This window comes from Varanus komodoensis, unplaced genomic scaffold (genome assembly GCF_004798865.1).
Source record: "Varanus komodoensis strain SLA01 unplaced genomic scaffold, ASM479886v1 scaffold5, whole genome shotgun sequence".
NCBI classification, from domain to species: domain Eukaryota; kingdom Metazoa; phylum Chordata; class Lepidosauria; order Squamata; family Varanidae; genus Varanus; species Varanus komodoensis.
Window position 1 is genome coordinate 1,972,010 of NW_025336087.1, and position 72,089 is coordinate 2,044,098.

Consider the following 72,089-nt stretch of genomic DNA (forward strand, 5'->3'; position numbering starts at 1 on the left):
AAGTCCTATTTTGTCTAGATGACGGTCACAGTTCAGCCCCCAAGTTTGTTCTTAAAGAGATGATGAAATATTTATGCAGAATGCATCATCAGTGCTTCCCCTTCACCTTCAATGCCTTCTTTCCTTGATTTTCTTTATTTGACTTGATGTAATGATTAATCCATCGTATCAGAGCTATAGACTGAAAGTCTTCAACCTTGCTTGCCATTCAGACAGGTAGAAACACCTCAAAAATAATTTATAAGTGTCTAAACAAGCACCACAGGGTGTTGCGAGACGAATCACCATTCCCCAGAAGTCTGCAATCTAATCCCTTAGAGTTAATCTAAGAGTTCTGCAGGGCTCCATTTTGTTGCACATATTCTTCAACATCTACATGAAACCACTGGGAGAGGTCATCAGGAGGTTTGGGTTGCGGAGTCACCAGTATGCTGATGACACCTAGCTCCACCTCTTGTTCACATCTACACCAGGTGAGGCAGTGGCTGTACTGAACTGGTGCCTGGCTGAGGTAATAGGCTGGATGAGGGCCAATAAACTGAGCCTCAATCCAGATAAGACAGAAGTCCTGTTGGTGGGTGGACTTGAGGTTTCAGGTAAGTGATTTTGACCTTGTCCTGGATGGGGTAGCACTCCCTCTAAAGGACAGGGTCTGCAGTTTGGGAGTACTCCTTGACCCAGAGCGGTCACTGGAATCCCAGGTGACGGCAGTGGCAAGGAGTGCTTTCCTACAGCTTTGGCTGATCCATCAGCTGCATCCTTACCTGGACAAGAACTCCCTAGCAACAGTGATTCATGTTCTGGTAACCTCCCAGTTGGATTACTGTAACGTGCTCTACGTGGGGCTGCCCTTGAAAATGGTACGGATACTTCAGCTGGTACAGAATAGAGCTGCCAGGCTGCTGGCGGGGACCAGTCATTATTCTCACATAACGCTGGTCCTCTACCAGCTCCCCTGGCTTCCAGTTGAAGTCCGGACCCAATTCAAGGTGCTGGTTTTGACCTATAAAGCCCTAAATTGCTTGGGACCGGGATACCTGAAGGAACGTCTGCTTTCTATATGCCCTCACGCACCTTAAGAACTGCGGGAGAGGCCCTGCTCCAGGAACCCTCCCTGAAGGAGATAAAAAGGACATCCACTCGGAGGAGGGCCTTCTCTGCAGTGGCACCCAGATTGTGGAATGCGCTCCCCAGAGAGGTTCACCTGGCACCGATTCTATATTCTATCAGTATTTTAATGGTTTTAACAGTCGCTTTTGATTTAATTTATTTTATTGGTTTTATATTGTTTATTATATTGGTATTGATCATTTTATTGTATTCTGATTGTGATGATTGTAAGCCATCCTGAGATGTCATACATAAAGGACTCATATAAAAGTTTTAAATAAATAAATAAACCATGTATCATATGGGTTATTCTTGTGCAGCTATAGTCTTCCCCATATAATTCCAGAAGGAATTCAAGAGGGAGGCACATCTGGCCACTGGTCCAACTTGACTGCTCCCCACAAGACTGTGGCCATCAAATGCCCCATAGAGAAGACAGAGGAACCATCAAGGGCTGATAAAGGGATCAGGGTGAGGCCTCACACACTCACGCTGCCTACAAAGTCCCGTGTGTGAGGGCTCCACTTTCTCACTTCTAACACTTGCCACACGGAGGGGCGTGCAACTGTACTGTCAGCTGACCATATGCAGGAGCTTTTCCATATGAGACATTTATTCCATATTCAACATTTCCTGTTCACAGTTTGTAAAGTTCTCCAAACAATGCCACCGCCCCCCCGCCCCCAGTTTCTTTTGAGAAAGAACTTTGGGCAATTTCTTTTTTAGAGCAGGCAAAATGCAGCATTATTTGTGATCATGAAAAAAAATCCCACTTGGTTGTGGTTGCATTATTCTTATTATTTACATATATTTCTTTGCACTGTCACCTAGCAGTTATATTGTGGAAACAGTGAAGGAACTGTTCTTTGTGCAGTGCCCAGATCTCAGGTCTGCAATAAAACTGGAAGCAGATACAGCAGATGAACAGCCTCATGTGCAAAAGCCCTAAAACCCTCCATGTGGTTGGCAATCCTGTTCCCAGTTGCAGGCAGAACCTCCGTTCTGAGTAATGAGCAGGGAGATTGTGAGTGGGTCCGACACTTGGAGCCCTTGCGTTCCCTTCTAGCCCTCAATAAACCACCCCAAGCTAGGATAGAGCACCGCACAGATTATCATGACTTGTTCTATTGTTCTCTTTTAATAGAAATGTTTTTGTGTGTGCTTTCTATGTTGCTTGTAAGCTTCCATGGAAAGTTACTATCCTGAAAGATTGACTAATATATCAAAAACTGAAATAAATACATAAATATTTCCTAGTATAGATTCCTAGGATACTACAGAAAATATACAAATGTGGCCCAGGGAAAGTATACAGAAAGAATTATGTTTTGATGGACTCAGGACTGTTTGCTTATGTAATAGGATCTCTGTCTGATCCCACATCTGCAGAGATAAAAATAAAGAGGTAATCAATATCTACCCTGAGCAAATGCTGTTCTGCCTTCAGCCCACAGAACCACACTGAATGATCAGAGATGCAGTTTAAAAAATGGATAACACTTGTGCTACAGTTAATTATACATATGTAAAACCCAGTAAACTGCAACAGGGCCTCACCTTCCACTTATACAAATATATGCAGTTTACAGTCAATTTAGAGGGCAATTGCTAGAGATCAACCTATTGGTGTTGCCTTTGTCCTTTTTGTCTGTTGCTATGTGTGTTGATTTCTTTGAAACCTTATACTTGCAATCTTGTACCATTTACTAGGAAGTAAGTCCTACTGAACTCAACCCATGTGCTGGATTGTAGGCCTTCGTCTATCTAAATCAGATGAAGTGTTGTTTTGATTAGGAAGCTCACCGGGTGGTTATGGCTGATTCTGCTTTTTTAATTATTCTCCTCATAATTCAGTATAATTGTACTTTATGTTCCTCAGCTTGATCATACACAACACATTAATTACTACCTTACTGTCTTCTTTTGCTTCTTAAGTAAAATCCATCCATAAACTCATGTTAATTCATTCCTGGGAATACTTCATCATCAAGTCATTAGATCATGTTTATGAATCTTCAAGGTTAGTCATTCAAATACAATAGAACAGTGTCTGTACTTGATTTCAGAAGTTTAAGCTTATAAACTGGTTTTATCCTAAAACCTTCAGATGTCATGGCTCTAGTCAAAGAAAAGTCCAACACAAAAATTTGATTATGAAATAGTTTTCTGTTGCAGTCTACTGTTCTATTGCATATGTGAGAAAATACAAAAAGCTTCTGAAATCAATGTAAATTTCTTTTATATCTCACTGTTGCTGTACTGCAGACCCGTCGCACCAGAAAGAGTCAAATTTTAATTTGATGTTCATTAGCCAACCTTCTAAGGACATGGGTGGCATGGCGGATTAAACGGTTGAGCCGCTGGGCTGCTGAGTGGAAGGTTGGCAGTTCAAATCCGCACAACGGGGTGAGCTGTGTCCTACCCCTTGCCTATCTGTCAACACAAAAGCACGACAATGCTAGCAGATAAATACAATTTCCAAGCGAGCAAGCCACTGCATCATGGCACACCCACATTGCCTCGCCTCGCTGTGTGCGCCCACCCTCGCCTCGCCGCACCCGTGCGCCCCACCCCCTGCTCTGGTCCTGCACCGGCCCGTGCACCCCACTGGCACCACCTTTCCAGCCCGCGCCCGGCACCAGCACCTTTCAACTGGCCTCCTGGTGGAAAAATTTGAGGACCCCTGGCCTAGGTGATCTCAAAGATAAAAGAACAATGACAAAAGGACTTTGTATTAAAATGTGTACCAGCAACAGTAACAATAATGCAGAGAATATGATGGGCAGAGTAATGCTGATACTAAATAAATTGATAGGTTTACCACTGATAAATTCACTGAGGGTATGCATGCAGCCTGCAAGAAGGTGGGCTATACTAGCTCTAGACGCGAGTACCAAAAATCTGATTTGCCTGACAGCTGGCTTTCTGACCCATTTTGTGTGTGCAAAGCCAGGATGTAGAAAAGTGCACAGCTAGATATGTAATTAGAAAATAGCACAAGCCATTTGTGTTGCATTAATAAGAATCCTGACCTTTTAAAGAAAAAAAAATAAATGTTTACATTAGAATGTGTATAACTCTTGTCAATGCAACCTGATGAAAATATCTTGTGGGTTCCAATATTCTGGAATTATATAAGAAATATTACATAACTTAAATGTGAAAAGAACCAAAGCCATCAATTATAGATTCTCTAGATCATGGTAATGTTTATTTTCTCACTTTTTACCCCAACTGTCAATATGGGGAACAAAGAATCTGCCACCAGTTCAATTTTAATGAACTAAAAAGCTGACAGCCCTTAGAACTTGCTGTCGGCAGAAAACCTTTAATACTCATTCACAGTGTTTGATAAAAATGCTGTTTTTCTACTTTTTCCTCATATTCACAGGTCTATTTTCCAGCTCTTCAGAGGTAAAACTCAAGGCATGAATTAATATAGCTGGTGAATCCTACAGTTGATTATAACACCATGCCACCATGTATCTTTATGGACCCATGAGTAGACGATTTCCAATGGGTTCTGACAACGTTTTTTTTCAAATGCATCTTCTTCCAGGATTCATAGTGTTTATCATTAGAAACAGTTTTAAAAACTTATCTTAGTTAATCTTATGTTTTGATCATGTTTTATCAAAAAGTTGTCTTGTATTTTACAGTCATTTTAAAAATTTAAATGAATGCATTGTTTTCCTGAAAAATCAGCTCACCCAACAGAACTGTTTTTTCTCATGGGTCTGGAGCTGCAGTGCAGAAAAAAATGAATTCTAAGATACACACTGGTTTCATTTGGAGTGAATAGAATGCTGGAATCCAGCATGATGTGCCCTAAGCACTCTCTTGAATACACATTAACACTTGGAAAATCCTTGACCCACAGGTTCACGGAGACAGAGTTCCATATGACTGACATTTTCAAAGCCACTTTCCTTCCTCACCTTCCTAGCCAACCATGGTCCAGTCTTACAATGGACTTGCATTCATAAGTGGAATAGAAACTCAGTGGCTGTGTTAACATGTTATGGTACACCATGTTTTATCATGACCTGCACAAGCATGTACACTTTCCTCTTACTACTTATGATCCTGTGAAGTGCTGTGGGCCAGTATCTTTCTCCCCCACTCACTCTCCTTTTACCTTCTCAGGAGATCACAAGAGGCTCCAATCTGCAACCCTTGTTCTGTTAAAGGTCATTCTTAAGAGACTTCTATCAAGACATCCAGCCATCCATCATCCCTCTGTACGTACCACAAAGGCTGTCAAAAACAGTGAAAACAGTGCCCTGTGAAGAGAGCCTGAGAGAAGTGGCCGGTTCACCTTCTCTGGTTCAGCCTTGAGAAGAGAAGGCTGAGTGGGGACATGATATCACTCTGTAAGTACCTCAAAGGCTGTCACAAAGAGGAAGGTCAAGATCTCTTCTTGCTGATGCCAGAATGTAGGACTCGGAATAATCAATTCAAGTTGTGATGACCCAGATTCAGGCCGGACATCAGGAAAAGCTTCCTCACTGTCAGGGCAATACAACAGGGGAACCATCTGCCTAGAGAGGGGCAAAAAGAAACTCAAAAAGAAACTGGACAACCATCTGAGTGGGATGGTGTGACTTGGTGTCTTGCAACAGCAGGGGGTTGGACCCAATGGCCTCCATGGCCCCTCCCAACTTGAATATTCTATGATCCTAAGATAAGGCCATCTAATAGTGAAGCTAGTTTTTGCCCATAGCAGGAGTTGATTCCAAACTGAATGTCCTTCCAGCCTTTCCATCAAATGGATTTGGCTCACAACCCTCAAGGAGGTTCATGCTGCTTGTGGAGCCAGATGGCAGGAATGCCAGATGTTGCATAATCAGCCTTCTAATTAGCCTTGTCATTGGACTACTGGGCTGTTCAAATCACAGCAATCCCCTTCTGACCCTCCCTGTTCTACAGTGTTCCACCACCCCCAACCAAGAGGGAGTCTGGTTCTCACCAATTGCTTGGCTTCTGTTGCGGCTCATTGAGTCCAGCAGTTGAGCTAAGCATTCTGACCTAGCTTTTTCTTCCAATACAGCTTCAGGTCAGGATGCCTTATCTAGTGTGTGCTTGTCTAGAAAAACAAGAAGGGATCCTGATTCTGCAACAATAGGGAATAAAGAACTAGTGAGGTAACCAGTACCAATAAAGTTTATACTGGCTATATATACTTGGATGGAGAGTTCAGGTGTTGTGACACCTCCTTCCCCTCAGCACCACCCCTATTGTTTTGCCTGTTCTTTCACAAGCACTTTAAGATTTTCCATACTTCTGAAGAATCAGAGGTCAACTTCACCTCCCCGATTTGTCCAACTTAGCTCTTTTACATCTCTTCAGTTCATGGTGTGTGTATAAAACTACTCCATCTTGCACTAATGATGTGAGAAACTTTGCTCCCTTGACTTACAACACTGATTATGTTCACCAGCCACTTTTCTTGGCTTGCACAGAAATAAGATTGTCTGATAACTGCAACCTCTTTATTGCTCCTGAATGAATGAGGTCACCTGGACTTCTTTTCATTTAACTGTTTTCAGCCTGATCTAAGAGTGTAACTTCAGACACAAAAAGAAGTGAGTTGTCAGGATATGCTTCTCCTGGTTGCACATACTACTTTTCTGTTGTATAGTTAGGTTTGCCATAACCACACTGAAAAATATTGCTGTCTAACATCATTTCCTGAATTATTTCTCTTCCTTCTTTAATTTTTAAGAGCAGTGAAGAGAAAGCCTTAGGAATTGGTTCTTATGGACTAAACACGTATAGACATGTTCAATAGATCAATGATCTTACCTTTATTTTTTGCTGCTTAGTATATACGTATTTTGGTGCATGCTGGAGTAGACAAATGACTTGGCAATTTGGCAATCTGAGAAATGGTCATGGGGGCCACTACAAAATGGCTAATTTGGAAAGCACAATGGACAAGTAAACAAAAATCAACTGGGTATTGCTTTAAAACAAGTGTGTGCAAAGATGCTTCAATCCTCTCAGATCTGAGAATCAGCTGCTATGAAGTCAAAGGGACTGCTGAAGGGTGATCAGTGGGACTAGGGTATGAAAATTACCTGAGTGGGGTTGTCCTCAGACACAGCTCTAGGACAAGGATGGGAACCTCATGTCTGAGGACCAGATCTGGGCCTTGGGCTCTCCTGATTCCCTTGGCTCTGCTCCAACCACAGATCGTTGGATGGTTTGCCAGCTTTTGTAAAATCTATCTTTCCCTCCCTTCTAATGGACTGAAATGTCCCTCCTAAGGCTTAGTTACAGGGAAGATGAACCTTCAGCTGCAATGTGCTGGTATTTCTGGCCCATCCCTTCTGTCTGATGCATCCTGTACCATGGGAGTGCAGCCCCAGCAGCTTCTCCAGAAGAGACTTCAATCCTCATGCGAAAACGCATTTGTTCATTTTCCCCAGCTTGCAATCAGTCATGACACTGTTCTGTTTTCTTGCTTTGTTGCAATGCCCATGGTATTTATTACTTTCTATTGTTCTTAATTTCATTTATTAAATCAATAAGTTATTGGACTATACTTGTATGTAAAACACTTGGATGGATGGACAGGCAGACAGTTTCCCCATTCCTGCTTAGGATGGGCTGCTCTGAAGAGGCCATGCCTTTTTCTCCTCTTCGCTTAAGGAATGTTTAAGTTGATCTGGAGTATGAGAGTAGAAGCAATCCAAGTCTCTCTGTATTTAGCAATCTGCCTCTTCTGGAACTGCAGCTGGAGAGGAAGCAGAATGTTGATTTTGCCTTTTGCAGGAAATCCTGTGGTGCTAGACCAGGCATGGGGACCAGGAAGAGATTGCCCTCCTGTCCCTTCCCACAGGCCACTGGGAAGAACATTCTGAAAACCTTGAGTTCTGGACTGAAATGCTGACTGGAGTTCCTAACTGATTAATTCTCTTCTGACTGGATCAAAGGGGATCCCCGCTGTACCTCTGTTTACCGATTGATGAATTCCTCTCCCCTTTGCCTTCCCCAAGCCCTTGCCAGGCCAGCCTTCCTTGGGGAGAGTCTCGGGGAGGGAAAGGGGTTGATGATGGAATTCAAGCTTCCACAGACCAGTTTGGGAACTTCTACCTATCAGACACTCTGCAGCCCTGCCCTGGGCATCTAATGAGGGACAGGAATTGCTTGGAGAGTTATGTGGGATCTGTATAGAAGTGTAAATAATCCTCTTATCACTGAAATGCCAACATTCTTCAGTGGCCTACTTCTATGGAAACTGAGCACCAGGTCAGTGAGGGAACCCCTCACCATTCAGGGGTGGAATACACACACGTAACACAGCACATAAATAATTAGAGTGAAGCATCCTGGCTCGGAGATAATTGGCCCAAACCATGTTGTTGTGGTAGAACAGAGGGAAAGATTCTGCAGTGATACAACAGATGCACCTGTGAAAATATTAAGGAATGAGCTACAAGAATGCTGACATTCATTCTTGCATACTGCAGCTGCTATATTATAGCACATGAGCTTGTTACCAACTTCTGCCTACTACTTTGAGAATCAGGAGGTGGTTGAATGTTTCCTTGGCATAGTATTTGGTAACCTTGGGTGTTTTTCTCCCTACAGGATAATAAACTTCACATCCAATGGTCTCTTTGGCAAAGATCTCCCTGCTCAATTGCTATTTATGTAGTTTTCACAAAGCACAAATGCTAATTTGTTAAACAAATTGCTCAGTGATGGGTTTTTTTAATGCATTTTATTGCCTCTCATAGATTAGTGGCATTGTGCTAGGTCTGTTATCACTCTATACATGTTCTTTTTATAAGTGCTGGATTCTTGCAGCTTTAACGGTTTTACAACAGATGGTGGATTTCTAATACTGTCTTTTGATAAACTCATATTTTACCTGTTGACCCATCAATTCCCAATAGCAGATGGCTGGATGATTTAATTTGTTTCACTTTTAAAAACAAAACAAAACCAAGGAATTGTCTGCTGGGTGGGAGTTGACTAGGCTGAAAATGAATTCTGAGCACCAAATTGGTCTGTGCATCTGCTCAAAATCCAGTTATATTATAGACCTCGGCTATAATATAGTTCACAGTGTAACAGTGGAGTTACAGTGGAGCCACATGGAAAAGTGGGAACCGCTTCCATGCGAGAGCCTCTGCAAACTGCAGATTTTTGGTACAATGCCGTCGGCCGAAAGGACAAATGCTGGAGACAGAGCGAGGGCAGGATAAAGGGCAGGACATCTTTAAAGAGCCCTCATGTCCCAGTCCAATGGTTTTCATGGGTCTGGAGTATCAAAATCGTGCTTAGAGGTTACCTTTGGAAGGGTATCCCTGTTCACAGCAGTGGAGCAATCAGTTTCATCGATGCATTTTGGCGCATGTGGTGCCATGTCCTTCACTGAGATCACTGGGAAAGATGGAAACTGGAGCACATGCTGTGAAAGTTCATATGAACCATATCAGCCAAATTGGTCAGAACTACGTCTGTGCATACAGGAGGGCAGGCATGTGCTGCCTTAGACAGAAGACAGTCCTCTGTTTGAAGGGCTGCCAGGAGACCCATCTCTATTTGAAAAGAGAAGAGGTATGAAAAATACAGCATCCACTTCGAAATTGCCCCTCAGTGGCACCTGGACAGTAGGCTGAACAGGCAGACACATGGACCATCTCATCATGGACTTCCACCCTTGTGGCTGATATGTAATGTTTTTCCATCTTCCTCATCCTCATCATCTGCTAAATAGGCATCTTTACCTATAACTGAACACGTGGAAAATTTATGCAAATCAATATCCTCTTTTGCCCTTTCTTTTGGTGATTCATTAGTGGCTAACCTATCATACAACTCTACAGGACAAGGATTAATGAAAGAGGCCATGTGGTGATTCTAGTCCTCACTGGTGACTTTGGGCCAGTCACTAACTCTCAGCCAAACCTACATCACAGGATGTATGTGAGGATAAATGAAGAGGAGGAAGTTATAAAAATCATCTGGGATACAAATCTAATAAATAAAAATACAAATACTGCTGGAAGTCCAGCAGGTGCATCAGCACTGTGGGGGTGGAAGCAGATCAAAACAGTTGGTGTGGTCTTGGTCCTTTTTCCTGAATTCACTGAACATCCCTACACAGCACTCTGAACTGGGTTACTGGAATGTTCAGGTCTGCAAATAATACTCCCATATATTAATCTCTTAGGCAGGAAAAACAGTGCCAGTCATTTTCATGATGGGTCCTGGCGTCTGCATGTCCTAAACAACTGTCTCCCAATTCACACCCACCAGATGTTTTGAACTCCCAGAAATCCTGACCATTGGCGATGCTGGAGAGCTAGACAGCTGGAGGCACCGGCTTAGGAGAGAGTGCCAGTGTGTGTGTGATTAGACCCTGCTGTGTTCATTCAGCAAGACTACATTTATTACGTGGCAGGGTAAGCTACCTTTGGCCTCATCTGAACTTGGGCTCTGCAAAAGAAGCTAAAATCAAGACGAGCGCAAAAAGAACTCTTTTTCCCCGTTTAGTACAATTTTGCTTTCAGGAACACACTGAGGGCAAACTTCAGCCTTTACAGTGACAATTTCTTTCTGGAGGCTGTGTGGGTAACCCCACTTTGCCCTCCCTGGTGCCTTCCACTCTGCTAGGGAAGCTCAGTTTCCAAGGCTTGACTCTTTGTCAACAGCATGGACTCAGGCACCCCAGAAAACTGAATTTCCCAGGTTTGCTGTTCACAGGACAATGCCACAGCAGCAATCTGGACTACAGAGAAGGCAGGAGGGAGGTGCGTACCACGAGGCTGCATCAAGGCTGCCGAATGGTCTATGCCAGGCATGTTTTCAGAAAAGGGATGGAGTGATGGGTGAGCTGCCCATAGCAATTTGGCCATGGCAGGCCCAAATTTGGAATGGCTGGTGCATTGGTTCATACTGGCATGAGGTTTCTCAGACTGTACATCCAGTTTCACCCTACATGTGTATGCATAGGTTTTGGGTTCCAGAAACTGCTGACAAGCCATGCAGGAGCACAGAATGAGCCTTTGCCATGCCATTGAAAGGATGGCCATCCGTCTTGTCCCATGCCAGCACTTCATCAGCGAGTTGCCCTGGAAAAAAGACTCTGTGCATGTTCAAATGATCCTTACAATAAGTGTCCCCACAAAAGAAAAGAAAATACTCAGTGCCACTACACTGAGGTGTAAACCAAGAGTGATCACTCACTAATTCCTCGAATATATTTCACCAAAAGAGAGGACCGAGGATACAGATTTGTCTAAGCTCTCTCTCTCTCTCTCTCTCTGAATCCACCCCACACACATTGAGAATAATCATTATAATTTTAATGGAAATGCAGCCTCTCTCACCATCACGCAGAAGAATGTGCCTAGCTCACTTGTGTGTCTGCTGCACCATCAGCTTTCCCTGTGTTTACTGTGCATGGACCAGAGTGTTTAAGCTTACTGGCATGCTCTTCTACCAGTAGCAGCGACCGTAACCAGAGAAGTTCATTCATCCATTTTAATTGCATTAGATATGGGCCATAGCAAATTCCACGAAGCAGCCTATAGGGTTGCATCAATGTATGATAGAAATCCTACTCTAAAAGATGACCCATGGAAGCATAATTGTAGCTCTTACAGAAATGTTTATGAAGTGAGGTGTGCAGTATTTCCATTTGGACATTCATGCCAAGATGAGACCTCTGGTAATAGGGAACTGCCAGGAAAGAGCACTTTGCATCCAAAATGCTCACATTGGGATGGATGCCTTCCCCACAGAAGTCTACTTGGTGCTGTGCATCACACAGCACACAGGGTAACATTTGCTAACATTTCTCTGCCTCCAACCTTTTCAAGTACCATTGCGTTCATAGAGTTTTATTCCAAAAATATTTTAGTCTCCATTATTGGAAGTCACTTTGAGCACTATCATCTTTTGATAGAAAAGTGGGGTACAAAATAAATAAATTAAATTGGGCCTCCAGTTGTGATTCCCAAGACCAGACTCCCGTCCACTCAAAAAATTGGGTGGATTTTTTTGCCAGGAAAGAGCATCCACACAGCTAAGTAGAGAAAGGTGGACCCATGCTCTAATGTGTATATGTGTGTTATGTGCCATCAAGTTGCCTCTGACTTACAGCAACCCTATGAATGGAAAAAGCCTTCAAAGGGTCCTGTCTGTGACAGCTCCATTCCATTTCAATGCTGTGGTTCCTTGAAGGATTCAGTCCCTCTCTTACTGAGTCTTCCCTTTGTTCTTCTGCCTTCCACTTCCCTCAGCACGATTGTCGTCTCCAGGCAGTCTTGCCTTCTCATAATGCGTTCAAAGTGTGACAGCTTCAGTCAGACATGCTTTAATGCAGGCAAGTTGAACCTTTCTCAGCCTAAAAGTTAAACTTTCAGGGCAGAAGGATCAGGGCCAAAAAGATCAGCATATTTTTGCTTAAAGCTCTTGTTGCAAGGAACAATGCAATTCTGGAGCACCTATGTCTCTCCTCACCCACACACTTTGGAATGGGTGAAAAACTCTGCAAAAGCTGGGAAACCACCAACCAGATGCTAGTCATGCCGCAGTGGACGGGGCCAGGGGAAGGGTGTGTGGCCATCTCAGAATCCTGGAGGGTTGGAGTGGGACCTCACGTTGAAGAGGCTTGACTTGCAGGGCTGAGGTTTTTCACCACAGGTGTAATATGTAAATTCAGTGACTATCTCCTACAGCTCCCCTTGCCTACCCTTTTTGCTGTTTGTGTAAATTGCATCTTGTCTGGACTGTATTGCTTTGCTATGGCTCCTCCGTTCCTGTCACTCCACGCAGCAGCATCCTCTGTGCAGAAGAGCAACTCTTCCCTCATGCATTTGTTTATTTAGTTATTTCCATTTCTATGCAGCCCCATAACCTGAAGTTTCTCTGAGTGGCTTACACTGCTAGACTAGAATTGAAACATACATAAATTACAATAAAAAGGTAATGCATCAAAGCATGCTGTGGGTGTAGGAGAAGCGCTCCTGCCATTGCCATGGCTAACCAAACACTCATAAAAACACCTTTTTATTTAAGCAGCATTTTAAATGTTAATACCATGGAAATTTTATTTGGCCAGGGCGGCTTATTTTATTCTAATATATATATTTTAATTGTTATTGTTTTAATTTATTGTGCATTTTATTGTATGTTGTGAGCTGCCCCGAGGCTTCGGCAAGGGGCGGCATAGAAATGTTTTAAAAAAATAAATAAGTAATACATAAATAATAAATGAGCAGTTCCGCCTTGCAGGATCACAGCCTGGATTCACAGGGCAGAACAGACTGACTCCAGGTACACGAAAGCGACACTCCAATCCCCTGCACTCCAAGTGAGGGGGGAGGCTGAGGAATGATCACCGGCTGAGAGCGCAAGTGGTGCCTCTCCATCTTCTCTTCTCCTCTCCACAGTGCATCCAGGTTTAGTGGTTCTGCTTTTCACAGCTGCTGGACTCTTACCCCTTTTGCTGAGGATGCTTCCAGCAAGTGCTGTATCACACCATTGGCCTGCCTCTTTCCCAGAATTTTGTGGGATGAAGGGGGGGGGGTGACGCTGGCATGGTCCTCTTCCATGCATAACCCTCCTGTGCTTTCCCCCAGAGTCTTCCATCTTTTCTCTTAATGCAGAAAATCCACTGAAGAGGAAAAAGGTAGAAAAGCTGCACCATCCATTCTCACTGGTAGCATTAGGAGCATCCATCTGGGAGCAACCACTGCGTCTTTGATTTGGGTGCTGTTGGCTGAGCAGAAAACAAGATTTTAAAAAAATGAAAGTGTTATCTATACATCATAAATATCTTCAGCAAGGTACCTATCATTTAGAAATATTGCAAGTTTCATCTGTGATATATGCTACTTTTTCATAGACATTATCCAAATAATTCAGGATGGGGGTGATGGATGGTTTTTTAAGTTTCCCTACAAACATTTACAAAATCCCTTTCACAAAAGCCCTGCACCTTTCTGACCTTTTGCAGGCTATTTATCTAGGGCCACTCTATATTATTTTAATGCAAATTGCCCACAAAAAAGGAAGTAAGGGTGAGATCCTATTCCTGCTTTTTAGACAGTAAAAATTCCTACAAGTTCTTGCATTTGATTAATGTTTTGTTGATTTCCCCATCCTAATCAATAACAAGGCATAAAAAGCTTCAAATACCATGAAGCAAGGCTCATGCTGTGAAGTTCACAGCCAAAATGGGGATTTTGCATCCAGATCTTAGTCTTATATATTAATCACTACACCGTGCCGGACTGGATTATTTAAGAACTTGGAGACGGGCAGCCTTGATTATGGCCCTGGAGTTCTTCTGCCTGCTAAATAGATGACAATGCAGACATTATCTTGAACATGATAGTTTATATCCTGAAACTGCCCATCCTAAATTTTCCTTGTGATCCATTCATATTGACCCTGAGGAATCTCATGGAGCAGAAAAACTGCTGTGCCCTCTCTGTGAGTAATGGATAATAATAACAAAATGCCATCCTGCTTTTGCAGGCCCCATCTATTTCATTCCGAGGAATACAGGACCTAAGCTGCCATTGTGGATAATAAAAAGCTATTGGCCTCTGGCGTTTCCAGAAGGATTTATCATCAGAGCGAAATCGGTGCCTTGTTGATTGCAGATGGTGGCACCCAACCCGCTCTAAGCCTTTATACAGAAGCAATCAAAAGTGAGCAGGATTGTTCTATCCTAAACTGATTAAAGACTTTCTGTTTGGGTTTCCGTTGGATGTGACAGCAAAAAGATTGATTTGATGATATACCAGACTTGGTCTGGCTTTTTTTCCCTCTTCTGCTATAGTAAAAGGGTCACCCACAGGCTTTCGCTGTGCGTATCTGGAGGCAGGGAGGGAGGCTGCTGGTCTGGAGTGAGCCAGCACCAAGCTATCCTGTCCCTGTGCTGGTTGAAAAGAGAATTTCGGCACATGCAGTTTTTCCTTTGCACCAAGTCTGATTGAAGATGTCCATCCCTCCACCATGCTCACAAGAAAATCTTGTGTTTCTCATGGGAGGTTGGTATACCCATAGAAGAGAGGAACACAAGAGGGGGATTTGGTTTCATGTTGTTGTTGTTGTTAGTTGCGAAGTCATGTCAGACCCATTGCGACCCCATGGACAACATTCCTCCAGGCCTCCCTGTCCTCCATCATCCCCCAGAGTCCACTTAAGCTCACGCCAGCTGCTTCACTGACTCCATCTAGCCACCTCATCCTCTGCCGTCCCCTTCTTCTTTTGCCATCTATTGTTCCCACAATAGCTCTCATTGATAGGAGAATTGTATCACATGTTTATCGTGACCAAAAATCAAGTTTTTTTAACTTGAGGGGAGGGTCTAACTTGTTATTGTATAATCAGGTCCCTTTTCTCTTTCGACCCCACAGAAACTCTCCTATCTACTAGATTTTGTGTGCCCCATTTCTGATAACATTTCATCTTTTCTTTTCCTTTTCCATACCATAGGGCTGTCTACCCCTGCATAAACTTCTCTCCTTCCCCATCAACTACCTCCTCTCCTTCCATGGATCTATCTGTGCCATCAGTTGCCGCCTTCTTTCCCTTTCCACAGCCTAAGGGAAAGGAGAAGGCAAATCAGAATCTATCTGTAGCTGTCTGAGCAATCTGCAGTAGACCAGCAGGGATTTCTGACTCCCAGCCGTTTAACAATGGGAGCAGTGACAAAAGGGCACCTACTTCATTGGTGTGCTCTGTAATGGTGCTGTTGAAATGTGGGTGGCTTCGGGTGCCAGGAGTGGATTTTTGTGTGGAAGAACTACGTGCTTCATTCAGTTCTTGGACTCAGATAAATACTGAGCTACATAAAAAAAATTTTTTATGTGATGCGCACCATCCTTTGATGCTAAGGGCTAAATGCACTAAAGAAAAGAAGGGGGACCAATGGAAGCTTTTCTCATTTCTGTCCTGAGTGTGGCAGGGATATGATTTGAGTGGGGGAAGCAGCTGGCTGGGAAAGTTTCAGTCTCTACCCACATATGGTGGTCCCAGTCAAGATCAAAGGCCCACATGCTTACAGTAAAGCAAAAGTCAGGATCTCCTACACACTACACTTTTAGTGTCGCATGTCGTTATCCCTAAGTCCGTGTCATTTATATAACTCTAGCAATGGTTCTCTGTATGTTTCCAATGCCAGTTCAAGGTGCTGGTTTTTTCTACAACTTGGGGCCATGCTACCTGGCAGTATACCCCCCACAGGCTTGAATCTACCAGATGCTGCGATCTACATGAGGCCGCCATCTCGAAGCGATGCTTAGAGGGGGGAAACAAGGAAGAGGGCCTTCTCAGTAGTGGCCCCTCAGTCCAGAATTATCTCCTCAATAAGCCTTGCTGGGCATAAACTCTGTCATCTTTTCAGCAGCAGGTGAAGACTGCCCTCTACTCCCAGGCATTTAAGAGCCAGCTATTTTACTGAACTGCTTGTCCAATTAAAAATGCACTTTTTGAACACAGCCATGAACTGAACAACTTGTGAAAATTTTCAGAAATAACTTTCTTCTGATTGTGTCCACATTCTGCAGAATGAGGTTTCTTTGAATGTTTTGCAATCACAAATAAAATTCTTTGACATTCTTTATTTGCCCTCTATTTCAATATATCAGTTAGCTACTATTCTCTTTTGCCTGTCCCCCAGCCCTCTTCATTCTGTATTTTCATTTCTCTTCTTACCCCTTCTTCCACCTTCAGTCTTTTGTCCTGTTTCTATCACCCTCCCACCACCTTATCTCGCCTTCTCCACCCTGAGTTCCATGTTAAAGACACAGAAGTCTCTCGCACACTCCCAACAACCCAAAAATGAAGGATTCCCAAATGGAGGTGGGTGCTGTCTTATGCCTGGCTGGAAAAATGGGCACCAACTTTACCCCGTGCCTCTACATTCATGGACAAGAGGAGCATCATTCTCCTCCTTGCTTCCTCCAGCATTAACAGGTCCCTTCAGGCTGCAGATGTCCCCACATATAGGTAGGACTAGGTCGCCAACACCAGATAAGGTTCCCCTGAAGTTGTGGTGCCCTCCTTTTGGGCAGCCAGCCTAGCTGACAGATGGTATCCTGCTGCCACTGTAGGTGCAAGAATCGACTGCCCCCCAACCCAGTCCACTTACATGCTGTACATGGGATGGGAAGACACCATCTTGTCCTTCACCTAGACAGCAAGATGTCTTGGGCCGTCCCTGGTGGGCATCTGGATGGCATCAGGTTGTGGAAGGCTGCAGTGAGTGTGTGGCACTGGCCCAGACAGCTGCACCATATTCCAGTGAGGCCTGTGCTAAACGGATGGGGTGGAAGAGCACCTCCCTTCGCCTAATGCTGCCATGGCCACAGGGCAGACTTCTCCAGAAGCCACGGGAACAATACACATCCTGTACAGAATTAGCTGCACTAGCCTGGGGAAGGGTCATGTCACGGGGAGCCAGTTAGGGTTCCTGGTTTTAAGAACAGCACTAAGTTAGTAGGGCCCTTTCTCATTAGTATGGAAGATATGGCTATCAGAGTCTCTCCCTGGTGGACACCTCAGCGTTTGGAAGCCTCCCTGGCAAGCAACGTCCCACTTACCTGCATGGGAAGGGAATGGAGGCGGCTAACGTCTGAACCGTTCTAGAATCAAGGGGAGGACTACGCTGGCCCACAAGTGTTAGGCTGTGCAGGCCTGCCACCGAATGATAACTGTGCCCTGTACCATATCACCTGCCTGTGGATGCCTGTTTATGAAGTGCTTGTTGTTGTTCTAGCATCCTAAACGTAGTTCAGTCCAGCCCCGTAAAGCTGATTCTGTGCAAAGGATTTCCTGACATAAATATGACACATTTATGTAAATACCAAAGATGAATGACAAATAATGGCACTAGGGGGCCTAATTCAGCAATGTTTTGAAACCCTGTGGTATTTCATCCCCGAGAAGAAATAATTTCTTATCATTTCCCCTCTGCTGGTCCAGGGGCTGCCTCTGTTTTGAGAGAGTCCGGAGCTGCAATTAGGAGTTTGTAGAGAGTGAAGATTTACTGCCCCCAGGTGACCATGCAAGGATTTTTTCGATTAGAAAAAATAAGGGTTTTTTTCCTTTTATGCTGAAAGCAAAGGAAAATCCCCTTACAAAACCTGTCCCTTTTACTCACTCTATCATACAAATCACTGCTTTTATTCAAGACATTTAAAACTGTTCAACTTTGTTTTAAAGTGGATGGAACAGAAGGTTATAATTAAAGATCATGAGCATGGAATGTTGCTTTTCTGATCTTGAAATATATATGAACAAAGAAAGGGCATTTGCTTCAAATTGGATTAAAATAAAATGGGGAATTAACAATACTTAAAGGGGATTTGCAGGAGAGGAGATGGACCCTGGAGGACCTGGCTACGTCCCCAGGTTTGGCCTAAACATACAAAATCCCCCAAATTCCCAAACATCGGCCCAATGCATACAGAATACTTTGTCCTGCAATCTGTGATGAGGGACTTGGGATCTGTTTGGGAATATGCACTTCTTACATTTAGCCGCCTCCTGGAAGAGATTCTGTCTTGCACAAATGATTCACTGGCACTATTTATCTCATTTGCAGTGAGTTGAAGGAAGCTAACTATCGAAGCAGAGCGCAATGCACCATGCTGGCTGGGAATTCTAGGAACTGCAGGGCTTGTTCTCTCTAAACTGCATAGAATTGTACACTTTTTAAACTATTTCTGTACAGCCATTCATGGCCTAATTTATTTATGTATTTGGATTACTATCCTACCGCATTAACCAATAAGGCTCCCTTAAGGGGTGAACCTAAGCGCTTTAAAGTGGTTTACAATAAAAAGGGATAAGGAGCTAAGGAGAAATGCTGTCCAGATTTCGAGAATGAATGGAAAACTTAAATGAAAGCAATTGCATGACTGATATATATTCATGCTATATCCTCTAAAACCTGATGAGTTTTTCTTTTTCTGATATTTTACCTTCTGGCTGCACACTCCTCTTAAAAAATGCATAACTTCCTGCCCAAGGAAAAGCAAGCTTCCACATTCTTGCCGAGACTTATTTCTGTTTGGATGCAAGAAGATTATCACTCCTGCAGCACAATCTCAGAGTGCCCTTCTGTTAGGAATGGGAAACAAAAATCAAAATGTTTTATACAATTCCTTTTGGGAGAGTCTAAAGACATGACCTTTAGCAGAGACTTTTGAAAGTCATGAGACCTCAGAGCTCATTATATCCAGTGAAAGAGGCCTGTTCCATGACGGGGCTGTTTAAAGAAAATGTCTAAAAGCATTGTCCAATTCCATGTTCATCAGGAACCAAACAATGTCTGTAAGTTAATAAGGATGATCTGAGCATCCAGGTAGCTCCAGCTTCCTTTCAATAAATTATGACCAGTCTGATATCTTTCCCCTTCCCCCCTGGTAATTGCTGACAAGGGATATAAAATATGAATGGGCCTTATCGAAGTGGATAGATGCCAAAGGCCCAGCAACATATGCACTTGCAAGGTTTTAGGTCATTTTGCAAAGCAATTGCCCCATTGTTTAAAGCTTTTGGGTAAATGGGATAAGACAGCAGAAATTAACACAAAATTTCATTGGTAAAGTCAGCAGAAAGAGGTGCTTAACACGACCTGCAAAAATTCCTATGCTGCCTTCAGTTTGTCAGTTGAAATTAATGACTCACTCCAACATGACAAATGACTGTTGCAGGTTGCAATCAGAGAAAAGAGAGGCTAACAAGGTCTCTGAGGGTTTGTCTGTACGATGGATATGTCATTAACCTCTCCCTAGATTAATTGCAAGGGCCAAGTAGAGGCTGGTCATGGCCGCTTGGCAGAGTTTCAGAAGTATTACATTATTTTTTAGGGTAGCTTCAGGAGGATGTAATATCAGTAATAATTGTTCAGTTATACTACCACATTTTTCTCTCCAACCCTCCCCTCTCCCAACATTCCAGTAAGTCAACAGGACAGGGATCTTCTCAAGTCATTGGGCAGTGCTCTTAGCAATGTGCAATGTCAGATCTTAGAAAAAGAAACTGTCCATCTTAAAAGGGGGTGGGATGAGCATTGTGCTTTTTCCTTATCGGCCTACAAGGCAATAATAAGCACAGTTGATTACACGGTGATAATAGGGCAAAAATTATTGAGGTTGCTATAATATGCACATTCAGAAGCAAAGATGACTCAAGCAATCGCAATGGGTTGTGGATGAGTCCCCAAGGAATTTCCTAGTACCCCATATACTCTTCCAGTTTCCAGACGCACATTATCAAGGTCCTGTATAGCATGGATGGAATCCTTGCTTCTCTAACAATGGCCTTTGCCACCCTTTTGCTTTTCCAAATGAGTTTTTTGGCGTCCCCTGTGCCTGTAGAAAGCCCCACTAAACTTCAACGTAAGGCACAACCCTGTACCAAAGATATACCAGCTAGACAGCCTTTGGAAACAGCAAATCATTCAGCTGGTGGAGACAGAGCTACACCTTTCAGAATACCAGAAGCTTGGCAGAACTTCCCCAGAACTTCTGATGGTGGACCTCAGCTCCGAGGATTTATGGCATGGCAATGGTTAGGAATGAGATGTGGATGGGCTGTGGCACGCTGCACTCACTTTACAACCAAAGTTCTTTTATTCCCCCAACACTCTGAGTATGTGGGCAGAACTTTCCACCAACAAGGCAAAGACCGCATGTGCCTATTTTTTTCCTCCAACTCTGCTGACAGAGCTCAGAACATGCTGCAACTGGGGTTCAGTTAACTTGATAACCTACATTCAAGGGCTGAGCATGGGTCCAGTGTGGGATGTCATTGAACCATTATTTGTCATTGAACTATGGATAATTATGTGCCCCGAAGCCCCAAATCAACAACCAAACAAGGGTTCTCTTCATGGGTTGTTTGTGGTTAACAAGCCATGTCTTGCTAGCGCAGCTTTTTCAGCCCATAGGAAAACCCACGATTCAACAAGAACCCATATTCAACCCTTGTTGTCCAGACTCATTCCATGGCCATTCATACAAGTCAAGCACCAAATGGCTGAGTATGTAACTATAATTCGTGTGCCGCCATTGTCACAATATTTTGAACTGTCTTGCCATTCAATTATCCCCAACACACATATGCGCATATGTGTGTGCACACACACACACTTCTTGGGTATCCATCCCTTTGTCTCTGTCTCTTTCCAGTGTTTGTCCCCAGCCTGCAGGGGGGGGGTATTGGCGGGGGGGCTGGAATGTGCAATGATTTTTACCAGGGCTGGGTTAGGAAGAAAATGGGGGGTTGGTATCAATCCCCCTTCCTGGAGTGCCATGGTCCTGATACGAATCAGGGCAACTCTGAAGTTAATCTGCCGATCATGCAGAGCTTTGCTATTCATGCTTGGGGGAATGAGTTCTGGAAGCTCCATCTGTATACTCTTCCACCTCTATTGATAATAAATTGAAATTGAAATAGGTATTCTGTTGCTAATATCTCTCTACTTCCCTGTCTCTTTTCTGTCCCATCTTCAAATAAAACTTGGAAGAAAGAGAGGGATAAAGATAGGAAAAAATAAGACCCAGCATTCTCTGTAAACCATGGGAAGAAGGTGACACCTTGTGATCAGTGGGAATATTGCACAGTGCCTTGAAACTGATGCTGCATCCAATAAGTCAAACAGAAGCAGAGTTGTTTTTAAAATACTCGTATATACACTGGGAAGATGGCGCTGTTATCCCAGTTGCATCCACCAAGGACAATAATTCCTCTGTGCCGTTTTACTTTAAGAATGAGTGCTGTGTTAAAGCAACATTCCCAGGAAGTGAACTCTGTCTCTCCCCACAATTCCCCTAAAATCATAGCTCCATCTTTTGTTCCAAGGCCGGCTTTGTCACTTACCTTTATAACTTCAGTTCGTTCCTTTGTTTTTAGTTCAGGGTTTAAAGATTATAATCATGTGCCACTTTAATTTTTATGCTTTTAGCTTTGGGAAAATAGGTGGGATGCAGATTAGTTTTATCTCGAATGAGACGGCTGTACCTCCATCAAAAAGGCCAGCAATCACAGAAGTACATGAGATACCCATGGCACCCAGGAAGATCCTGGAAAGTGCAACAAGCACCATCCAAGGAGTTCCTCCAAGGGAGGTTTGAAAGTTGGCAGCAAGGGTGGCAGCTGCTCAAGGGGCAGCTCCCAATCATGCAAGGAACTCCCCAGTGAGGCCTGCCTGGCCCCAACATTTCAGCACCAGGTTGAGCCTTCCTCTAGTCTCAGGCATTTGGCAACATATAAAGATTTCTTCCTGTTTATTGTTCACAAGCTTTAGATAGATGTAAGTGTACATACACATAGGCACATTGTCTGATTATATGTTTCTATGCATTTTTAAATATTGCATTTTAAGGAGTTTTATCTTTGTAAATTGCCCTGAGAGCTTTCGTTATTGGGGTGTATAGAATGTAATAGAAGAAATAAAGCATCCCAATAAGAATAATACACCAATTAATAGCATCTACATAAGCAAGCAAAGATGAAGAATGATCTGGGTTATCAACAGCATGAAAACCAATTGGGTGTTTGGTTGAAAAAAAAGAAAATAAGTATAAAAGCAGTTGTGAGCAACTTTACTTGTGTGTGAGCTGTGAGAAGCTAAAGCTTGTGATGGGAAATGAAGAAAGCCTTATGCCATTCCCCCTCCTCCCACACACAAAAAGAAGTTTGCCAAGCTCTGGTTTGTGAGTGGGGGGGAGTCAAATTTACGATATGAATTCATGTTAAACCAACCTTGCTGAAGCTCATCATTTCTGGATCTATAAGTACCGGAATGGAAACTGTGGAAATGATATGGCCTACAGTTCAAATCAATGGTCCTTTTTTTAAGTATAACAGTTTCCTGTCAGTCAGTCAGTCAGTCAGTCAGTCTGTCTGTCTGTCTGTCTTTGGAGGAAAGACTGCTTATAAAGAAATAAAACTTGCATGCATGCTTGTTCACATAAGTCCTCATATGATTTTCATTTAATTCTGTGTAAAAGAACTGGCACGTTTGAAATCATTAAACATATTTCCTTGTTTTATTAAAAACCAGTCAGCTGGAGATATTGATTTTCTCTTCCTACAAAATAATCAGAAGCTGGCTTGCCCAGAATGACAGATTGTAAATTAAGTTTTATTACAGCCTTCTTCACTACCTCTTTTGTCCTTCATTTTCCTCTCAAGGAAAATCAAAACAACAATTTCTACTTCATTACTGTCCAGTCAGCCTCAAAAGTCTGCTTTCCCTTTCCCTATATTTCTTGCAGTCAGAATTTTAAAGAAGAGTTTGTTTCTCCAAACAAAATGTGGTATGTTCTTTATTAACAATGTCACCATTAGTTACATTTAACTATTAACTATTAACTAAAGGAGTGCTCCTTTAGCAAGGATGTACAAAAAGCTTGTTTCCATTCATTCAAGGGTTAGGGTTAACCCTAACCTTAATTAAATCAAACCTCATGGAGCCTACCAGCCTTACTCTTTAGTTCAGGCAAATTGCAAAAGACGGTTACACCAATGTGAGCCTCCAATTTCTATTGTGTATAAAAATTACACCTGATGTGCTCTTAACCTGAAAGGTGGCATCTAATCACTACTTGAAGTCTACAGCTGTGCCAAGGTTCAGCCCAATCCAACAGAAGCTGCCATAGGTATGTCAAGCTAAGTATTTATTTTTTGATTTATATCCTGATTTTTTCCGACAAAGGGCTCAAGGCAGCTTACATCATTCTCCTCCTCCATCTTACCCCCACAACAACCCTGTGAGGTAGGTTGGGCTGCGAATCTGTGACTGGCCCAAAGTCACCCAGCTGGCTCCATGGCTGAGCGGGGGCTAGAACCCAGATCATCTGAGTCCCAGTCCCAGGCTCTTAACCCTTACACCACACTGGCTCACTTTACCTTAAGCAGTGGCATGGAATATATTTCTTTCAAATTTTAGTGAAAACAACATATGTATTCTGGCTTACTGAGGCTGGCGATCCTGAAGTTAAAAGGGGAGTTCTCTAGGCTTGCTATAGAGGATCCACACATGGTTTTGTAATCGTGCATGCATAGAAGTTCCCCAAATAAAAACTTCCTGCTAATGTATGTGTGGTTGCGGGGCGGGGGGGGGGGCACCAAGGATGTGGAAGCAGCTTGTGGCCAACCAGTACCTTGCTGCTCGTCTCTCTCACCTGATCAATATCACATAAGGCCAGAACAATTGAACAGGGAGGAACGTTATAATAACAATTATGTGTTAACACCGAAAACAAAATGCAGCCCAGAACATGTAGCCTGCTAAGATGTCAATTAAGTGTTTAGCAGGGAAGATGGGGTAGACCTTCTATTTCACCTTGTATGTAGCTGCTCCGTGCTTTCGATGCTTTTCTATCAGGGCTCTGTGTGTGCAGCACTTGTAGCCCAGTTTGGAGAGGAACCGCATGTTTAGGACCCATTTCAAGTCCATTTCTCGTCTCATCCCACACACATGCCAAGGTGCTTCTGCATGCTTGTGATTACTTGCTGGCAGTTCACTCAGGGCCCTCAAGCTAGTCCCTTTGGCTGTAGGACAGAGCTCTGTAGGTCATGCAGCCTGAACCGGGCCCCATGAATGAAGCTACTGCGGAAGGCCAGGATGTGCAACGTAGCGCACTTGGGTACCACTGCAGCCTCAGCACCTTCTGTATTCACTGACTGGCAGCTGGTATTCCATCAAAGGGAAGCTGGAGTCTCTCGCTGCTACCATCTTAATTTCTCATGAATACCAGTAGGCAGGTTGTCAGGCCTTTGTGACTAGCCATGCCCAACCACAGCTGGAACTTCATGGTTGCTCCTAGGTGTCTTGCAAGGGCCACACGAAGGAGGAAATGAGTAAGAAAGTCAACAGCCAGTCCAGCTGGCTTCAGAACATAGAATGAACTCTAACACAGCAAAATGTCTCCCCTCAGTCCTCTGAAGGGCCAATCTAGCACTTGCGTTACAACAGTCTCTTTATGTTATCATCTGCAACTCATTCTCATTGCCCCTCCATTTACACTTTTACGCAGACACAAACCTGATATACAGAAATCAGAAATAGATGTTTAATAGTCTTCATAGTACATGAGTTTTGAATCATCCAATATTTTGAACTCTCCAGAGCTCACTGCAGCAAAACCAGCAAAACTCACTGCTTACATTATATAATACAGGTTGTTTTAAGACATTTATGCATCCTCAATAATATGGTAATACGTATTTCTATTTCAGGTTCAGAAGCGTATTTGCTTAGTTTGGAATGATAGCATATTTTCTTCCGATGTCGTTCTGCAGATGTGCAATGTACTGGAGCTGGACATGAATGGCAAATAAACAGGTTTTGGAGCCAGTCCAGCTCTTGCATTCCCTTTCCTTCACATTTACCCATGCACCGAATAAAGCTAGATCAGCCTTTGCCCTCCAGATTTGTTGGGCTACAGGACCCTTTGTCCCCAGCTAGTATGGGTGACAGCCATGCTGTCTATGAAGGCGATGGATGCTCTGTCCCAACTTACCTGGAGGGCACCAGATCAGAGAATGCTGGGCTTGACCAATTCTGTAACTTTCAACGTGTTGCAATGGAAGGTTTTGGAGCATTTGTGTGCTCCATTATTAGATGGCAGATGGTTTCAACTGGGTTAATCAAGCCACAGTTATACACAATTAAGTTTGGTGGGTTCCATTTTGAAAGGATGACATATATGACAAGCTTTCTTGTCACTAACCCTCTTCATAGCTCCATCATGCCAAGGGGGTGCCATGTGAAAACTAGGAGTGGGTCATGCCCCTGCCCCTGCATTCAGATATCCATGCATGAGAGAGGATGTCTGCCAATTTCTGGTGCATAAGCTATCTCAATGCAGACAGTCCATGAGAACACATCAAAGTCTTGGGATGAAGCCACCAATGTGCCCCATGCTGGGATGGAGCTAGAAACATCGGTCTTGCCCTAGCTAAGCATTTGGCCTGGGGGAACTAAATGACACAGTGGTCCTTGATAGTCTGTTGATTCATGTTAAGCAATGCTGGAAAAGAGACAGAACCTTGGACAGTGCCCTGCAGAGGTGCTAGAGTAGTCTCCTAGAGGGAACTGTTGTCTCAGCAAAGGACAGAAGACAGCTGAGGCCTTAAGAAGAGGCTCCACCTCTGCTGGATGTTCCTTGTAGTTTTTAAAGGGTTAGCTTCAGCAGTCTCATACTCCTGCATGGCTGAGGAACAGGAGGCTGCAAGGGAGCCATCCTTAGCATGAGATGAAAGAAGAGGGGCAACAGCAGCTTCTAGTGAAGTGCAGTAGCCCATGAACCAACTCCATCTGAGGCTTCCTTGGGGTGATGTATAACCTCCAAAACAGGGAACATGAATTTCTGTTGTGTGATAGCTCCAATTGCTCCAAAAGGGGCAAATGTCTCCTAAAAACTCTGCCTGGATCATGCCAATTCTTCATCCAATTTTCACTGAAGAAGACACCCAAAAAGATTACCGTATTTTTTGCTCTAGAAGACGCACTTTTCCCCCCCTCAAAAGTAAGGGGAAATGTCTGTGCGTCTTATAGAGCAAATGTGTGTGTGCCCAACGCCTGGATGCTGCCGGCCGCCTGCACCACGTGGCACCACCTGGCCGGCACGCACTCGGCACGCCCTGCTCCACCCTCTCCCTCCGGCGCAGGTGAGAGCTGTGCCGCTCAGGGGGAGAGGTGCAGAGGAGGAGGAGCCGCGGGCTTTAACCCGCCGGCCGCATGGAGAGCACGGCGAGACGGAGTGCTCACCCCCACCGCCCGGGAAGACCTGCTGCTGCCACTGTGCCGCCCGGAAGACCACCGCTGGCACGCTGCCGGCCCGGCTGCACACCTGGCCGGAATGCACTCGGCGCACCCTGCTCCGCCCCCCTCCTCCGGCACAGGTGAGAGCCGTTAATCACAGGTCGGTGTGTGTTTTCAAATGGCAACCCGTCTTTTAATGAAGCCCATGGGGAAGTGATGGGGAATGTGCCTGTGATTATCAGGAAGTTTTCCATGGATCCCTCCTCTAAAAACTAGGTGCGTCTTATGATCAGGTGCGTCTTATAGAGAGAAAAATACGGTACTTAAGGTGGGTGCTAGTTGTTTAACCACATTTAAAGCAAAATAGGTGGGTTTGTTTTTAGTGCAAGACTAATAAAATCACTGAGACCACCTAAAGAGTTGCCGCTTAATAATGCATTGTCAGATCTTTATTCATTGTGGGAATTTGCTCAACAAATTAGAAAATACTGATTTCAGGATGCCAGAATCTATAGCTATGATCAGAAGAATGGAAAATGCTTAAACTGTGTTCAAAATACCTTGGAAATGTGACACCACTGATTTTAATAGAGAATGTTGGTTTTTTTCCATCTCTTTGGTAAGGCTACAAACAAACTGCCAGAACTTCTCTACAAGAAACTTATAACCGGGCACCTTACTAAGCCCGCTTCTTTCATTTTCTTCGCAGAAGGGTTAGAGTGCCCTTCACAGTTTTTCCAGCGGGATTCCTCCCACCTTTCCCCATGTTTCTATATGTTTGATGACACAACCCAGAGTGGCATTGTGATATACAAAAGATTTGTAGAAATACTAGGCTTCCGAAGTGAATAATGGCACCATCTAGGAAAACACCAGGCTTTCCTTGCACTAAAAAAAATGTTGCAAAAATGGCTGAAAAGCACAAGAGAGGCAACATTGTGAAAAGGCCCTGCAAACCTCCCTGAGAGATGGATCAAACCCACATGAATGCCTCGTGCAGAGAAGCCTGTAATTAGCAGGGCTCATTGTTTGTCTGTACAATCTGTGACCCACTCGCAGCAGAAAAGTTGGACAGTTGGACAGACCAACCAAGAACCTTCATCTGGTGACCTGAAACAGAAGGGGTTTGGACCTGATGGCCTTACTGTTCTACAATTCTTCTACATTAATATGTTTACAAATTATTCCTTTGGCTTAAACATCATCATTTAAAATTCCAAAGTTGTGGCCTGTTGTATGTTTTCAGTCACTGAGCCTTGCATTTACTATTCTAACATTCAAATATTTTCTCTAAACTTGAGGGCTGGCAACTTGTTTCTTTACAAAACGAAAGGAGGGGACTCTCAAAGTTCTAAGGAAGACCCTGATCTACACAAAATGTCTTCAGCAGTAGAAGTGTGTGTCATCAGGCCTTTCTTTCATTAATTGGTTCTAGACTTAAGAAACTGAAGAACTAGAATACAATATGAAACTAAAATTGTCAATGCAAGTGTCAGTCTTATTTTTGCTCCTCAATCATGGCTGACACAGTAGAACCAGTGGAAGCCTGAACTAGTGCCTGGCAAAACTGATATCACACATATACATTCAGGATAATGGCTGGTTCAACATTATTGCTAATTAGACCCAAAACACTCAGACAGGTATAACAGAGTATAAACAATGGAAAGCATACAGCAGTGCAGGTTCAGCCCAGAATGACAATGGGAAAGACATCCGCATCACTTAATAAATTTCTTACTTAAAAAAAGGCATGTTAAGCAGTATTATTTTTTGCTTAATGCATCTGAAAAGGCCACAGTCAGAAGCAGAATAGCTATGGTTCCACCGTTTAAATCTTCTTGAAGTTCTCTGGTATGACAGATAGCCATCTGTCTCCTTTGCCTTACCTAAATTAAACAGAATACATATTAAAATATATTTAGCACTGCTGTTAATGCAAAATAACATTTAGGGTGGTTAGGTGCCCCTTTTTATGAAGGACAGTCCTCGATTTAAAAGGCAGTCCTGTCTGATTCCAGTTTCAAGTTAGCACATGGGCAATAGACTGGACAGGCAGCCATAGAGGTCACCTCATCACAGCCTTCCACAAGTCATCTATGCAGACAAATGCAAATTTAGAAATTAGTATTATAATTTATACACAAATACAGTGTATCTATATAAATTACACTGATTATTTCTACATTTACTTTTGTGCATACAAATTGGCATATGCAAATATTATGCAAGCCACTGTCTTCTTTTGTCCTGCCTTCATAAACAGCCACCTTACTTATGATTACTGATTAATGTCCATTTCTTAAATCTCTAGGACAGCATCTCTCAAATTGTGGGCCAGGGACCAACAGCATGTCTCAGTCCACCATCTTACTCAGGTTGGGCACAGGGCTTCAGCCCAACCAATATGATGGAGGGATTAAAGGAACTAACAGGGTGGATGGATAGGTTACAAGTTAAGTAGGAAAAAGAAGGGGAGAAGAAATGAGAAGAGATGGGTGTGAAAACTTTGAGATGTATACAGAGTTGGGGAGGGTAATAATATAAAACAGCAAGTCCTCCAGCCAGATAGAGCAGATTAAATCCTACTCCAGATTAATGGAACGAGAGTGGTTTAGTAAGGATCATGCCTATCAGAAAAATTAAGGGCATGCCCACAGAGTCATGTTCTGCATTCAGGGGTTGATCTTTTGCTTCTTCTCTTTGGTTCCCAATCGATGGTTTACTTTGTAATCACTTTTAATCAACTAGACACCAAGGCAGCAATTCATGAAATCCTATTCTTTTGTTGGAAAAGAAATCTCCAAAATGAGTCTTGAGATGATGTAATATCAACTTATTCCTTTTTTAAAAAACATACTTCCCCAGTCATTTCAGTTTGGTCTGGACTGAGTCATATCCAAAACTACAATACCAACAGACTGACCTGAAGCAGAGCAAAATATCTTTCCTCATTTCTTTGTAGCCATCTCACAAATCTCTCAAATGGAATTTGAACTTACCACCTTTCTGCAAAACATTTACACTTTTCTGTGCCGGGTAGTACTGTTTTCCACACCATTGCTGTCTTCTGATTTCCTGTATGGGAGAAATGGAATTAACATCAGTCCCTTACTTCATGGCAATTCATTTTACCAGTATCTGGAGTTGTCATCTCTAACTAGGTTTTCCATTATCCCAGTGGCTAATATTCCACTGTGTAGTGCAGTGGTTAGATTGCTGGACTAGGATCTGGGTTCTAGTTCCCACATGGGCACTGAAGTCACCAGGTGACTTTGGGCCTGTCATGGACTCTTAGCTAACCTACCTCACAGGGTTGTTGTGAGGATAAGTTTGAAAGGAAGTGGATGATGTTAACTGCCTCATGTTCCTTGAAGGAAAAAAGGTGGGATATAAATATAATCAATCAATCAATCAATCAATCAATCTATAAAATGACATCATTAACCCAAGCTTGACCATAATTGGGAGCAATTCCTCCTTCTTTGAAAGCGGTTACTCCTGTTCAGGATATAGTTAGGTATTAATAAAGCAAAAGTGCCACCTTCCCAGCTGCGGTAATTGTTGCCTCTATGCTCCGTCAAGATAGCTGTAATTCTCCCAAGTTTGGAGGCTAATGGGCTTCCCCACTGCTTTGTGCCCTTAGTTGCAAACTGGCCAGAGGTTTCTCCCTGCCCCCTCCAAATGGAAATGGGTGCTGGATGGAATCCAACAAGCCATGGCTAAACATGCCTGGATTTTAATGGAGCTAGATTCCCTCACAGTATTTAAACACTGTGTTATTTATTTACATTATAATTTATTTTGCATTATTATATCAATTTATTATATTACATTTTTGACATTATAATATATTGTCTAAAAATATAGAGTAAATGATGACTTACAGTGTTTCTGTCTGGTCAAATTCTTTTTCAGGTTCTGTGAAACAAAGAAAAACCTGTGATTGTAATTGCATCAAATACATCAATAACATGGACATAAGATCTTTATCACATTAAATCAACAGGGCAATGGGCTCCATACTTAATGGCTCTTGACACAAAGTAAAAGCAATGGTGGTCTGAGATACAGTGGAGAGGTGGGGCAAAACTTTCAGGTGCCTAGGTATTGACCTAGCGAGAAGTCTATGACTGTTTTGGAAAATTCCCAATGTACAGTGCAATCTTACATACATCTCTGCAGAAGTAAGCCCTGTTGAGTAGAATAGGGCTTGCTCCAAGTAGGTGGGTATAAGGGTGGAACCTTTACCATCTTGGAAGTGAATCCTACAGCTACAAGAAGATTTCCTTTAACCAGGAATGCAATGACTTGTCCAAGATGGAAACTGTGCTCTTTATGTCCTACATAATACTATGCAAAGGGGATGGAACAGAAGCCTGAGGAACTCCACAGGCTGCTGGCCAGGGAGATTACCAGGAGTGCCTCAACACCACCTTCTGGGACAGTCCCTCCAGAAAGGAATGGAGCCACAGTCAGACAGTGTCTCTGATTCCCATTCCAGCAAGGCAGTGGAAGAGGATGTCATGTTCCATGATATTAAAAGCCGATGGAAGTGCCAACGGAACTTGCAACAGGGACACAGTAATTCCCAGGTAATCCACCAATGTGACCAAGGCTGTTTCCAACCCATAACCAGTTCTGAGCCCAGACTGAAATGGATCTAGACACTTTGTTTCATCCAGGAATTCCTAGTGTGGGGAGGACAGTACAATCTCTAATTCCTTTTCCAAGAATGGAATAGTGGAGACGGGTCGGTAATAATCCAATAAGCTGGGCTGTACCTAGCATGCCACCTAAAATTCATCTCTATACTTACCATTTTAAAGCAAATGGTTGGCTCCAGTTGAAGTGAACAAAGCTAACCCATAGATCTGACTTGAGGGGCTTAGGATGAGGTAGATGCACCTCTCTGCTGGCAGGGTATTTCTGGTGGCCTCTAGTACTCCCTCGGAAAATGCTAATGGCATAAATTTATCACAGTAGTATTTCCATTGAAATTATCCTGAAACAGGTGTTCCAAGGATGAGTTGGGGATAGCCTTCAATCCACTGGATCCAAAATCCCTCAAATCTCTGAAATGGTCCAAAAACTAGAGCTGACATATTTAATTAAGGAAGAAGGAAATGGTAGGGGAAGGACCACCAGAGAACTTTCCAGAGAAAACCATCCCTCTTTCCACTGCTTCACATAAGCTGGCAGGATTTTGGAATTGAAAGTTCCCCTGCCACTTCACACCCTTAGCTCAATCAACTCCATACTGCAATCAAGGTTAAACTTTAGGTTTGGCTTAAAGGGAAGTCTTTTCAGTGAGGAGGAGGAGGATGATAACAATACTATGTTTACTTTTTAGTCATTTTGAGCTTTAAAAAACCCCATGGCAACTTTCAACAAATTATTAAATTATGTAAACTATACAATAGCTAAAACAATTTCTATTAAAAGTATCAAACTGTAATAATACAACTAAATAATCCATACAGATCATAATGAAAACAACTGGCTAAACCTGAAGCTACTAAGTGTAACTAACTTAGTCTCAAGCATATCCAATCGGGCTTTGTTAAATCATGAAGCTTAGAAGGGATCCACAAATTATGATAGGAGTCTAGTAATGACTGGTTCTTAGGTTTCAAAAGAATGGCAGCTGCTGCTATAGGGTAGTCTTTCCCAACATATAATATATATAAATACATGCCTTTAAAAATAAAAGTAACACATAATAAAGTCCATTTGTCTTACCGGCATGAACATCTTTCCTCTTGGAGCATACTTCATAGATGAAAATAAAGGCAACTAAAATAATAACTTCAGCAGCTATTGCAAGGAATGGTTTGAGTGGTGCCATGTAGGTGAGAACTTTGAGGGACACCTTCCCATTGCTTTCACCAGGTGGATATCTGGCTTCGCAGTAGTAAAAGCCACTGTCATCTTCAGAAAGTTCTGAGATCTTCAGTTTGGATATGCTGCCATGTTTTGGGGTAATATCATACTTCTTTGGCATTATACTGCTATTAATAGCAACCTGAGGGGAGGGAAAAGCCAGTGTCAAAATCTCAGCTAGGGCTCAGACAAGGAACTCCTACAACTTTTGAAATTTAGGCATGCTGATTTTAGATTCAGGGATGGATGAATTATACTCATAGGAAAAATACAAATATGCAATGGAGATTCAGAAGGAAAAGGAGAAAAGGGCATGAACCATGAGTATCTGATTGTCCACCTATTTTAGGTGTTTGTACGTCAGCCAATATGTTCCTTTGCTGCAATGCATGGTGCTCCAGCCATGTTGTACATCTCCCATGGTCCTCAGCCAAATCATGAAAGTTGTAGACCAACCCACATGGTTGGGGGTGGCAATTATTGAAAGATGTCCTATGCATTGGATTTGGAATCCATCTACTAGGAATGAAAGGGCTCCACCGACCAAAGGTGCCTCCATCCAATTTTCAGTGATCAATTTTGGTGTTGGGTCTGCCGGGAGCCATTAGGCATTCCCTGCCCTCCTCTGGGCCAAAAAAGACATTCCTTTAAATGTGTACCTAGGAGCTCCATTTCTCCCCAGAGCAAAAATTTTATTCTAGAGCAGGTACAGGGACCAATGTGGAACAGGGCCTGGTACAAGGAAGGTGGACAGGCTTTTCAGATCCAGATTGCCCCTCAATACCTCATCTAAAGTAAAAACAATGAACAACAGATAAGCTGCTGGTCTTAAAGTAGACAGCCATTCAAAGCGATGCCTGGTTTGGCTCTCTGGTACCTTTCCTCAAGGTGCAATTTTTGTTCTTGGAAGAGGAGAAGGGATACAAACAGAGCTAATGGATGGGAACCTGTCTGTGATGGGCTGCCCTACCTCAATCCTGCTTATAGCCCTTTGATCAAGGATGCTCATGAAGAGAAGCACATCCACCCTGCAGCCAGTGCTCATTCTTTCTTACTAGGGTGCACAGAAGTTGTTTGTGGTCCCACAGCCAATTTCCAGTCCCTTGCATCAATACCAATTTAAATGAAGACCAGTATTATTCTATCTGAATGTACAGCTGTTCACCTTAACATTTGAATTTTGATCAAAGTAATTACCATTAAAATTAAGTTTTGGGTCAGCCTTATACCAGAAAAAAATTAAAACACATTTTCCATAATTAAAAAATGGGATTTTACCTTTTCACTTCCATTAATTTTATACCAAGTCCAAAAAGAGGAGTTGTAATGCACTGTGTCATTGCCAACGAAACATGTCATGATCACAGAATAACCTACGTAAGTAATTATGTTCTCAGATTTTATGTGTATTTCAGGTACTAAGGGGAGAAAAAGACAGAGAACACTTGTAAAATGACATATCAAATGGTCTGTAATGTATATACACTGCAGTTTACGTACATAATAAGCAAAACTGCTGTCCTCACTAATTTTTCATTGCACTTGTAATAAATACATAGATTTCTAAGGTGTGCATTAGATGGGGAAATTATTTCTATACTTGAATCAGCAAGCATGAAATTAACAGGATACATTTCCTTGGAAATAGTATCCACACCCTATCTCACTGGGGTTATGTCTACAGAAGGCTACAGACTTGAACATATTCAGCAAGTCCTGAACATATTCCTTGCAGTTAAAGACAACTAATAAAAACAGGATTAATATCTGAGTAAACATCCTTAGTTAGGGTACACAAGTCTCTTTAAATCAAGGTCTGTATGAAAATTCATGTGCAAACTGTAGGCAAGACTGGGAACACACCAGTGGATGCTAGCAAGGAGCATGTCTGAAAGTTATGTCCCAATTCAGAATTCCACCTGTGACAGCACTGGAAAAGCACGAGAGCGGAAAGACACAAGTCCCTGCTTGCCAGCGTGTGACTTTGTGAGCCTGAGTTGCAACATCTAGAATTGTTTAGCTCAGGAAAAGGGTGAGTAAGGAGACAACATGACAGAATGAACAAATGATGCATGATGTGACCGTGTCATTATATATGAAGGGGACTGGAAGTCATTTTGCTCTTATATCCCAGGGGACACTGCAAGAAAGACGCGTTCCCCTCCTATTTTTGAAAGCAAGCCAGAGCCAATCACCCCTGAATAATTCATTAAAATTAAAGCAAACATGGTATTTGCAGCTGCCATGCAGCCCTAAAAGGGTAAAATTTAGCTTGCAAACACTTTTTCTCACACTCGGTGATGGGAGCAGCACGGGATGGCTGTCTTCCTCACTATGGCAAGATGTACTATTATTTAAATTGTAGTAATTATGTCTACAGTTGCATCTATTCAGGTAATTTGTGCATGCAAACTTTATACAGATCTCCCAGGAGTCAATTCTAAGTCAGGCTCTGATAAACTCTCACAGTATATTAATGTTATAGACTGCATCTTAGCCATTCTTTGTTTTAATTTAAAAGATTTGAAAAGCTGTTTTTCAGTCTTTCCATAGTTTGTCACCTACGTGTACTCCACCTGCACCTAGAATACATGTAGAAATATAAGGTTATATTGGTATGCTCCAATCAACACAGAGGCCATCAACACATCTATCCAAAACTGAACCATGAGATTTCGATAGGAATAAGTATGACCATTAAAGAAACAAAATCTGGGACTTACCTTGTAAATGGAATGTAGCATTTACTTCCTGCTTAGTTTTAAAAATGCAAGTGTAATCTCCCATTTGGTCTTTATTCTTGACGTATACTCTTAAAAGAATAGTTACATAATTGTTACTACATCACTAACTTTTAGATGGTATTATAAAAGCAAGTTTAAACTACAAAACTAAAAACAAAAACCAATAGGATGAAACCAACATATCTAAAACATTGATATTTCATATTTATGGAAGATGACATAATTTTCAAACAGAGGTAGGTTCAACAATTGATGGCTGAAAGGCTTAATAAGACTGAGCCATCACAGATCAACTAGTAATGGATGAAATTTGATGGTGGATGGAAGGCAGTGAAGCTGCTTCAATCAGGAAACAGTTTCGCTCTCACAGCCAAATCATCCCTTATCTCCAGAATAATTTAATAATAATTCCACTGGTGCACTCCCTAACAAGTTGAAGGACCTAAGGTCTTGGCACAGTTCCAAGAAGCTATCTTGGCTTTTGAACACTAGGACAGTTCACTACACTCCCCGTTAAACCTTAATAACCTCACCATTCTTCAAGCAGAGCTCATACAATGCAGAAAGGAAGTAAATTATACAGATAGGAAATAGGATATAGACAGGAAGTAAACGAAACCGACAGGCCATACATCACAGGCAGGTGCATCGACACTGCTTTCTTTATCCTTAGTTCATTTTCCAGCATATTATGACCTTCTCAGCAGAGTTTTTAAAGACTGTATTATAAAAGCAAGATTAAATGGCTTCTATGAAGCATTGCATTTGAAGAGGGCGTAACTATGGGAAACGTAGGACTTTTTTGCTTATTTATACTCTGCATGAATATTTCATTCTTGTATTCAATAAACTGTGTATCACCTTTGACACAGACACTTTTGTTTAGATTTCACACATATAAAGTGAAGCACCTTGGCTGGACCAAGACTCTCGGGATAGATACTTTGCCTTCATCATTTTCCTCTTCCCCATATTTACACCTATGCTAGGCAAATCTTAAAACCCACTCACGTATATCGAGTGCACCATTTAGTCTTGGTTTCATTCCTGTTGATGGTGTCCTCTTTGATGGTTGTGTTACCCATTTTCCAAACAACCTCAATTTTTTCCATTTCCATGGAAGACCTAAGAGGCAAACTACACAGCAGTTCAAGTTCAGTTGGGCTTACTAATGTGATATTTTTTCTCGTGGAGCTTTGAGGAGAGCCTGTTGGAAATAATTAAAAGATGACCGTTTTATAATGCAGATCTAATCAAACAATTATCTATTCAAAGTAATTCAAAAGATGAAATTATTACTCAAATACCTTTTTGTGGTGGAGTTTTTCAAGCCTTGATTTTGAATTATCCAACTTAACTTTGCAATGAGAAACTGAAGTCCTACCAAACACATTTATCCTGGAATTTCATTCATTGAATTTACCTGGTTCTAGGTACACAGTCCCAGTCTGTGGGCAATCAATAACAAGAAGGTTTTATATTAACTAGTCCCCAAATATCTTTGGGTGTGAGGTTCACCAAGCCCATCAATCTAAAGTAAAGCCCATGATGAAGAATGCTGCCTAACATAACATCATCTGTGTCAGACCAGATAGCAGAAGCTAGATTAGGAAATATTAGACATTCTTGTCATCTGCTTTGACCCAATGATGAACAGCAGATCTCTTGGAAGTCAGTGCAACCATATTGTAATGCTCTCCTTTAGCTTATTGTGAATAGTGGAACACACATTACATCTTCACTGAAATGCCAGAACTTGCTCTCTCCCTCATGCTCCTCTCTTACTGTGGGATACTCAGGATGAATCTGTGACAACATGACTGACAGAAAGGAAAACAAGGGTGCCCTAGATCAAATCAAACCAGAGATTTCTCTAGAAGGAAAAGTGACAAAACTGAGATGGTCATACTTTGGGCATACCATAAGAAGGCAAAACTCCCTGGAGAAGCCCATCATGCTTGGGAAAAGCAAAAGCAACAGAAGAAAGGGTAGGCCAAATATAAGATGTATGGACTCCATAAAGGAAGCCACAAACTTTGATTTACAAGAGCTGATTAGGGCTGTCATGGACAGGGCATTTTGGAGGACCTTCATTTTATTTATTTATTTAAACAACTTATATGCCACCCCATCGCATGAGCCTCGGGGTGGCTTACAATCATTAAAATCCCATATAAAATACAAAAAATTCATCAAATAAATAATAAAATAAAATAGTGGATCCAGCCTGGTCAATTTAAACCAACAAATAAACCATTAACAGTTAAAATAGCATTTAAATGAAAAGGTCTTGGCCTGGCGCCGAAAAACAAATAAGGACAGCACCAGGTGGACCTCTCTGGGGAGCACATTCCATTGGTTGGGCGCCACCGCAGAGAAAGCCCTCCTCCGGGTACTCACCCTCCTAATATCATTCACGGAGGGTTCCCGGAGAAGGGCCTCTATCGCCGATCTCAAGGGGTGGGAGGGCATATATGGACGTAAGCGCTCCTTTAGGTAACCAGGGCCTAAGTCGTTCAGGGCTTTGTAGGTGATAACCAGCATCTTGAATTGGGCCCGGACTTCAATGGGAAGCCAGTGGAGCTGACAGAGGACTGGGGTTGTATGAGAACATAGGATAGCCATAAACTGGAGGGGACTTGATGGCACACAGGAGCTGTTCACACGACAACTTCCATTCACTTGTTCAGCCTTTAATACTTATTAACCCAGAACTACCCAAATTGAAATGCTATCATTCTTATGGTTGTTTCTGAAAGATGAATATTTCACAGGAATATAGGATGGAGCCTGGCAACAGCTTTAGACAGGAATCTCCACCATCTGATCTGAGATTTTGAGAATTAAAACTGGGTCTTTTTGGATTCAAAGTATGTGCTCTTCTTCTGAGCTTTGTGCCTTGCCTTAAAGTGTTCATTTATACATTCTTTTATATGTTGTGTCAGAGGGACCGTACTAAGTAAAATAAAAATGGAGCTGCAGTTTCATTGTTGCAGCAGAAACCCAAAACAAATATAATATGCCTGATTATTATTTGTTCATCACCTGGTTCTGGAGCATGCCCGTTACTGGTTATGTTGCAAAAGCAACACAAACAGCCCTATGACCATTTGTTTTTTTTTTACAAATAGGAATCTAGGAAAGAAATGTTATACTGTGTTTCTGTCACACGGAGAGAGGTGCCTGCCAGGCTGAAACTGATGCAAGTGGCACAGTACCAGGTCGGAAACAAATTCTTGCCGGGCACATGCCCATGCACTTATCTGGAGAATCACCTCATTTTGCACATGGCTAACCTGCCGGATGTGGCCTTGCTCTGCACATCACATCAGAAAAGGCAGGCGCCCCAAAAGAAGCTGCCATTGTGCCCTTCCTGAACAATAACACTGACAGATCAGCCTCCCCACTGCCACACACACATTTTATTTATTTATTTATTTATTTATTTATTTATTAAAACATTTCTATGCTGCCCCTTGCCGAAGCCTCGGGGCGGCTCACAGCACAAAATAAAATACAAAAATAACAATATAAAATAAATAACAATATAAAAGAAGTCGCCCTGGCCAGATAAATAAGCATGTTCCCATGAAATCCTCCATTTTATCTAGAGGGACCACTTATGAATTACCTAATCTGAAGAAGTGCATCACAAACAACACATCAAATAAGCACATGCTAATTTATATAAATACATGCAGATTTTTTTAAAAAAACAAACATTTGATTAGAGATACAGCACAGGGGTTTTTTTGGGAGGGGGGGAACTTCCTAAAGAACTTTGACTATTGGGCAGATTAGGAATAAAATGGATGACTCAAATAAAGAAATAATCTCACTTTACTGTGGATGGATGGGACCAGAGGCTATGCTACACCCAAGTCCTGTCTGTGTATCAGGGAGTGCGGTCACACTACTTACGCGAAATGCTATGTACTACAGTGGGGCACTTGCTGGCAAGTGGAGTTCAGTTTCCACTGTGCTGAAAATGTGACCTTGTGTCACTGCAAACAGAGCAGGAGGAGCGGCTGGAAAGGAGACGCAGGCAGGGAATTGACCTTTAAGTAGCCAGTGCACGGTTGTGGTTAAGTACCAGCGTGGTGTAGAGCTTAAGAGTGCGGGTCTGGGGCTCAGGCGATCTGGGTCCAGTTCCTGCTTAGCCATGGAGACAACTGAGTGACTCTGGGCCAGACACAAACTCTCAGCCCAATCTACCTCATAGGGTTGTTGTTGTGGAAATAAGATGAAGAACAGGAGGAGAATGGTATAAGCTGCTCTGGGTTAAGAAAGAAAGAAAAAATATAAATCTAATAAAGAAAGAAAGAATCCTCCATACATCTATTAAGCCTTATTCTTTGGTGTGCAGATCAGAGATTTTGGAGCATAACTTTTTAAAAAGTAATTGACAACTACTCTCTACAAAAAATCGTGAAAAAGGGAAAGGGTGGAGAGAGAAGAGGGAGAGGCAGTGGTCCGTCTGCCTTCTGTAGTCCTCCCGCTTCCCATACACTGGAGTCGGTGGGACCACCACTCCATTTCACTCCACCCAAAAGCAGTTCCCAAAAGCCAGTGCAGCCCCTTCCCATGCCAAGTTTCTTAGTAAGCATCACTGAAGTCAGTGTGATTTACTTCTGAATGGAAATCTGTATCAGTGCATTTTCAGACAGTTGTTCCCTGAACCCAAAAAAATAAAAAGGACAAGTAAAACAACTGGGAAGACTTGAAAAAAATGCAAATGTTATTTTTCCAAAGGACAGTGCAAGGGTGGGCATGGGGATCAGCACTGTATTTGCTCTCTAGTTGATGCACAAGGCAGAGAACGAAAAGGACGTCCATGGAGCTAGGGAGGCCAATATGACAAGTTTAGCATATGCTGAAATATATGCAACACAGAGAAGTGGAGAAAAAGGTTACACATAGGAAGTGATGATATACTGGATTCTGAGGAATCTGTCTGTCTAAACATGCGTAAGATTCCAGCCTAAGAATATAAGAAGCTGCACAAGTCAGGTAAGCCTTCCTCAAAGAGTTCATTCTTTCTGTCTGTGAAATACACCTGCAAGCGGAGAGTGAAACTACCTTTGTGTCTGTCTTGTCAGAAAGCGAAAACTTGACAAACTGGTTTAGGAAAGATTCATCATGAAGTGACACAGAAAGGGGAAGCAGACAACCACAAGGCTTGACCATCAGTGTAAAACTAAATGTTTGCAGGAAATGATGTCTTCTGGGTAGCTGCACATCTTCCACTAAACAGAACTTATCTCCAACAAAGAGAGCAATGATTTGCATACTTGTTTGACAAAATAATCACCTTGTGTCAAAATGTAAATATCAGTAGGAAAGTTGAAACTGATTAATGCTGCTTAGCCTTAAAGATAAGCATTTCTCTCCTCAGTGTGTACCTTGGCTTTCAGGTGGAAAGATCTTTAATCAGATGCTTTGAAATTTACCTTCATGTAAGCTGCAAACTTGATGGTGATTTTAATTTTTTTAGAGTAGTACAGATTCCCTACAGCCAACTAATGGTCAATATGAAAAGGAGGAACATACCAGTTATGGTGATGTTATCTGTCATGAATGGGAGGTTAGTTGTCTCCGTAGTTGGGACAAAGCTTTGCATACTGGTGGTTGCATCTGCCAAAAAGAAGAAAAAATAGTGTGGGATTATAATCATATGGGGGGGGGCAGGTTTCTGTAGAAAATAATAAATAATTTTGTTTTTTTGCAAAGGTTTTTACATCAATTAATATGCACACAGATAGCACAGTATAAAGTCCACGGGGAGGGGGGGACGGGGGGGGAAAAGCACGCAGTCAACAAAGTACATGGAGGTGCTAATCTGCTTGGAGAGCCTTCAGACTAGCATGGTGGAATATAAATTGAATAAATTTAATATATAATGAAAATATCAGCCTCATGTTAGTTTTTCCCAACTTTTCTGCAATGCCTAATTCAAGTTTGCCATGTTATGAAGTGATCACACTATACGTGTTCCTTCATACAATGGAAAGTGACCCTCTGCAAGAGGAAGGACACATTCACAGTAAGTCCCTCCACCCACTCCTTAGCGATTCCTTGTCCCAAGCACGACACAATGCAGCCCCATGTAGCAGGGTCTGTTGTTCCTCTGTGCAGCATTTGCAAGGGACTGAAGGGGAAATAGGGGGCAGGAAAGTCCATTTCTGCCAGCACAGTTGATCCCGATCCAAACAGTTAGCGATTTTTAAGGGGGCAAAGAATCACAATGACCAAGTAGCACATGATGTTGAATTACAGTTTAGCATTAAGAGTGAAGTTGTATGCTTCACCAGTGCTGCCATGAGAATAAGAGGAGAAGTATTGCATCTGTACCCTAAACTGTGATTAGCCCTAACTATGGTTAGTGAAACAAGCCCAGCTTCAGCAATGATAATTTGAAGTTGGTTTATTTCTATTAAAACCAACCACAGTTCCTTCAGATTCAACATCATGGCAAGCTGCAGTTAATATGAAATGGAAGTGAAAACTTCTGCACTTCTTCCAGCCACAGAAATTAAGAAAGCCCAGAGATAGCTGTGACTCATCTTTGTAGCACTAGATGAAGCATTACAGTGAGTGGAAGTACATGAAAGGGTGCCCAGAAGCATTGTGTGGCATTCTGAGAGTAGATGTTCGATGCTGCTCAGGGCAACACACGGGCAGGAGCAAACCCAGGGGAGTCTTGTGCTCTCGGAGAGCTGGAAGAGGATCAGAGAGACCCAAGCTCCTGTCCCAGCCCTGAAGCTCATTGCTGCCTGACATGGTTATTGGGAGGATAACATGAGAGGATGCTTTGATGCTCCCTGTGGCTCTTGGAGGAAGGAAGGACAGCAGTCTACCTATTAATGGGAACACAGAGCACCAACTTCATTTAGGAACTTAGAAAATCAATCTTAGAACAGTAAAAAAAAGTGTTTTGCTTTTGCTGGGGACTGGCTCCTTTTAAGGATTGACTGTTGTTTTTTAAAAAATTGCTTCCTTCCTGGGTATGATATGTGGGATCAAGGGTTTGGCTTCTTGAGTTAGGAGAAGACTGAAAGGTAATTGTTTGTTGGACACCTTGGCTAACGGTTCCGGAGCGGAAGAGACAGCCTGTGGTTTGTAGAATGGAGTTTATGAACTTGAGAAGAACCCCGCTGGGCTAGAGCAAAGGACCAAGTGAGACCAACCTCTTGCTTCACACAGGAAGCACACCATGCCTCAAAGCAGTGGCCCCGCCTTGCTACAGGAAACCTGCTCAGGAAAGCCTCAAAGCTGAGAAGCAAACATTTGGACTTCCTTTGAGCATAGCTGAGAGCCAGGTTGCACAACAAACACAGTCAACAGGCGAGGATTTCTTGGGCTGTGCCCTTTCAGCAAAAAAGCTGAACATCGAAAGGGAGGCCTAATGGGTTTGAAAGAATAAGGCATTTCCAGAGGGCTGTAGGTACGCCTACCTCCAAGGTTTTCCCTGCACAATATTAACAGGAAAGCAACCTGACATACTTACCTGGGGTGAAAATTGCAAGTCCATCATCAAACAGAGAACACATGTGTGCATATGCGCGTGTGTCCTATCAGAGGCCAACTTAGAAACAATGGCTGTATTTCAAACAGAAACACAAAGTTGCGAGGGGGTAACCTGTGTGCCTGCCACCCAGGCCCAGACTGTTAATGGGAAACATCCAGTCTCCCTCATTATAGTTCCTCATCTTTAAACAGAGGATCATCCTCTGTAAAGTAGATCCAATGACCACTGGACAGCCCAAGCTCAATGGGAGTACATAGGGCTGCTCATACAAAGGGTTTTACCATCCTTATAATACCTAGTTTCCTGGTGCGTAAGCACACCCCAAACTGCACTTTCCCCAATATATCTCCCTCAATACTCCATTGTTTTCCAAACTATCCCCATGACAGTTTTTCTGGTATTTGTGGTTTCCATGTGCTACAAAGACATGTGTGTTCTAAGCCTGTGGTATTGTAACTCTTACTGGTAGAAATGGTTTAAAAAGTTTTCCCTACCCCTGCTTTCTTTTTATCCTCTTCCTTTTGGTTTTCACACTTTCTCTGAACTGATTTCAGTGGGTTTTGTGGGCAGAAAGCTCCACTCAAGCCTCTTTCTTTCTCACAAGTGCTGGCACGGCTGCCCAGCAAAGTGGTCCTTGATGCTGCCAGCACCAAGGAAAGAGCGGAGAGGAGGAGGAGGAGAAAGATACTGGGGTGGGGGATGCAATTTGCTGGGTACTGCCATACAAGAATGGTGCGCTCTTTGTCACGTTTCTCCTCCACCTACCCATCTGTGCATATAAAAAGGAACTGGAGAGCCATCTAAGTGGAAGGGTGTAACTTGGTGTCCTGCAACAGCAGGGGTTGGACTCGATGGCCTTCTTGGCCCCTTCCAACTCTACTATTCTATGATTCCATGATATGGTGGTGCAGAGCTTTGAGATGTTATTTTTAAACTGCTGCTCCACAGCATTGCAGGTGTGCATTCTGTCCATAAAAAGAAGCCAGGATGACAACTCACCTTCCCCACTTCTAATGCTCCTCAAGCACCAAAAGCAAACTTTGTGTCACAAAGGGACCCAGCTATACTCATGGGACTTTTCAGTTGCTTTGCTTCTCCTGTTATGCATGATCATACTCTAAAGACTGATTCACATTCATACAGAACCACATACATAACTGGTGTCCCTCCACAGAAACTCTTTTGTCTTGAAGAAATACCATTCTGGGCTCACTAGCACATGGAAGGAGCTCTAAGGCAGATGCTCTCCTGGAAGATTCAGGCATGCTGGGACTTACACTCATCAGGTGTTTCTTTTACTGTGGACAGTCCTCCATTTGAATGGCTACCAGAGGATTTCCCTCCATTTTGAAAGCATCTCCATTTTTGAAGGGTTGTTAAGTTCAGTTAAAAGGTGAAGAACCATCAGAAGGTAGTGCTGAGCCTTCAAGCTGCCTGCCAACAGCACCAAGGCACACTGCCCATGGACTTCCACAGTACTGTAGCTCTATTTACATTATCATAATTATTTCTCAATGTGCATTCATACATATTAATCAGCAGGTGCCTATTTTATATATTTCTTTGCTCATTTGTGCTTCTCCTTTGGTGACACAGGTCCTCTTTTTTGGAAACTCACAAGTGCCCACCTTCTTGCCACCCACTGGGCTTTCCATGTTACCTCAAATTTTTTTGTGGGGAAGGTTGATGAGAGTAACGGGGAGAGGCAAAGCAAACTGGCTCCTGGTTCACATCTTTGAGGACATGTTGAAGCCCAGAAGCCTCCAAGCTGGCTCATGCCCAGGTAAAACATTTGTTTTTTTCTACAATTATGAAGAGGCAGAGAAGATCACGGTGATGGCATGTCAGGCTCCAACTGAAAGGTTGTATGAATTGAAGCATTAAGAATTCAGCTACGTGCCGTTTTTAATTCTCCAGGGACTGTATCACATACCACTTTTTTTCTGTACAATCTTTACAGTAAAATTGTTGCTCTGCCTGACTCCACTGAAAAATGCAAATCTGTCAGTCCATGACAAGGGGCATATGTCTTCCACTACGAGTGATAAACAGATAACGCTCTTAACTGTAAAAGTCACGCATCACAGAGTCCTGAATCCTATTTTTCTCTTCTAAAGAGCAGGAGAATTGAGAGAATAAAAATTTCCCAGAAGTGAGGCTATCTCGGTAAGGCTGGAGAACTTGTAGTTCTCAACTTGTGGTTTGACTCCCATCGGCTCCAGTTTGCTTAGAAAGCAGCGGAGATTTTTAGTCCAATAACATCTTGTTTGCCAATCATATTGTACAGTCCTTGCTACTGCTATAAACAGCATAGATGTGACAACGAATAACTAATCATATGCTCACTGGGAAAGAGTAATTGGTTATTACCTGGGGTAATATTTTCTGTATGTAATCCTGCAGTGCTGGACGAATGGTCTGGAATCCCTTGGCTGACATTTTGTGTTGCCACAGAAGTAGCTATTTAAAAAAGAGTTAAAAAATCAGTTATAAACAGTGTAGCTAACATAATTGTGCTTATGCTATTTTTTAATGTTTTGTGTATCTGTATTACAAAACAGATTCTAGATAGCCTGTGAATAGAGTGGGTTCTTTATCCAGGTACGGCAAACACATATCCATACTCTTTAAGAAATTTATTTACCACCAACTGATCCTATGGTGAAGTGGTTAACTGTCAGACTGGGGAGAATGCAGATCAGCAGCTTTCTTGGGAAAGAATTTTGTAAAACTACAGTGATACGCCAAATGGGTACAGCATTTGAAGGAAAATATTTGAGGTTTATGCTGCAATCCTATAACCACTTACCTGAGAACTCAGTGGGATTTATTTCAAACATATGTCATATGAATTTGGTATTTCCTTGGAAATGGATCCATGTGATCTGAGATGAGAATCCTTTAATTTAAGATCTCATTCTGTGTATTAGATTCCGTGCATTATCAAATTGTGTCTTTGGAGCTATAGTATGGAATCATATAATGTACATGCTGACATAAATCACCCTGTTACATATACCTTCCTGATTAGTTGTTTCCACATTGGCCTTTCTACATAATGTTTACTCAAATAAAGCAATTTATATATGGAGGAAAGAAAAACAGATCAGCATCTGAAGGTAAATACAACCTTTACAGCTTGTTTTGATCAAGCATGATGGATTTCTGGAAAAAAAATAAAATGCCATTCTTTCCCTAAAGGGTTACAATGACATCATCATATTTCCTCCTAAAAGAAAAAGGTTACAGTAATCAATTTAGCACATGTACAGAAATGCCAGCATTCAGAAGCAGACTGCACATGTACCTAAACTCACAATCTATTCTGAAACTAATAATGTATATTAGGACCCCCGTATGGGTGGGGCATAGGTTATAAGTCCCCTCAGAGGATGAAACTGGATAGCGATAAATACTATATATACTGTACAGTCAGTTGGCCCTCCATCTTTGCAGTGGTTAGGGGTACAGGATCCCCACAAAAATGGGAAAACTGTGACTATCTCTACCCCCACCCAGATTGTTCATTCTCCCTCTCTCTCTCCATCCCTCTCTTGCTCTCTTTCTCCTCCCATCACCCCCTCTCTCCCTCCCCCTCTCCCCCCTTTCTCTGCCCTCCTCCCCCTCCTCTCTCCCTCTTTTCCCCCCAGCCTCGCCCCCCATTAGCCTGGTGGTACAATGCTGTTGCAGGCCGGCCCCGGCTGGCTGGGTGTGTGGCAGCCAGGTCAGTGGCATTCCCCATGTGGCTGTCTGTGGAGAGATGCAACACTGTCTATATGGGCCCACTCCCTCTCCCTGGAATATTCTGTTTACTTCTTTCAGAGCACAGTCAACTGTGGTTAAGGGAAACAATGGTAACCGAAACAGGGGTTACTCTATTTATCAGATAGAGATCGAAGCTCACTGCAAAAGCAAGCATTATGAACACGAGTTTTGACCAAAGAACGAAAATCAGCAGCATCGCTACTTCTGAGCAGACATTTATACAATTGTGCTATCAAATCAATTTAGTTACAAATGCTATTTTGTAAAAGCTAAATGCTAAACGCTACAGTGAATAATTAATGGTTGTGACTAATTTGGAAAATGCCGCTTTGATGCTGTGACTGTGCTATGGCTGGGGAGAAGGGAAAAAATCCACTTATTAATCAAGCCAATGATAGAAATGGGACGGAGCTATTCTGGGCACTCCTTTATTTCCTGACAAAATGAGTCAAGATACACTGATCAGATTTGCACATCATGGTGGCCTTTCTTGGGTTGTTTTACTCAGGAACTGTGGGGACAGGCAGAACATGAGAGACACACATTTGTCATTTCTGACTTCAAGAAGCAAGCCAAAACACCCCATCCTTGGGCTGTTCCATGATGTGTGAACCCCAAAACTCAGGACTATTTATGAGTTAAGCAACCTAGAGTTCACCCAACAGATGCCCATTCCTCTTGTCCCTGGTGTAGAAAATCCAAGAACTGCTGTTGTGACGTGTGAACCAAGTACTTCCATTTTCTTATCCCTCCAAAACTAGGCAATGTCTGAGGTCTGAGTCTTTCAATAGATACAGCCCTTCTACCACTAAATTCTACCATTTTATTCAGGCAACAGTATTCTGATATACCATGTTAAGATCTCAACATGTTCTGTGCATGTGTGAGAAGACTTCCCATACATACTCCCTCAAGGTAGCAATCCTCTGTGCACTTTTGACAGGTTTGTTTTCAGTTATCATGGCATAAAGAAAGATCATAACAATAACTGCCGAAAGAATTATCCCAGTAATAGTCCTTAATCATAAACATATACATCTAATGATCAGAACTCAGTATTTCAGTTCTGAGTAAACACTCATGGCAACAGGGCACACACTCCTAGTGCAAAGTTGCAGTGTAAAATGAGCCCAGGGATGTTCAGGGGATCAAGTGCAGGAGGGGTGGAGAGACCTAACTTAGTCATACTCCCCCAGAAATTCTTAACCATGCGTCATTCGGTTTATATGTTTTAGTCTAAATAAAACTAAAGCATATAAACATTATACATTGAAGACTACAATAGCAACAAGGAACAATGTAACAATTAAGCAGCCGTGTTTTTAAAGAAACCACAATCCCTGGGAGACACTGCCTGGCCAGGCATGGGAAAATACACTGCAGCCATAGAGAAGCCCTCCCAGGCCTAGAGGGGCTCTGTCTTTTGGGACCTTCCCTCTGCTCTCACAGCTGGGGCAGTTCCTTCTAATGTTCAGCAGCAGCTTCAAGGATAGAAGTCCATATTCAGAGCAGGCACAGGGGGAGGGGGGCAAGGTGGATATCTGGACGCCTGAGGAAGGGAGGATTCTTTTCTGCAAAGAATCCAGGCAGTGCCTCATCCTCTCTTTTTGGAGGGAGAGGGCAATCTTCACCTTGTGCTCCTCCCACCCTCCACTAGATGCCCATCACTTTCCAAGTTTGGAGGGCTGTGAGCAATCATGTACAGTGCCAGCCAAAACACATAAATATAGAACCAAATTCCTTTTAAACATTCCTGGGCAAATAAGCTCTTGACCAGCTGCCAGAAAGCTTACAGAGTCAACACCATTCGAGCCTCCTTGAAGACGGCATTCCAGAACTGGGGCACCATGACCAACAGGGTCCCATTCTACCATGGGCACCCTCGGAAAGGAGGCATCCTTGGATTAAAGAAGGTGGATGTGGCTTCTCTAATCTCTCTTTGTATCACTGGCCTCTTTGCTGATTTCTGCTACATGCTGGTCTTTGCTGCTCAGATTAGGGTGGAATCTTCGTGCTTGGATCCCCTTCCGAAATGGACTGTGCTGTGTTGCTGGCCAAAACAGACAGGGAGGCTCCAAAGGTACAGCAGCAGGAGAGGTGCGGTGCATAGTTTCACATCAACTGCAGTTTGATTTATTTTCCCATGCAAAATTAACTCTGTGAGGAAATTCAGACTTCAAGACTGGCAAGAAAATGTTGCTTGGCAAACCAGGATGGACAGGTTAATTTTTATTTTGGATCAGCTTGAAGATCTCAGTGATAACTATGCCATTCTCTGTTTTACATGTTAAATATAATTTGACAGCTACAGCTAAATGGCAAGGCAACTGAAGCAGCTGTTAGAATCTAGGCTCAACCCTGCTGCTCTATGAGCTTCAGAGACCCCTTTGACATGCTGAGGTTGAATGGCTACAATGACCCACAGTCCATGTTTACCAATATCTACTATTGGTGAGCAAATACGAAACACGAAGTATCCTTAAGCAAGAATGGAATAATAAATTGGCATGCCCTTTTTGCCCTATCAGTAGAGTGCCTCATTGGCATCGGTCTCAGAAGAGGTAACAGATCTTAGGTTACATTTAATTCTGCAAAACATACTGTTTCAAATATATTGGCTGCCAGAATGTCTTTTCAGTAAGGTCTTAATTAAATCTGCCAATTGTTGAAAATGCAACACTGCTAACACTTCTGTTACCCATACATATTGGTAATAACTTCATCCCTACTTCCTTTAAAGATGAAGTAATAAATTGAATAAATTTCATAATGGAAAGTTCTTTAATATTTACAGGCATACATGCTTTTCTTAACTATCTGCTTGCCTCTTGGAACTTAATGCAAAGTCAACCTAAATGGATAATCTGCACCTTTTTAATATTTAAACACTTACTACTACAACCCTGGAAGGATAAATGAGTACGTGGAATAACACCAAAGGTGGAGGACTTGATGAAAGTTATGATTTTGAAATTGACAGATATACAATTGCATGGATATATGAGCTGCCTTTGTTGAAGTCTATGCTTAACTATAAACAATAACAACAGTATACCCTCTACTAGTGTACCTTGCTATACTTAAAAAATATAGGAGGACATAGCTCACTGTAATAGATTTACTTAAGCTTAAGCAAGAGGGTGGCAACATGTTATTTTGATTTTTTTTCTTGTTTTTTCTCCCCTTTTTCCCCTTGGATTTTGGTTTTGGTTTGGAATTCACAATAAAAATAAATAAATAAATAAATGATGGCAGAAAACACCCTCTTTTTGTAAGTATACCACATAGGGTAACCACCTATGTATCACCCAAAAAAGGATGCAGACTTGCATAAAAATTACATATGCATAAATGCAAACTTAGAAATAATTACTTTAATTAAAATAGAAATGCAGTATGTCATACTACTCTGAGGAAGACTGACCTCTGTGCCTACTCAATCTGTTATCCAGGTGTTAAGTGTTGATGGACAGCATTCTTTACCTATAAATCAGACCTGTCCTCTCTAACAGGCTGCATGTCCAGCCTAATGACACACTCTCCTGCAGGATTCCTGGAGGAGGGCCTCTTTGTTAGCTCTTAGGGCATGGACAATCTTAGTAAAGAAGCTCAATGGATGACAGAATGTTAGCCATTTTTTCTCACCTACCTTCCTTATCATATCTACTGTGAATATCAAAAGAATAAAGGGAACCACCGTTATACCTCCTTAGCTGCTTAAAGAAAATGCTGGCTAAAAATACAGTATGGAACATGAGCATGGAACTCGTGTCAGGTCTCAGAAATTCCAAATCCCTGTGCAGTGCTATGGTTATTCCCTCGGATGCTAATTCTGGCCCTTCTTTCCTTCCAAACTGGGCACCATTTTCTTTCCCATCTGCTTTGCTCCAAGCTCTTTTCTGAAATGCTGCTGGAAGGTCTTCTACATGAGACAGGATCAGGGGAGAGCAGGAGTCCTTCACCGAAGTGGTTTCAAAATCCCTTTTCCTGTTCATCTACTTCCTTAAGAACCACTGAACAATTTTTTCCAAACTGGCACTGGTCTTGCTGGATTTGCTAACTGGATTTAGTCAGTGCTCTCGCACTGCAGACTCCCACAACAGATGGCTCATTCGCCTACATCAGCTTGAGCCTCTTCTCCATTTAATTGCTGGGCCACTTCTCCATTTCTCCTTGGCAACCCGCAAGGAACATTCTATGCCAGCACCAGACAGAGCAGAGCATCTCGGTCAGCACTGATTAGTCGCTGTGAATTTGTGCAACTCTCCCCAAAACGGAAAACAGAGGAAAATACACCCCTCATCCTCAGTTCTCCAAAGTGGAATAAAAGGCCATGGCTCCTATTGGAAATCATTATAGCCCATGATGCCTTTGTCAGTAACCGGCTGGAAAAGTAAATCCACCTGATACTTTCCTTGAGAGTGATTTATGCTTCCAGGCTTCTGGAGAAAACATATGTCTGGTGTCTACAGATCAACACAGCACAGAAGGGACTTGGGGACTTGTGGGCGGTGAAATCTGCAATGGATTCAAGTGAGTTTGGATTTCTATGAAAATGATCCACAGATTCTACAGGCTTTTACCAAGTCACACAGATTCCACACACCCGGGGTGGGGCGGGGGGGGGGGAGGGCTTCCAGAATTGTATGGAAATTCAGTCATAAAAATGCAAAGAAAAAAACCTGACCAACAATGCAGAGCTTCCTCCATAGACTTAAAGTGTGAAAAGGTGGATGGGGTGAATTTTTATTTTTTTCCTCCTTTTGGGGATATCTGCACAAATTCATAGTACCCAATTAGTACTAACATATCTGCATGAATGTCAATTAGTGCAACAACCCAACATGGGTAAAACAATCCCAAGAAAAAGCCATGGGTTGTCAAGGAAGTTTGTTGTCACGAGTGAGCCACCCTTTAGGAAACAGTCTGGATTTTCACACTGCAGTAACCAAATCCAGTCAATGCCAACTCACAACTCAAGAAAATTAAACCATGGTTAATTAAACCATGCTTTGTTGTTACACATGCATGAGGTCTTGAACATGCCCCCGTTCTTGGTAACTAGTTCCTTATGGGGGCTGAGAATTAGGATTTTTTTTCTTTTTACCAAATGTTTGGCTTGATGCATGTTCCACACACCTTAACAAACCCATTTAGGATTAAGCTGTCTTCTCTCTAACCACCGAGAGAGCTTCGGCTATGGGGGAATACAGAAATGAAAATAGTAACAACATCTGCATAGCCCCATCTCTTCACCTTCATGATCACATCCTATATTTCATTTCTTAGTATTGCTCAACTATGATGATAAGACAAAAACTAAGAAACACACACAAATGCATATACTGTATACTCAATCCAGTAAAACACATACCTAAACTACTATGAACAATAACTTTCTGCAGAAAACAGAAGTTTAGCAGAGATTTTAATATTGCTCAGCTGAAAAATATCAAAGTTCTGACCTGCAATAAAAATTAATTATTCCCTGTAAATTTAGCAGTATATTTTTAGGAACAGAGAGTCTTGCAGGCTGTTGCATAAGCTACAGTCCTATATATATGTACTATGTACTAGTAAGCCTCTGGGCTTATTTCTCAGTAGATATGCATTGGGCTACATAAGACAGTTAGGATAGACTTAACACCCAACAGAGATGCATTGAGAAGAAAGCAAATGTTTTCTTCTTGCCATTTCCATAGGATTATTAATGCAGAGACGTTTTACAGTCTACCCCTTGTGCATGACAGCCTTATGAGAGATTATTCATAATCACGGAACAACACTTAGCTTCAAAAAAAAAGGTGATGCTAAGATTCAATGGCTGCAGTTCATTGGGCTGGCCTGCCCCTGTGCCCCCACACCTTGGCTGGCCTCCTCAAGCAAGGACATGCCTCCTCAGTGGTATCAGGCACCACGGGAGTCTCGCTGTGTCCCAAATGGTGCTGTTTTGGAAGAGCAGCAGTAGGAAGTCTTCCCACTCCATTGCAGAGGCTCTTTCTAGCTCCACAACAGATTGTGATGCATCAGGTTAAGGCCCAGATGTGGAAAGGGAAAGGTGGGGGAGGGGGAATGTGTCTGCCACCATAAAACTGTGTGGAGAGAAGGGTAAAAATGCAACAAGCAAACAGGGTTTGTAGCATGCGGGTGTGTGCATAAGGCCTGCCCAGATGAACATTCCTCCATAGGGAGGCAGGACCGATCGTGCCATCTGAGCAGGCTAAGGTCCCCTTCCCCAACATATTTTGGACTTCCGCTTCAATCAGCCCTGGCAAGCATGGCCAGTGTTCCAAAACATTTTGGGGGGGGGGGGGCGGGGGGACCTAATTGGGAAAGGCTAGGCTATGGTAGGTAAGAATTCATTTGCTGATTGACAAGACGGCCACATTTTCAGAGGGCAGGCCTCTGTTTGAAAGCCTGCCTTATCTAATTCCTGATGAAATACCAGGAACCATAAGAACTTTTGCCATTAAAAGTGAACACCTGATCAGCAGGCTGAAGAGGAAGGCATGTAGATCACCTGGTCTGTCTTCCACAGTGGGGTGAGATATATACATTTCTGCTTAGAATAATTATTCTTACATTTGCACCTGTGCAAATACAATAGTATATGCACATGTTATATAAATAACTGCTCTCTTTTGGTCTCTTTTTTTGCTAAGTTGCAGGTGCCCACAGTATGAGATCCAGAAGCATACCACTACCACTTCTAAGAACCTCTGAAATATGAATTTCCCTCCACAGTTTTTCATGCTTCATATTTGTATAAGCAAAGCTTGCAGCAAAAGCTAACACTGTAAACCTCTGCAGAGATACCATTCGTTTCAAATAAGATTTGTCCCCATGACTTCACACTGGATTGGGACCAAAATAATAGAAATGTAGGTCCTGTGACCAATAGAAATCCACAAGCCACAGTGTATGATGTTTAGCTTATGTTTAAACAGGTTCATGTCACTTAGCTAAACATGTTACACAGAAGAAAAAGATAAAGGATTATATTTTCTTGATCTGTCTTTTAACGCTTGGGCATCAAATTGGAATGATGGGATTACAATGCCTTAAACCCAAATACTTTGTCAATTTATGAAGTCACAATCTAACACAAAGGCTCTTGCACAGCCAGGTGAATGATTTTCAGATTATCTTGGCCTTTTCTAAAGCTGCTGAAATTAATGTATCATTAGAGACAGAATACAGCCAGTAAGCTTCAAGTCTTAGTTCACCCACTGATCTTATTTAAAATGCATTCCTTTACAATAAAAAACCGGCATGGTTCCAAAACAAGCAACCAAAAAGAGCTGAAATAAAATTGCTCCTAAATACTCGTTGCTGGGGAACACAAGGAGGACGGGCTCGCTGGGCTCCCATCCTCCCAGTGGGCGTTTCGTGGGCAACTGCTTGGCTGCCAGGGGAACAAAACACTGGATGAAAATGGCCTTCAGGGCTCTGCTTTCGTTCTCAATACATGTTCCCTTCACCTGCTGACCTGAGAGTTAAATCACTGTCCCAAACCACAACGCTTCTGCTGGATTCAGATAAGTTATAAAAGTACTAGCAAGTGATTTTATCTATCATTTGTACTTTTAAAATCAGACTTGTTGGCCAAAAACTCAGCACTGCATCTGGGTCCAGCTGTTAACTGTTTTCCGTCAACTGTTAAATTTATTATGATTTCTTAAATAGTTGTGCGTATGTTGTGAGCTGATCAGAGAGCCTTATGGGTAAGGTGCAGCATACAAATCAAATAAATAAATATATGATTTTGATTTGTTTTGGATTGGTTTGGTGACAATATTGAAATATTTTGGATTGTAGAATGAATTTCTTTCATGAGCACTGTTAAACTGCAGTGTATCGGAGGAGGCCATAAAGGTGTCTCAAAGCACCTGAAAGATTACTAACTGCTTTTTCTGCCAGAAGCTTTGTGGACAATTAACTTTGGTTGGCATAAATATATTTATACAAATTCATAAATGGGTATAAATATTGTATACATGTATGCTATAGTGTCAAATGGCCAAAAGTGCAAGAGATATACAAGAAAAGTACAGGAATGTATAGCAGAATATAATGTAGGTTTGTGCATAGGCCAGCAATGGAGATTACAGTTGCCTTATCTGTTGCTGTGTCCTCCAATCCACAAATGTTTGTGAAGCAGTGAACATTTAAGATGTTTCAGAGTCAGGCATCTTTATGCAAGAAAGAACATGTATTCAAGCTAAGCCACTGGGCTGATGCACTCAGAGACAGCTTCTTAAAAGGACTCATTAAGAAATTTTGCAGATCCATGCACCAGGACAAAACTCTGGCCTTTCCCAAGGTGGTTATCTACTTAAGACCTTGCTGTACTATGTCCTTAGAGCACAGCGGGAGACTAAACATTAAAGAGTTGGAAGGGACCACAAAGTTCATCTAGCCCAATGCCTGCTGATACAAAAACAAAAACAAAAACCCAACAACCACCACCTGCAATTAGAGCAGCTCTGATGAGTGGCTACCCAGCCTCTGCTCAGAAGGACCCACCAGCTTCAAAGCCCTGCTTCAGGGGAGAAATGCTATCCTATCAAAGGTGAACCATCCCACCTGCTCCATTCTCAGTGACTTTATGAGCAAGGCTGAAGTTGCAGTTTGGGGGGCCCTGCTTTGGAGGAGAGATGCCTGAATTTGCTGGAGTTACTCATTTTTAAAAATCCTTTTTCAATTCTTACATTAAAATGGTATGCTGTATTATTGTATAGCTGTATTTTACTACATAAATTGTTGTTAACCACCCAGAGAGCTGTGATTATTTTGTGCTGCAGAAATGCAATGCATGAAATTAAACTGTTTGTTCCCCCTTGAGCCACTTGTTCCATCAGCAAGCAGGTTTGTGTTTGCTCTTACATTTTCCATCTGTTGGTAAGGAAATGTGAATAGCCTGTGGACTTGTTTAAATAAGCCATCCATCTCCCTTCTTAACATTTCACTGACTTCCCTTCTTGTGACTTGCATGCACTGGCTTGTGTCCCATACCCAGATGCAACAGAAATCAAATCTGGCCCTCAGTCTGTGAGGCAACCCTTCAAATACTGGAATATCATTATCCTGTTGTCTGTTTCCGCCAGACCAAGTCCTTCAGCTTCTTCCAGTAAGGCTTCATCTCCCATCTGGCGAAAGGGACTGTCTCTGACCCACGTCTCTCCTACGCGGCTCCCCAGTAATGTCTGGTGCAAGGAATGAACATTATTCCCCTTATCAGGCTTCTCTGTCCTCCTAAGCCTCAGCTACTGCCATGGACTAGAGATCTAAACCTTCAAGACTTTTTGAGTAGAACAGATCCCGGGGCCAAGCAAATGCTTCATGGGAAATCACAAGGAATCTGCACGTATCTTAAGGTGCAATGCTATGCCCACTCAGCTAGAATAAAAAGTCTTTGCACTCCCAGCATGGCTGGCTGTGGAATTCTGGGTGTCTGAGGACTTTTTTCTGTTTGAACATGCATGCAGAGGATTTCTGGGGTAAATTGAATACATCTGTATGAGAACTGGCATTCAGGAACTGTAGCTCACTCATCACAGGCACAATCCTCTGTTGGGCAGCACGGGGGTGAGAACTGGAGAGGAGAGGTCAAATGGCCATTAAATACAAAACAAAAATGTTATACCCCATGAGAATTTCACTAAAGCTGAAGGTTTCAGTCCTATACATCTTGACCTAGAAATTTTCCCACCCCCAACTCAGCAGGGCTTATTTCTCAGTAAATGTGAGGATTGTGCTGTTAATGTGTGAAAACTACTATTGTGACTATTCACAAGAGCGATTCTCACCCTTACATTGCCAAGTTAAGCCTGCAGGAAATGGTGCCATCAGGACAGTTTCCCAAAGCAACAACTGTTGTCTGCCTCTGTTCTTCCACCTCTTGGATTACTTTTCTATGCAACTAGTTAGGTCCAGGTAAGTAAGGCGTTTGCAAAGATCTTACAAAGGAGTACCTCTGTGTGTGCATGTGTGTTGCAGAGGGTAATCTTACACCAGTTTTCCCCAACCTGGTGACATCCAGTGGGTCAGACTACGACTCTCATCATCTGAAGACTGCTGGTATGGGATGGGGCTTGTAGTTCAGACAGCAACCACTTGCGGCTGGAGAACTGAGTTAAGACCGAGGTTCAAATCCCTACTCACCCATGAAGCTCACTGGGTCACCTTGGACCCGGCAATGTCTTTCACCCCAACCTACCTCACAAGGCAGTCCTGAAGATAACGCAAGGGGATGGGGTGAGAATCCGGCCTGCGGCCTCAAGCCCCTTGGAGGAGAAGCCGCAAAGCATAAGTAATATATAGAGAGGAAGAGGGGAGAAAGAGCGCGCGTGCATTTGACCCCAACATCCTCACATTCGTAAATCTAGAAACTATCCTTCGCCCTTCTCAGCCGCGGAGAGCGGGGCGGGAGGGCTGGCGAATGTTACAAAGGAGGAAGACTGAAAGGACAGGACGCCAAATAAGCAGAAGCGCCCCCCCCCCCCCGCACACGAAAGTCTAGTTTAAAAGGCTTTGGAGACGTCTCTGGCACGGGTGGCCATCAGCCTTCCCAAGGTGACTTGAGCATCCTGGAAAGAGACCCGGAGATCGTGCTCGCCGGGCTGAGGAGCCTTCCCAGCCGCCCGAGAAACGGGGGACGGAAGCGGGGCGAGCGGTCCGATTCGACGCGTTACCTGCGGTGCTGCTCGCGACATGCGAGACATGCCAGGCGGCCAGGAGCAGAGCGAGCGGGACGGAGCGCGCCGCGGAGAGGCTCATGTTGCGGCTGCCGCTGGCCGGGACGACCTGCAATCGCGCCGCAGCGGGCTGGGCGCTCCTCGGCAGCGCCCCTGCCGGCCCCCCGCGCTCCAGCACCCGGCTCGCTCGCTCGCTCGGGCGCTGACGCTGCCGTCGTCCTGGCGCTGCTCGGCTAATAGCCGGCCCCTGACGTCAAAGGGCGCGAGTGCGCCGCTGCAGCAGCGGTCGGTGGGGTGGCGAGGTTCCTCGGCTGGCCCCGCTTGCTTAGGCTGCAGCTCCCGGAAGCAAGAGGCCGACCGCAAGGGACGCGAGAGGAGTCGAGGCTGGGCGGGGAGCTCCGCGCACGCGGTTCCTCGGCACCCGGCGAGGGGGGCGGCTGGTCGCCGGCCTTGAGCCAGGCTCCTGGCTGGATGGCTGGGAAAACGTGCGCGAAAAGCTCGTGCAAAAAAGCGAAAGCGGACTGACAGCAGGGCCCAGAAGGTCTGAACGCACAGCACGGGTTCTTAATTGTTTCTAAACCCAGTGCAAGGTGCCCGGTTTGAGCCATAAACCCTGATACTGCCTGGAAATACCTGATGGAGCGCATCCCCGAGGAGGGCCTTCTTAGTGGTAGCCCCACCATTTGTGGAACTCTCTCCCCATTAGGTCTCCACCAGTACTGTCTTTTTTCAGCACCAAGTTAAGCCTTTCCCTGACTTCAGGCAGTTGCCAACACACACACACACACACACACACACACACACACACACACACCATAAAAGTTGCTCTATCAGGTATAATACCTAAGATAAAGTGTTTAGCTGTTTTAAATTGAGGTTCAATTGCATGCATTAAAAAAATTTTCTGCTTTTGTGAACAGCTCAAAGTGGGTGTTACAGAAAAGAATGAGTGAAGCTGTCCGGACAGGTCAGACTGCTGTCCCCATTATCCCCAGCTAGAGATGAAGCCTGTTGTACCATGTCAGCCAGGACTGGAGTAGACAATACTGAGACCTTTAAGCTAACAGCCTGAGCTGATTTAAGGCACATTTCCATGTTCTATGTATGCTTGATTAGTTGGAAGCAAGTGCTGATACAGCACGTTGGAAACCCATCACCAAAAAAGCGGAGGGGAATAATTTGTATGGCATCTGCATGCAAATCTTAATTGAGAAATAATACAATTTACATAAGATTACAGCAAATCTTGCCACATAGTTTCCGGGTGCCTGCCTCATGGCTGGGCAACCATGCCTATGGTTATTTATCTTTAAAACAGAATTGGTCAGGATAGTTTGCAGGGTGGAGGCTTCCAAACAGAGGGCAGACCATTGGCAATCCTTTGAACAAAGGGCTTTTCTCAGTAAAAGAAGACACTGGCCGTGCTACAGAGTGAACCTTGCTAAGGATTCATAGGAGGCACAGGGTGTGAGCTGAAACGGAGGTCCAAAGAAAACCATCCCGGGTTCAAAACGGCGCTGCTTGCTGTGAGGCATCATCTATTCAATGACAACGTGTTCCCACTTCCTTAATATGGAGTCTGTGTGTCATCGTCGTCGTCATCTCATTTCTACACCACCCCACAGCTGAAGCTCTCTGAGCAGTTTACAACAATCCATAAAACGATAAGATGCAAAAATAAAATGAAAATAAAAAATCAGAAAAAGATCAAATAGTCAAAGCAAACAGTAACAAAGAATGACTCTGCAAAACACCTGTAATGGGTAACCCCCTCAAGCCCTTGGGTGGCCAAGTTAGTATTTAAAGGCTGCGGGGAAAGAGGGTCATCTTAACCTGGCACCTAGAAGATGTGGAATTTGGCGCCAGCTGGGCCACAGTGGGGAGGCCCGAGAGAAAGCCCTCCTCCCTTGTTGCATAACAATTGAGAATGCCACTTCAATCTCTCCTAAAAACAACAGCCTGGTGCCAGTCTCAGCACACATCCTTCTCTGCATTCTCACTCTTATGGACCTGCATATTACCTGTTTTCTGCTTTTCCGCTCTGCAGCACATGCAGTGCTTTTGATGTGATCACATTAAAGATCTGCTGATTAACAGAAATCTCTGCTTGCAGTACTTCATATTCTCTTTGTGTTGTGTGTATAAGTTATAGTGCATACAGTGTGTGTGTGTGTGTGTGTAGAGTATATATAGTATATAACACTGGGAATCATCTAGCCCATCCTTCTCCTGCATCAGCACCATGGAACCCTGTGGTCCCAGGAAATAAAGGTAGCCCGTTCTTCTGCTCACTTTTAGTGGTTGTTGTAGACATTTTCCTTTTGTTAGACTCCTGTTTTGCTACATTTCTCCTGTTTTATTTAAAGGTTATGCTTTGTCTGTGCTTCCTACCTCTGTTATTTTTTTGCTGGGTTTTAGCAAATGTAGATTTTGATTTTATATATTTTTATTTTTATTTTTTTAATATATAATTATAATGTGTTTGTAAAGCTGCCTTAGAAGTGCAAGATATACATTTCTGTATAAATAAATATATGTACCAGAAGAAACACTAAATTAATGGGCTTGTAATTTCCAAGATCTTCCTGGCTCCCAAGTCTATACCAGGAATTTCCTAGATTTCAATAAATCCTCTGGTAAAGAGGTGATTTCAGTGACAAGTTGCAAACCATTGTTAGAACAACAGTTGTAACATTTTAGTTGTTAAGAACCTTTAGCATAAGTAAAGACAGACAGAAAGATCAATTTTCTTCTGGAGAACAAAACCACAAGGAGTCCAGGGTTCACCAGGATTAAATTTTGACACCTCTTTTAAGCCCTGAACAAGCTTGTCCCTTGAGCATGTGCAGAATTATTAATCCTCCCCACAAAGTAGCTCTTGCCTTACCCAATTCATTCAGATTTATTCGGAATGACTCTCAATCTAGGCCTCCTCCTACATTTTCTTTTCTAAAGCATGCAAGCTACAATCTGACCAAACAAACGTTTGAAGAGGATGGAGCTGAGCGTGACTTTCAGTTTATCTGTGACAAACCTTGGTCTGGTACTGTGCTGGACCGTTGTGCAAAATGGTCCTTAACAGGGTAGATTTGGTTTCTGGCATTCATCTCTGGGTGTTCCTCTTAACCTGGATCAAAATAATCTCCCTTCTGTTACAGCAAAGCTAAAAATTAACAACTCACACTAATTTTGGGCAGGAAACATTCAGGTTAAATGGGCAGGGCTTTGTTTTGGCTAATCAGTCCTTTGGAGAAGCAGATTAACAGTAGGGGGCGGGTGTTGTTTACGTTCTTCGGTGGGAGCTAATCCTTAGGAGATGGTCTCCTTAATTGCTGGAACAGCTCAATGAGATAACCATCGGAGCTTGGAGGAAGAGAAAAGCCTCCAAGTTTGAAAAGGGACTAGGGGTCAAAGCATACAGAATGCTAAATGCAGATTTAACGTTATGTTGCTTCGCCCCGAGAAATAGCTGGAGGCAGAGCAAACGGTCTCAGGATGGAGATAGCTGAAAATGGAGTGCAGGCCTCCAAGTCTCTCGAAAATGGGGGATCATCTTTCTTGGAGGAGGGTTTCCTTGCATTTTGCCCCTGCCCATATCTTTGCCAATAAAGCAAATATTACAAAGATCGTTTGAGTCGGCTCAAAGAAAGCTAGACTTGGTCGTGCTGTCTCTGGAACGTCTAACCACTTGGGGAAGGAAGGCAGAAGCACCTATCAAGTTTTTTCTTGATGACAGCAGTGTTATAAATACACAGCGGCCAACATGTCTTTCAGAAATAGCAGGCAAAGAGTATTTTGTGAAACCAAACTAACAGACAACTGATGTCTCACTTCCTGCATTTTGTTGCTAGGATCTGACTCTGACAAGAGCAATATGTTCTTTTAGTTTTTATGTGTTACTGTAATTTTAGGTTTTTGTAAAGTGCATTAAGGGGGCAAGATAGAAATTTCTACTGGGGAAGCAGGAACAGGATTTCTGCCCTGGCTTTGCCGTCCTATTGGTTCTCAGGATCTGGCCTGAAACACAACTTGTTCAAGTATCTCCTTAAAAAATGCCACTGCAGAGTGCATCTTTGAAGTTGGCTCTCAGCAAGCTGTCTTTCTCTGTCACTTGCAGTATTCATGAACAAGAACTGATCACTCAGACTGTATCAGAGGGGCCAAATTAGAGAGGCAGTGTTGTATAGTGGTTAGAGTGCTGGACTGGCATCTGAAAGGTGCAGTTTCTGGTCCTCAATCATGAAACCCACTGGGTGACTCTGAGTCGGTCACTGACTATGAGTCAAACCTACTTCACAGGGTTTTTGAGAAGATGGAAAGGATGAAAAGGAATTTGCAAATTTCCTTGGTTCCATGCACAAAAAGGTGAGATGCTAATGGCAATATCTTCACATCTGTGTCTCTCATGGATACACCACAACTGTAGGTGTTGTGATTCTTAACTTCTCAGGAAAAGCTACTGAAAAACACAATGATCCTTGCCACAAAAAAGAAAAAAAGGGGGAGGTTACACTGGTAGGCTATTAGATATTTTACAGAAGGAATAACTGAGAACCCAGAGAAGGAGATTTAAAAAAAGACTGATGCTCTTAAGGAAGACAAGAGAAACTTTGAGTCACAACCTACCTCTCTGGGCAAAAGAGTAAGAAGAGTTACAATTATGCCTAATGCTCCAATTCAGAGAGTTGTCTGAAGAATATTGGATTATAAAAATTTGTTACTTTAGATCAAAGGCATGCTTTAAAATTTGCTATCAGTTAGGGCTAATTACTAATTTTGTGCCAGCGGTGTTAGTGGGCCCAATCCTGTCTGTCCTCCAGTGGAACAGGAACAGAGGTGGAAAGAGATCTGCATATACCCTAAAGCCCCCTCTGATTCTTTCAAACAGCTTTACATATTTGGGAATCCTCTGGAGCAAATTTGGGGGAAGTTCTGGGGAAAAGGCAGAAGAGCAAGGAGAAGTCCTGTTGCTGGAGTGGGAGTCCATGTGCACAACGCTGGATTCCACCCAGTGGGCTGGAGCAAATTGCTTCCTCCCAAGTAAAAAACTGGTCTGCAGCTCAATATGCACCAGTCAGAATGACGGATCCACTGCCAAGTCCACAGATCAGAGTCATGGACATCCAAACTCATTGGAATCCATTAAAAATTTCTCTAAAAGCCCTAATGCATAATGAAATGGTTCACATGCAGCAAATGGTTAGCACTAATTTAGCTCAAGAGTTGCTATACGCATTTCAAAGCAGCATAGGACCACTTTGGTGGCTTTTATTTATAAGCATAATCTATAAAACCACTCATTTTGGCATGCCTCAGAGTCAAACTCTGGTGACATCAAATACACAAGGGAAGAGCAGCAACTAAAGAACAAAGTAACCTTAAAAGGAAAGGGTCATTAAGGAAAGGAAAACAATTAAAAAGCTCTAAATCAGGGATTTAAAATGGTTCATGTCCAAATTCAAAGGCCCATTAAAATGTCCTGGAAGATTTCCTATGCAGTCCTAAGGGGTTAAAATATTGATACAAGTTTTAAAGGAAGCTAACTTGTAACCACTATAAACAAATATATGCTAAACAATCAAGGAAGACAGACAGGATCAATAAAATTTAATCATGACTGTAATATAAATGTCTCCCATTCCATGAAATTTAAGGCCGAACTGAGAGTTCTGCTAATCCCTCACTGCATACCTATAATGGTTTTCCTTACTCTTGTGCAATTGTACAAGGCTAGAACCATAGCTCTCCATGGGGTGGTGGAGGGGAATGAACCCTTTCTCCCTCCACCTAGTTTCTCTCCATAATTCCACCTGCTCTATTTTTCTTCTTTAACACCTCTCCAGAGAATGGCATTTTAAGGGGGAAAGGGATGGTGGGAAAGTTTGCTCTCCACCTTCATAGAATAATAGAGTTGGAAGCGGCCAAGAAGGCCATCAGGTCCAACCCCCTGCTCCTGCAGGTTACCAGTTTACACCATCCCACTCAGGTGGCTGTCCAGTTTCCTTTTGAATGTCTCCAGTGTGGGAAAGCCCACCACCTCTCTGGGCAGCTGGTTCCGCTGTCATATTGCTCTGACAGTGAGGAAGCTTTTCCTGATGTCCAGCCTGAATCTGGGTTGTCGCAACTTGACTTGATTATTCCATGTCCTACAGTCTGGCATCTGCAAGAAGAGATCTTGGCCTTCCTCTTTGTGACAGCCTTTGAGGTACTTACAGAGTGATATCATGTCCCCACTCAGCCTTCTCTTCTCAAGGCTGAACCAGAGAAGGTGAACCAGCCACTTCTCTCAGGCTCTCTTCATAGGACAATGTTTTCAAACCCTGGATTATTTTTGTAGGATGCTTTCTAATTTTTTTGCACCTTTCTTAAATCTTGGTGCCCAGAACTGGACATAATTTTCCAGATCAGGTCTGTCTAGTGAAGGGAAACTATTACTTCTTGTGATTTGGAAGTAATACAGTATAGCCCTGTGAAGTCATGGTTCAGCATTCGTGGCCTCAGTCTTTCACGGAATTTTCCATGTGGCGGCTTGCTCGCAAGGAGATCATTTTCTCCAAGCAAGTCCAAACCAATCCCCTTGCGAGCAAGCCTTGCTTGCAAGGTAATTGGTTTGGACTTGCTCAGAAAAAACTATCTCTGCGCATGCACGCCTTCCACCCCGCCTGGCCCGCGTCCCCCACCCACACCACCTTGGCAGCCCACGCCCATCACCGGCACCTTTCAACTAACTCCCTGTTCAAAAAGTGTGAGGACCCCTGTTCTAAGGCTTCTGGCAATGAACCTTTACCACATTCAAAATCTGCGGTTTTTCACAATTCACTGGTGCTCCAGGAACGCAACCCCCGCAAATTTGGGGGGACTACTGTGTTTCTGTTGATGCATCCCAGAGTACAATTTGCCCTTTTTGCAACTGCATCACATTGTTGGCTCATATTTAGTGTCCACATTAACTAAAAGGTCTTTTTCCTTTTCAATTCTGTTGAGCCACGTATTCCATATCTTGTATCAACGTCTTTGGTTTCTTTTTCCTAGGTTGAGGATTTGGAATTTGTCTCTATTCAGTCTCACTCTGATGCTTTCAGGCCAGTGTTCAAATTTATCAGGATTGCCCTAAATTTTCATTCTGCTTTCCTGGGTGTTTGCTATTGTATTATCACCCAGTTTTGTATCATCTGCAAATTTGGTTTTCGTTCCTTGTCCTTCCTCATCTAAATCGTTAATAAATATATTGTAGAGTACTGAAATGCCATCACCCTCATCCAAACCAGTGTTGCATGCATGTAACCAAAAGTTAGGAAAATTAATACACATGATGCTCGATAAGCAGTGTTCCTCTTGGTCCTTATACTTTATTCTGGAAAGCAGTAGTTTAACTTCTAGGGTTCTTTAGGATATGGTAAATCCTGGATAGCATCCAAGGGTTTAAAAGAAAAGGGGAGAAAGGATGCCTTTTTAAAAATCGCGTCATTGTGACTAACCACGTCAAAAACTAAAGGTGCGTTTGGAGTGTTTTGCGTGTGCGCCACCTAGTGGCCAAAGGACAGACTAGTCGTTGAGTCAAGGAAGGCCAGCCTTGCTCCAGAATGAGGAACAAGTTTTTCCTGCAAGATGGATGCTAGGCTGATGCTTCTTTAAACCCCCCCTAAAATATGGCCCAGTGAGTTACTTTACCCTTCTAAAATGATCTCCATACTGTGTTTTAGAACCATTTTAATGAAATATTTCATAATCTGTCAGGGATCCAAAGCAGATGGAAACCTTGTGCGCCTTTCTACACTTTTGATACGTGGAGCTCCCCACACAGGGATAGCACGAGAGAGAGACTATGGAAGCTGCATTGTTTTAATTGAGATGGCACCTGTGGAAAGAAAGCCGAAAGGGGGCAGAAAAATGACTGAGCAGGCTCTCCTCAGTCAGGCTGATTCAGACTGATTTGAAACTCATCTAAGGCTGTAGAACCAGCTTCAGGGCATGACCTTGGGGAAAGGAAGCATCTTTCCTGTCCATTATCTCAATGGGAGAACTAATTAAGCAGGTGCTTATATTTCTCTCACTGAAATAAGTGGGACCTGAGGAATTGTGAAAGCTGTGATCTAAGCAAAATGGTTGGGATAGCTAAAGGAAGAACGTAAAAAACTGGATCCTGTTCTTGGGTTTCCCCCCTTCCCCTCAGTTCCCATCACAGAAAATGAACCAAGTCCTTTATATGTTGTCCCTCTCACCAGTTTTATCACTTTCCTTGTGGACAATCAGGGTTGGGCATCACATGATGTGCTTCCACATGTACCACTGCTTGTTGTGGAAGATGGAGCCTGGCACAGTGATGTGATCATGGGCAGAATGAGGAACATGGCTCTGGAAAGGGCTATAGACAATATTGGCTCGCAGAACGCTTTTCAAGTATTTATCTTTGTTACATGTGTATTCCACCTTCCCTCTGAGGAACATAAGATGGTAAACACATTGTCTCCTTGTCCTTTTTTAAAATCTTCACAACAATCCTGTGAAGTAGGCCAGGCTGGCAGTCGGCCCAATAGGCTTCATGGTCATGTCTGAGCCCCAATATCTATCCACACAGGGCCTTCCCATCTATAATGGAGGTCACTTGGTGGTGGTCACTCTAAGCACTTGGTTCTGTCACTCGAAGCACAGAGAGAAGCACACTTAAAAATTCCAAGTGCCTTGAATACCATCAGTGATGGACCTGTTGCAAAGGGGCATTTCAGTGTATGGAGTCCTTCAGGCTGTCTTGAACCACAACCAAAGGGACTTCTTCCTTTACAAAAGGCAGAAACAGAGACAGACACACAGAGAAATGATATGGTACAAATTAACTAGATCAGTTTTATCCAGATAAATTCATCCAGAGTAGAGAAAGCCAAGATTACCTGCTCCTTTATACATATATAGCTCATGACATAAAAAAGAGATCACGCAAAATATGGAATAAGGCATCCTCTTCCAGATTACTTATTAAATTTGGATCCCTGTATTTGCATGCAAGGGATTATTAACTATCCTGCTCTCTTCAGGAAGTCTTTCAGCCTAATCCAAACATCCATCAGCTTGCAAGTTCAGGAAACAATGGTCAATTAACAAAAGCCTTTCATCTGCTGATCAGGGGCCTTACACTTAACTTCAGGGTGCAGTGGAAGAGTTCCCCATCTCTTTAATTAGTGGAAATAATATTCAGTTAGGGGGAACCCAGCGGTTTTAACCAGTGCATGACCTAAGGACACTTGGCCTCTTCACAACAATAGCTTCTGAAAAGAATACATGTGTACACACCTTCAGGAACAGTATCTCTGGCCATCAGGACCCTCTGGCAAAGTAAATGCTGATTATAGCACACCCGTATTAGCCTTTCTGCAAGCAAGAAAAGGTAGTGTTTAGGTCAGGTGGTCAAAGACTTGGAGTATCAAATGTAATGACCAAATTACCAAATTAATTACCAAAAAGTAATTACCAAAATGTAATGAGGGCCAGTGTGGCGTAGTGGTTAAGAGCATGGGACTGGGACTCAGACGATCCGGGTTCGAATCCCCACTCAGCCATGGAGCCAACTGGGTGACTTTGGGCCAGTCACAGACTCTCAGCCCAACCTACCTCACAGGGTTCTTGTTGTGGGGATAAGATGCAATAGGAGAATGATGTAAGCTGCCTTGAGCCCTTTGTAGGAAAAAGGCAGGATATAAATAAATAAAAAATAATGACAAAGAAGAACATAAGAAGCACCATGCTGGATCAGGCCAAGCATCCAAAGTATGTTCAGACAGAGGCCAACCAGCCTCTGCCCACAAGAAACCCACAAGCAGACTTTTGCCAATGTCCTCACCAGGGATATATGGATTTTGTAAAACCTGTTCCATCTTTCTTTGACTAGGTATGTAGGGGTCTTGTTAAACCATCACATCTGGATTGAAAGATATTGCCTGCTCGTAGATGGAGTTGCATCTTGTGGGGATCATATAATGACTTCAATGCACTTGTGCTAATGCACTTTGGTACCCATGCACATTAGCACCAGTGTGCATTAGCACAAGTGCACATGTTCACAGGTTCCCCCTAAAAGTAAAGCAGTGGCCTGTAAGGCTGCAGGATCCATGCAACTCTGCAAAAGCTGGTGTGCTGAGCAATTCTCAGGTCAGAATCACAGAAACTCAAACCCTTTCTACCCATTGCAGATTTCTTTGACATCTCTAGTCCGGGCAGGGCAGTTCCACTTATGGATGGCTCTGGTCTGTCTCTTAAGAGGGGCCTGAAAGTTGGCTGCAGCAGTCTGGAACAGCTGCTTTTGCTGCTCTAGAAGAGGGGCAGACTGAAGTCTTATAAAGTCTACTTTGCTATTGCATTATAATTCCAAGGTCCATTAATCAGAGCCCAGTAAAAAATAATGGGCAGGGGGCAATGGAGCAATGTCCCTACTAATTCAAACACAAATCTATTCTAGATTAATGCAAATCAGCTATTCTAAGAGCCAAACTAGCTGTTACACTAATTTCACAGCATGTGGCTGAGGGTTTGACTTTTCTTTTTTACTCTATTGCAGGGTAGCAACCTGGGGCCCTCCCAAGGTTTTGGAATGCAAACATTGATTGATTGGCTATGCTAGCAGAAGCTCATGGAAACTGTAGTCAGCACATCCGAAGGGCCACAGCTTGCCTGTCCCTGTTCCAGCGTAAACAAATGCAGATAATTTGAATCAGATCTGCCATGCACCAGGAAAGGAGGATTAATCCTTCTCCCTCCACCATATTCCCTCTTGGAATCCCTTTTGCACATCAGAATTAGCCTGACCGCACCATTAATTTTTCGGAAAAACTCCCCCAACACCTTTTTCCTCTGTTCTTAAGAGTTCACCCCAAACCAGAGGGACACACAGACTATGAGATAAGTGATTAGAACAAGACCTGGCCATACAAATATACATATTTTTAAAAGAGCTCGCAATATTCTTTGTTATTGTTAAATCAGCCAGCATCACAAACACTTACCAAACCGCTGCAAATCACTCAGAATCCTAGCTGTAGATTCCATTCTACCTTCTTCCCCTCTCTGCTCTAAGGAATATTTTCAGCCAGAAGACACTACCCTAAAGAAAAGAACCGGTCATTCTGTGTATGTTGAGCATATCTGGAAGGCTTTTCTTCCCATCTTTGGCAACAGGGTAAGGGGACAAGGTGTCAGCACCAGGGTATGGGCAGCCAGATAACAAATAATGCATCAGGACCCAAACAAACAAGGCAAGGTGGTATAAAGCCAGAATCTAATAACAAGTCCAAACCACACCCAAGTTGCACTACCAAACAGACCAGGATCAAAAATCAGGAGTCAGTTGGAGTACAGTCTAGGAAACAAGGGCACGGTCAAAGACAAGCCAGAGGTCAGGAGACAGGAAGAGCCGAGGCAAGCTTCAGCACACTGCAGACAAATATTGCTGAGACAGCTTCTGGAGGGAAGGACCAGATCTTAAATAGCTCTTTCCCCAGGACTCCCAGGTGCAGCTCTTGGAAGCCCTGGCAGGTGCACTGAAGTCTGTAATGAATCTTGCAACTACAGTGGTACCTTGGCTCATGAACTTAATCCGTTCCAGAACTCTGGTCATGACTCAAATTGGTCGTGAGCCAAGTTAAATTTCCCCATAAGTTCTGTAACCATTTTTTAAATCAGAAAAATGTGAAGTGATAGCAACAAAGATTGCGGCCATCCCCCCTCCACCCCAAGCAAAAGCGCAGCCATCTCCCCGCCCCGCCAGCATGACCGAGATTGCGCCTGTCATCACTGCAGGCGCCCGTCATCCCAGCGTGCTGGGGGGTGAGAGGGAGAGACAGGCATGATTGCGGGTGCACCAGGGGAAGAAGAGACAGGTGCAAATGGCATGCTGGGCGAGGGAGAGATGGGCACAGTCTCGGCCATCTCCCCACTCGGGGGGGTGGGGGAGATGGCTGCGATCTTGGTTGCCACCCAATGCGGAGTTCGTGACCCACGTCAAAATTTTAATGAAATTTTTGTTCGTGACCCGATTTGTTCTTGTACCAAGGCGTACCAAGGCGTTCGTGAGCCGAGATACCTCTGTACCTGGATTCTACCTGCAACGACCAGGAATCCAGGGCTGTTGTTCTGGCACTTGGCCAGCAGGAGGAGCCCTGAAGCTACCCAGATCCTGACAAAAAGAAGAGCTGAAAGTGAATGAAGGGCCAGACGCCGGGCTGAACATCAACAAAGAAGATGAAATGCCTCACCAAAAAGAAGGCAGCAATTGGCATAACCTCTGCATATATAAATACATCAGCACAGATTTAGAAATCATAACTACAGTACAATACGTAGTGGGAAAGACTGACCAGGTGACCTGTGCTCCTGCTCCACCTGTTGTCCAGGTGTTAACTGTCGCTAGGCAACTAACTGCACAGTCCCTTTCTATGGTTCTATATCTTCAAATCAGCATGGAACAGAGACTTCTTCAAGCAGAGGACTGACCTCTATAAATTAGGACACCTGATCACCCTAATAGGTTCATTGAAGTAGCACAGATGTTTTTGATATATAAATGAAGTGTGTTCCGAACTCCAGATTCCTTCAAACCTGTTTTGTTTGTTTATTTTAAAAATTTGTATGCTGTCCAATTGCTAACCTCTCTGGATGGCTAACACCAAGTAGGATAACACACCAGCCCCCACTCCACCCCGTTTATATATTGAAACCATCTAAGAAATTAAGTAATTTAGAAGTTTTCTGAAGAAAACAACTAAGGAATTAAGACAGAGAGAGAGAGAGAGAGAGAGAGAGAATTTAATCTTGATGAGCAGTAGCAGAGAAAGCACAATTATACAGATGTTTAATTAGAAGTGCGCCACATTGAGCTCAGTGGGGTTTACAGGACAGAGCAGATAAGCCTGGAGCCATAGGGCCTGCAGCTTGTATGAATCCACACTGCGTGCAGCTCAGACAGGATGCGGTAAAACTTCTCATGGGTACATGAAATAGGGATGGTTTGGATTTATGTGGTGCAGTAGCCAATAAAATATGAGAAGGGATTAGGCCAGAAATGGGAACAGGTCTTTTAACTATACTTAATTCTTATGAAGAAGTCACCGACTGTCAGAAATAAGTCAGGACTGCAATGGAAAGTGGAAGCACAACATGCAAAACATTATTTCTTGAGTAAAACATCATACGATAATGTTCATTTGAAGTTTAAAATAAATTCTAGTCAATTTCAAAAGAAATCAACACAGGACCTTAAGTTATGAAACAGCTTGGCTTAATATACTCTAGTTTATTTTATAGGGGACTCCCTGGTTTGTAATGCAAGCAACAAGCCAAGGATCAGCAAAAGGAGATCTCCTTTTCTGGTCTGGGCACATAAGGTTTAGTTTTACATGTGAATGCAGTCAGTATATTCAAATGACATTATATAAAATTGTACTAAAAGTTCATGGAAAGCAGGCAGGGAATCAGTTTGAGAGAAATATCCAGAGAATATTTGATTGGTGTCACTGTCTTCTTTTAATTCCCTAGTGGTGCTGAAGGCATTAGACAACAAACTAGCACGGAAAGATGAAAGACAGTGAAGAAAAAGGATGAAGTGCTTGGTAGCAAACATATAAGGTATTTCTATTCCTTCGCTCAGTGAGGGTTTTAGATGACTTCTGCAAATAAATGAGTTTATCCAGTCCATGCAGCTGAAGCATCTCTGGCAGAAATCAGAGATAAGTTTGCTTGTTTTCCAAGCTAGCTTCCCCAGGATGCAGAATGCTTTTCTGCAGATTTGTGCCCATCCTGCAGCCTGTCACAGGCACAGATTCCCTGTACATTTAAAACAGAGGGCATGTATAGACTGTCCTGCCCTGAAAAGGCCTTCGGTGAAAATGCCTTGCAATGCTGCAAGTCGCCACATGGCGGCAGTAGAAGGGTGTGCACTGTGCCGGCTCGGAGAAAGCAACCCTGGGTTATGGGAACCGGCAGGCTTCTGGCCATTCTCTGCCTCCTGGATGCATCTCAAGTTGTACAGACATGGCAAATTAACTGTGCGTGGTCTTCCTTAAGGTCATCCTGGCTTTCAGCTTGCCTACTATGTGTCTTTTTATTAAATAAAGACCCAAGGTCTGTTCAAGCAGCATGCACATGCAGGGCATATCAATGTAAGTGATGCCATGCTTGGACTGTGGGACTGCGGCTCATGAGTGCCATGCTCTAGTCTGCACTGGGCCATGATGTGCACTGGGTATCTGTGGGCCAGTCATATACTCTCCACCTGGCCTACCTCACAGGGTTGTTAAGAGGGTAGGGAAAGAAAGGAAGGAGACGGTGGAAGACACTTTGAAAGAACGGCAAAGGCAGGATGCCAATACAATAATAAATATCGGTAAGGGTTGCCGGGCTGCATGCATTGGCCAAGCGACAACAAACCAACCAAAGGGAAAGCAGGAGGGGGGGGCTTAAGATTCCAATCAGTAGTGAGTACCTGGGAAGCAGGTGCAGGCAGATGTCACCTGCTCACAGTCTTCCTCACCATGGAGAAGTTCTTTGTATGAAGCATAGAATAGGCTTAGGTATTTATTTGTTTTATTTATTTAAAACTTTTGTATACCTTCTCCTAC

The 72,089-nt window shown here is 43.0% G+C and overlaps 1 protein-coding gene across 1 annotated transcript; it reads right to left on the reverse strand.

Annotated features, from left to right (window-relative positions):
* Positions 1-27,289: 27,289 nt before the first annotated feature.
* EMB (embigin) lies at positions 27,290-57,578 on the reverse strand. The gene is made up of 10 exons (XM_044446803.1): positions 57,484-57,578; positions 45,395-45,484; positions 41,047-41,130; positions 36,508-36,703; positions 35,476-35,564; positions 34,031-34,170; positions 32,612-32,894; positions 30,757-30,790; positions 29,872-29,947; positions 27,290-28,758 (listed from the first exon to the last, which is right to left on the reverse strand). Exons 1-9 carry the CDS (start codon positions 57,566-57,568, stop codon positions 29,890-29,892), a joined length of 1,059 nt encoding a protein of 352 aa, XP_044302738.1. The 5' UTR covers positions 57,569-57,578; the 3' UTR covers positions 27,290-28,758; positions 29,872-29,889.
* Between the last annotated feature and the right edge of the window lie 14,511 nt (positions 57,579-72,089).

Excerpts from the sequence above, each read along its gene's own strand:
- EMB (XM_044446803.1), bottom strand. The coding sequence starts at position 57,568 with ATGAGCCTCTCCGCGGCGCGCTCCGTCCCGCTCGCTCTGCTCCTGGCC. Across the intron at positions 36,704-41,046 it reads AGATAACATCACCATAACTG|GCTCTCCTCAAAGCTCCACG; the intron begins GTATGTTCCTCC and ends TATTTCCAACAG. Across the intron at positions 29,948-30,756 it reads TTTGACCAGACAGAAACACT|GAAATCAGAAGACAGCAATG; the intron begins GTAAGTCATCAT and ends TCTCCCATACAG.